The sequence below is a fragment of the Ursus arctos genome, unplaced genomic scaffold (genome assembly GCF_023065955.2).
Source record: "Ursus arctos isolate Adak ecotype North America unplaced genomic scaffold, UrsArc2.0 scaffold_19, whole genome shotgun sequence".
Taxonomy (NCBI): domain Eukaryota; kingdom Metazoa; phylum Chordata; class Mammalia; order Carnivora; family Ursidae; genus Ursus; species Ursus arctos.
This window is the reverse complement of record NW_026622863.1, coordinates 9313957-9376847: the sequence shown is the minus strand read 5'-3', so window position 1 is coordinate 9376847 and position 62891 is coordinate 9313957. Positions and strand designations below refer to the sequence as shown.

At 50.4% G+C, this 62891-nt stretch overlaps 1 protein-coding gene and 1 long non-coding RNA gene across 4 annotated transcripts; one reads left to right on the top strand and one right to left on the bottom strand.

The window, feature by feature from the left end:
- Positions 1 to 3931: 3931 nt before the first annotated feature.
- On the bottom strand, positions 3932 to 30972 carry LOC113252231 (uncharacterized). 3 transcript variants are annotated; one of them, XR_006409009.3, is made up of 5 exons: positions 30672 to 30972; positions 20833 to 20933; positions 12445 to 12607; positions 11678 to 12030; positions 3932 to 5157 (listed from the first exon to the last, which is right to left on the bottom strand). It is a non-coding gene; the product is annotated as an uncharacterized LOC113252231 (long non-coding RNA). The 3 variants fall into 3 exon arrangements; XR_008960123.1 differs by lacking the exon at positions 30672 to 30972 and adding an exon at positions 22144 to 22501 and having other exon boundaries at positions 3932 to 5568; XR_006409006.3 differs by lacking the exon at positions 30672 to 30972 and having other exon boundaries at positions 3932 to 5568; positions 20833 to 21103.
- SALL1 (spalt like transcription factor 1) lies at positions 30522 to 47180 on the top strand. The gene is made up of 4 exons (XM_026494740.4): positions 30522 to 30547; positions 31552 to 31644; positions 40904 to 44358; positions 45576 to 47180. The coding sequence occupies exons 2-4, from the start codon at positions 31569 to 31571 to the stop codon at positions 46014 to 46016; spliced, it is 3972 nt and encodes a 1323-aa protein (XP_026350525.2). The 5' UTR covers positions 30522 to 30547; positions 31552 to 31568; the 3' UTR covers positions 46017 to 47180.
- The last annotated feature ends 15711 nt before the right edge of the window (positions 47181 to 62891 follow it).

The following is a 62891-nucleotide window of genomic DNA, read 5'->3' as shown; positions in this document are numbered from 1 at the left end:
CACACAGAGACTGCAGGAGGGCTGCATCAGAAACTGCATCGAGGGGGCGGGCTGGGGAAGGAGCATTAAATTCGGGGACGATGAAGACCCAGGCACCCCTCGAAGTAGCATTTCTAACTCAATACGTCACCATCCATCTCGTTTTACTCTCTCGGCCCAACTCAACAGATCAGGCCCCTAAGTGGGCATTAGAAAATCCCATCCTCGCAACCAAGAGTTAATATGGTATCTTTACGGATATTATATTTAGGCTCTTAGACTCTTATTAGTAATTCAAAGGACTGGTGTGGGCGGGCGAGGGCTTGGGGAATTTAAAGAAATCCACAGTGACTGGCGTGGATGGAAACACGGATGTCAGCGCTGCACAGAATAGGCGAGAGGCTCCCACTCTTGCCGCTTCCGTGCTGCCCACGAAGCAGGCCCTCCCGCAGGGGTCGGAGGGCCCGAGCGTGCCAGACGCTTCCAGCTCCCGGGGCTGGCACCTGCTTGCTCCCGTGCACGCTTCTGCCTCCATCAGAATGCGCGTGCGTGTGCTGCTGTCGCTGTCCCCTCTCTGCGACATCTTCCGCCCCTCCTCTGTCTCTCTCTGTCCCCAGGACTCTCCACCCCCCACCGACACCGTTCCTGATAATTATAGTTTATTGATTCTCCCGGTGCTTGCTGCCCCCGGCGCCGTGTTCTTCATCCTGGCCGGGCACCTTCTCGTCCATCACAGCCTGTGCTTCTCGGGAGGCAAAGTGCTCCAGGTTCCGATCCGGAGAGAGAGAGCGCTGTTGCATCGACCTGAGGCCTGGGGACTCTCTCAGTGGTGGGCCTGGCCCCCTCCCCCAGTCGCAGCCCTCCCCCCCCCCCCCCCCCCCCGCCACCCCAGGGCCTGGAGGGCTTAGCCAAGGGGACCCTTGAAATAAGAATCAGAGCAGTAAACGTGTACAGACACTTACCACACGCCGGGAGAGTCTCAAGTGCTGTTCCCAGACACAGTCTGCACATCCTCCCAAACCCCTCCTACTCCTCCCTGCACAGGACCCTAGCCCAGAGAGGTTCAGGGCTTGCCCGAAGTCACACAGCCACTGAGCGGCGCAGCTGGGATCTGCACCCCAAGCCCGTGCACACAGATCCCCAGCTGTCCCTCAAAAGCAGTAGGACCAATAACGTGGGTGAAGCAGATGGTGTGAGGGAAAGGGAAAATGCCCCCTGAGACTAGCGTGACTGGCAGATTCCCCGCCCCTTGCCACCCAGAAAGAGAAGGTCCCCAGCCAGCTTGAGTCAGGGCCCCAGCTGCCGTCAGAGAACCTGCCTCCCAAGCTGTTTACTTCTCAGCCATAAACAGGAAAGCCATAAAAGGGGCCCCTTTTGGTCAACCATGCAGGGGCTCCTCTCCCTCCTCCTCTTCCTTTTCCTCCTCCAGTACATGTCCCCAGGCGGAGGGAGCGTTTCCTTTAAATGCCACTACCTCCCAAGTGCCCTGAAGCTCCGCCCCTGGGTTGCAAAGGCCATCTGGGAAAGTCACTCCTGAGTGGACCAGGGGGAGATACCAGTGTCACCCCAGAGAGCCCAAGGACAGGCGGTTACCATGACAGATATGCAGTGACCTCCCCCAGGCTCCACTGGTCCCCCAATCCTTTAAACTAACCAATAAGCAGAAATGACCCATTTCCTGGAAAGAGAAAAGTGCAATTCTTAAAGAAACCTGGAAAGAAAGAGGCAAGGATATTGACAGGTGAGGAGAGAAGCCACAAAAGAAAAATGAGACAGTATGTCTCAAAGCAGGTTCTCTATGGCATTCTTTTCCAAGACGTTCTGGGGGAAAAAAAAGATTCCATAGCAAAGCAGGGTGCCATGTTGTGCTCAGAGGTGCCCAGTGCTTGTGGGATATTAAAAGTTCTGAGAAGTCCTGCAGCAAAGGGTTTTGCTTCATTGTGCAATCCAATTTTCCAAGTGTCTTTGCTTACAGATTCTATTTCCATAGATGGTCCATTTATTCTTTTTTTTTTTTTTTTAATTTTTTAAGTAATCTCTACGCCCAACGTGGGGCTCAAATTCATGACCCAGAGATGAAGAGTCACACGCTCTGCTGACTGAGCCAGCCAGGTGCCCCGAGCCCTTTTATTCTTATGGCATTTCGTGTTTCCCTCTATGCTTTGGAAACCTCTGGGTGAATACAAGAGGTCAGATGCTCGTGGACACTCACGAGTCTCATCTGACCATGACTTCCCTTAGCGTTAAAGAGGTACAGGGACACAACCGTCTTAACTCTTCATTGCCCCACCCCCCAGGAGTAAGCCGAGCCCCGCAGACAAACAGCCGAAGAAGAGACAAGTTGGACGTAAATACTTTGGCCTCATCAGGGAGCGGCTTCCTTGGGGTCCAAGGCAATCTCCAGTCACTGGGAAGCCTTGCTCCGTGATAGCCCCTTGTCCCTTTGGCTGAGTGACACCCCACCGCCTCCTGCTTCACCCCACGTGTTCGGAGTGCCAGCCAAGCTTCCAGATATGCATCATAAGGAACAATTAGTGTATCTTCGAGGAGTATTTGCATGTGAGGATGACAGCCTCCTATAAAAATGTGAGTCTGACAACACGTGTTCTGTGCGATTGAATGCTAGAAACCGTACGTTACCCTCCACGCCCAGGAGCACCTCCAACCTCAGTCATCTTGCCGCATGAGACCTCTCCTCCCGACGCACTGGACATCTGACCGCAACCCTTCATGCCGAGTGCTCCCGCCTCCTTGAAGCCTTCTCGGATTGCTGCCTGTTACAGCCCTGTCACCAAGCACATTCTCGCTCCCAGCCTGAATCTCCAGTTGTTTTTGTTTGCTTGTTCCTTCATGAGAGGTTGGATGGTGTAGGATCTCAAACTGGTGAACCAAATCAAGCTCCCTGATGTCTTGACCTCACAGGGTTCAAAAAAAAAAAAAAAAAGACTTCAATGAGTTGCTTATCTAATACATTCAGGATTTCACATTGAAACTCTGGATTTATGGCGTCTCTTTCAAAAAATCAGAAGATCTGGCAACAATTGACCCACAGTCCTCTTTTACAGCCGTCAGCAGGAGCTGAGTAGCAGCCCCTAGATGGGACAATATCTTCAGTTAAGAAAGCCTCACCCTTCCCCGGTATCACTGGGAAACTAGGACACTTCATCCCAGGGCTACCACTAACTAGCTGTGTGACCTTGAGCAAGTTACTAGACCTCTCTGTGCCTCGATCTGTCATCTGGAAAATGGGAACAATGATCATACCCTACCTGTATCAGTTAAGTTCTACAAGGCTGACCGTGGTTAACAAACAAAACACTTAATCTCCAAAATCTTGGTCAATTCATATAACAAAAGCTCATTTCTCACTCAGCCCTCCGTGTCTACTGTGGGTTGACACCGGGCAGGGTGAGAGGAGGAGACACTCTAATCATTTTAATGACTCTGAGTCCCCAGGCAGAGGACGTTCCATCTTAGCACACGCTTCTACCATCACTGCAGAGAAGGTGAACTCGAGGATGGGGGAGAAAAGTGGGGAATCATTCTGAGTCTTGAAACTTCCTCTTGGAAGTGACATACATGAGTTTACTCACATTCCACTGCCCAGTGAGTCAGGTGGCCTTGCTAACCTCACGGGGGGCGGGAACAGGCAACGCTCACCTGTGCCAAGGAGAAAGAGGGAAACCGAGGCAGATTTACTGTAATGCTTCGGAGCTCCTCTCTTCCTTGGGATCCTTCCAAGACCCTGTACCTAATTTTATATTAGTAACTTTTTTTTCCCTTCCAAACGACCTGCAAAATTGTATCAGCTTCAGGCCCTGCAAAACGTCGACCTGCCTCTGGGCAGAAACATTTGTTAAGAACCGGGCTGGCTTCCCCAGGATCTCATGGGCTTGCTCTGAGAAGTGAGTTAACCGCAGACTTTCAGACAGTGTCCAGCACTGGGTCTGTATTCCATCAGTGTTAGACTTTATTATTATTAGGACAATAGTAAACACAGAATTCTGACTCATGCTGGACACAAAACACACACACACACACGCTAAATTTGCTTGGTAAGGAGCTCTGGTTCGTCAGGAAGTGATGAGTAACCAGCATGAAGAAATGCCATGAGACTATAGCTAAGTATAGTGTGTGTGTGTGTGTGTGTGTGTGTGTGTGTGTGTGTGTGTGTGTGTTGGGGAATCCTGGAATGGAAAGTCAGGGCCCGTGGGACCTTGTCAAAGTCTCATCCTTTTTCCGGACCTCCGTGTCCACTTGTGCCTATGGGGGCTGGTCCCGGATGACTTGTCTGCTCCATGATGATAAGTGAGGGACCCCTTTAAGGGGCGCGGCTGCGCAGGTAGGAATGCTAGCTGTGGCCCAGAAAGCAGATTAATTATGGGGCCAGCCCCACCTCTGCAAACCAGCCATCTGGGAGGTCAGCCTGCAGACATTGTTCTTCTTGATATTACAGGCCTGTGTGTCTTTGCCCTTAGTCACCCAAAGAAAGCTTCCCAGCGGTCCGCTTCCCCACCCTGCCCCCACACATTGTCACTGGCTCTCAGCGGTGAGTCCTTTCTCTAACAAGCTTTTCTGGTCAGACACAGAGATGAAAGAGGGGGGCTCTCTAATGATGTAGGGCAATCCTTTGCCTGATGTGTCCTCTGAATTGTCTTCACGCTCCTTTCCGAGCTCCTCCTTGCGGTGTCTCTTGCAATGCTCGTTTTCCTATTTGAAAGCAAGAGAGAGTAAAAGAAACTTCTTCACCCTAAATCACAGGACAAGCCCCATCCACGCGGCCTTGCCTCCGCGTGCTGGCTGAGTGTGTTGGGCAAGCCCCTCCGTGTTCCTCACCTGTAAACATGGAGACAGCTTGCCTGCCCACCCCGATTAGAGGAAGGTGCTTGGCTATGTACAGAACACCTTAGAAACGTCACGGGGTAAGGACGAGTGCACCACAAGTATTTCTGCTCTGATTTCTCTGAATCAACAGTTACTGGGTTTTATCGCTGTGTAACGGAGTAACACAAACCTAGTGGCTAGATTTGTCACTTACCTCTCAGTGTTATGGGTCAGATATCGGAGGGCTCACCTGGGTTCCCGACGCAGGATCTCACGAGGCCAGAATCAAGGTGTCAGCCAAGCTGGACTCTTCTCTGGGGGCTCTGGAAGAATCCGCTTCCGAGGTCCTTCGGGCTGTTGGCACCATCCCGTTGTGTGTGACAGGAGGCGTGGGGGTCCCACCTCTCTGCAGGCTGACAGCTGGGGCTGCCCTCTGCTTCCCCTTCTGTCCACACTCCTTCCCACGTGGCCCGTTTGCCTTCAAAGCCAGTGAGGGGACTTCCACAAGCCTTCATCATTCTTTCAATCAAGGGCTCAACTGATTAGGTGAGGCCCACCCAGATAGTCTCCCTATCATAAGCTCAATGTACTTAGGACTTAAATTCCACCTGCAGAGTCTCTTCCCAGCAGTCCTTGCATTCGGGTTGGATTGAAGAATCCCAAGAGGAGAATCTTGGAAAGGGGCTGGGGGCGTTTTTAGAGCTCTGCCCACCACAAGGTGACTCTTAAACTGCGTTTCACAAAGGCGAAATGGTGACAGAAATTCTGTGAAGAAAGGAATTCCTAGTCTAATCATGGTGGGAAACAGTGAAGCAGAATGAAATCACTTCTGTTCACATGCTTTTCCCTTGAGAACACATCAGAGCCGCTGATATGCCTCGTGACTCTTCAAAATATACTTTGCCCAGGTATATTGAGCTCTGGTACCCTTTTCTGCCAGAACACCTGTTATTCCTCATAACCTGGTTTAGGATCCAATTATCAAATTTTTAAGAGGAATTTTAGCTATTTGTATAGCCAAGGATTCAGATGGATAGATAGTAAATTTCTTGTACCTTTATACATCTAGGGTTTTTGTTTTTTTTTTTAAGATTTTATGTATTGATTCATGAGAGACAGAGAGCAAGGGAGGGAGTCAGAGGGAGAGGGAGAAGCAGGCTCCCCACAGAGTAGGCTGGATGGGGAGCTCGATCCCAGGACTCTGGGGTCAGGACCTGAGCCGAAGGCAGACTCTTAACCGACTGAGCCACCCAGGCGCCCCTATACATCCGGTTTTAGGGACTGGTGACCTGAGCGCTCCCAGTTGTCTCGTTATCTATAGGTGCCCTCCCAGGCGCAGTCCCGGGTGACCGGTTACCAGAAGAACTTAACTGTTTGTGGGCCTCTCAGAGGCCTCCAGGCCCCTTCCTCCAAGAGTGAGGTCCACGATATTGGGCCCCTCAGTCACCTTCACAGCCTCAGAGGCACCGCCCCAGCGCTCATTCTGCCCTAGATTAAATCTGGAAGGTGGGAGTGAGCTCCATCCCTCCGAAGACCAGAGGGAAGGGACGGGGAGGGTAACAATCCGCTGAAACCAGGCATCTATCTGTCCGTTGCTCTTCTCAGCTAGACTTCTCTGATCACAGCTTGAAGCAGAGAGGATGCCCCTTCTTGGAAGCAGCCCCATCCCCTGCTGTCCCTTCTCCACTCCCTGGCCCCCCTTCCAACCACTGTCCCAGGGCCATTAGACTGGGGACAGTTTAGGCCAGACCTATGGCCATGCTCTCACTTAACCCTGTGCACCTGGGAGAGGAAATTGGCGCCAATTTTATATTAAGTCCCCTGACATCAACTCCAAAATCATCTTTGTTTCGTTTTCAACGCATTCATCGGTGACTATATGCCTGATTTCAAATTGTGCTTTTATTTTCCCTCTAAGGATCCCCTGACCATCTTTTGGGTGTATAGCAAGTTATGTTCTGGGCACTCTAATAAATTGCAACTTCAGATGCAAGGTTGCTCTTGCTGGAGGCAAGTGATTAAACATTTTAATAGTGCAGCAAACTTATCAACAGACTTCACACACAAAGAAAGGAAGCGGTTTTGTTCTCCCAGCTTGTGTTTCGGGGTATTTTACTACTGGGGTCAAATGTCTGTCAAAGATTTTTGAAGCCCAAATTTGACTTTGAACAAGCTCCAGTGGTTTCTGTAATGCACACTGCATCACGCCCTATAAACAGCCAAGGATTTTGCCTGCAATGCCTAACTATCCAGTTCAATACCACCATGGCGCCTAAAAGGTTTTTAATATAGATATTAAATATATTCATATCATCGCTTCGGCGAGAGCGCGAGCGGTGCTTTTTCCTCTGGGGTCTTTCAGGCTCTTTGCTGCTGACATACACTATTAAAAATAAACCTACCCTGAGGAACTAGTCATTTTACACGGTATTAGGACTAATGTTATCATTTAAGTAGCTGTGGAGATTTGCCAACTACAGAGGCCCCAGATAACGATGGAAACATGATCATGTGAGATAATCTTCTGCGCGGAAATGACTTTCATCATCTGTAATATGTCGTTTAGACGCTTATTTAAGACTTATACGATTGAACAAATATTGATGCCTTCAGTAGAATAAGAAACGGCAACGCCATGGTGAGATAGAGCACTGGGTTCGCTTCTGGCGCTTGGCTTGGGACAGGACCGGGTGCCAGATCTCCTGGGATCTGTGTGCAAAGGAGGGCAAGGAGGGTAGAGGGGAGGGAGGAAGGAGACCCCCTTCGGTGCCGCTGCCCTTCCTTTTAGACACACGCCAGGCGCCGACATGTACAAGGTGAAGGAATCTGCGCAATGACCTTCCAAAGCAGGTCATCTGTTTATCCCCATTTTACAGATGAGGCAAAGTGAAGTTCAACGAGTTTTCCTAAGCTCAAGTTCAAAGTCACCGCCAGGATGCGGCAGAACTGGGATCTGAGTGTGGTTCTGACCCCGAAGTCCGCATGCACCCTGCAAGGGTTGTCCTCACCTTTGGTAGAGGGTCCAAGACTCTGGGCGCGTTCTCGCCCCGTCCGTAGAGCGGCGAATTAAGTGTAGGATGTAATTCAGGGAGCAACATACATTTTGGGAGCATCTACGATGCATGGGGCACTGTGTTAGGCACAGGGTGTACAGAAGTGAAAGAGAGGGGTCCACAGGCAGACCCTCACCGTTTGCGAGCAGTTTAGATGCCCTCGCTGAGTGCCTGTCCGGCTCTCTAGCTGCTGGCTAGACTGGATGGACCTCTTCAACCCCTATCAGACCCAGAGCTTCACAAAGGAGACTCCCCCCATCACAGCAGGCTCGGGGCTCCCAGAAGATACTCTTACCCCACATACATAGCTAGCTTCTGCTCTTTTCTGTCCTACCACATCGTGGCATCCGTCCACTGTCTCTGCGACCCTCCCTGCTGCCCAGGGAAGTCGGCAATTGGCCCATTTTACAGATGAAGGAACTAAGGCTGAGAGAGGTGAAGTGGTTTATTCAAGAGCACGCCCATGGAGTGATACTGTGGAGTGAGGACATTGCTTTCAACCTCCCACCCACCCACCGGAGAGGAGAACAGTATCCGATGCTCACGGCTCGCTGGGCCCTTGACGTACGTGCTGTTACTTTGCCCGTTTTCGGGAGATGAGCCCAAGGCACAGAGAGGTAAGTCACGGGACCCCCAGGCCCTCCTAATGAAGCGGGCCTTTTTGCAAAAGGCAGCTTGGTTTAGTCATGACGTGTCTCTTTGGCCATAGTATGCGACCACTCTGGGGACAGACGTCTTATTAAAGGCCAGACACTGGAGAGGATCTCTCTTCTTGTCCCTCTTTTTCTCCAATGCTGGGATCCCGGTGGCCTCAAAAGATCGGGGACTACTGAAAGAGCCTTTTAAGGGGCACCTGGGTGGCTCAGTCAGTTAAGCAGCGACTCTTGATTTCGGCTCAGGGCATGATCTCCAAGTCGTGAGGTCGGGCCCCGCCTGGAGTCCCGAGACGGGGCACCTGGGCTCCAGATTCTCTCTCTCCCACTCCCTCTGCCCCTCCCCTCCATGCTCTCTTGCTCTCTTTCTCTCAAATAAACAAACAAATCTTTTTAAAAAAAAAAAAAAGAGCCTTTTAAGAAAACTATGGGGATCTATTTTTATATTAAAAAAGACACATAATTTGCAGGAGGGCTGCAGGGTAGGGGGGAACGGGGGATGCAGGGAGGTGCCAGAGCTGGTTCTGGGGAGGGCGTGGTTCTGCGGGTGCCGCTCTGGTTAAGCCGTGCAGCTGGTCTGATGGCATTTGGCAAACTCAAGCCCTGTCTCGCTGCTAGTCATTTCTACCTGCTGCATTTGCATATATATATGATATCCGTTATCCTAATTATATCTATTTTCCCAGGTACAGATAGACATACCCCAGAGTTGGGGTGCCCATTAGCAGATCACACGGGCCTCTGCAGCTGTGTTTTGATTAGCAGAAAAGGTTCCCTGGCATCGGAGAACCGAAATCACCTTTTAGAGTATGACAAGCGCAGCCAAGCGTCTCGCAAGTGAAAATCAGAGGTTTCTCTAAGGAAGGAGTGAGAACAACCACAAAGAATTAAAAGGAGAATAACCTTTAATGGTTTCAACTGTGAAAGCTCAGTCACGCTTAAGGGCTGCCATCCATCAGGCAGCGTGGCCCGGGCGTGCTCCTGAAGCCTGGAGTCGCTTCCATACAAGCTTCTGGAAGGAGGGGACGGCAGTGGGAGCCCCCAGGGGAAGCCCCACCCAGGCTGTTTTCCAGGCTGGGCTCCAGCAGGGAGCCGGGAAGGTGGACAGGCCAAGGATGGTGGCAGGAAGGAGTGCAAGAGTATTCTGGACCCTGATGTAGTCCCATCTGCCTGGAATGACTTGCAAAGGATATGCAAATCCTTATGCAAATCCACAAAGCCTTCTTTTAGACCCTGGGGCTCAGGGACTCCTTTCAGAGGACTTGTAGTGTTTTCCTCTTTGCCTGCTCCCACCCCGGGCGTGCACGCTCACACTCTGGAGACTTCCTTGCGGGGCTTGTGTCTCTATGCTACGAATGTGACTTATGGGTCAATAGCTTAGGTGTTAAGCTTGTAAGTCCTTCGTAATACTTGGCATGTTCATAAGTCCTATCCTATTTCATTCTTGGCAACTCTATAAGCAGGTTTTTTTGACCCCATTTGCACTGAGCCTAATGGCACTCGGTGACTTGCCCAAGGTCAAACGGCCAGGCGCCTTGAATTCTGTCTTTAACCTTGTGCCCTCACTTCAAGTCTGGTGTCACTTCCTCTCCATTTCCCTGATTTAAATATTGCTCCTGCAGCATGGTGGTGAACTGGAGAGGCCAGGAATCAGGAGAAGGGATTCTCAATATCATCCCCAAAAGGACCATCCCCAGAAGGAGGCAGAGTTCTGTGGACTGAAGATACTCCCCATGTGATGACGATGTGCCCCAGGTACATCTGGTTGAAAGGTATTCATTAATTCATTCTTTCCCCCAACAAATATTTACCGAAGTCCTGCTATATGCTAGGCATTGTTCTACAGGGCTTAGATAACTGGAGGCAGACAAGTGTCCATTGTGCGAAGGGCTCTGACAAAAAGGAAACAGACCTCCTGAGACCAATTTAGAGAGGGCAGGCCCGAGCCAGCCCTGCAAAACTGAGGGGAGAGGCTTCCAGAAAGCGTACAACATGGCGGAGGTTCAGGAGCTTTCTAGAAAGGGCTGTTTGAGAACCGGAAAGGAGGTGGGCTGGCTAGAGCAAGGTGGTCGAGGGCAGATGGTATGAGATAAGTTTGGAAAGGGAAGCAGGTGGGAGCCCATGCAGAGCCCCAAAGGTTTTGTTTTGTTTTAGGTAGCCTTTAAGCTACCGCCAAACTTGTGGCTTAAAAATAAGGGTTTTTAAATTAATAGGTTAAAATAGCATAGTTTATATCATGCAATGGTTCTCAAACTTTAGAGAGTATCAGAATCACTTGGAAGTCTTGGTAAAACGCCAATAATTTTTTTTTTTCCGAGAGAGGAGATGGAGATGGGGAGAGACAGAAGGAGAGGGAGAGAGAGAATCTTAAGCAGGCTCCATGCCCAGTACGGAGCCTGACGCGGGGCTCGATCCCACAACTCTGAGATCATGATCTGAGCCAAAATCAAGAGTCAGATGCTTAACTCACTGAGCCACCCAGTTACTCCCAAGAACTTCTGATAGAGCATATCTGGGGCAGGGCCCGAGAATCTGCATCCAGTAAGTTCCCAGAAGGTGCTGATGTTGCTGGTCTGAGACCACGCTAGGAGAAGCACCGTGTTAAGAATGTACCACCCATATTATGGGAAACTTTTGTTTTTTGAAACTCTTGTTTCAGTATGTTCGTGTGTATTAGATCCTGATATAAAATGTATTTTTTTAAGAGTGGACCACATTTAACAAAAGAGTGAGAGCGCAGGTCAAATTTTAAGAAGTTGGAAAGCCCCCAACTTAGAAATGTAGGACCTTTCTTTAGAAGAGAAATCATTACCCTTCAAGGTTCGAATCAACTCTGCTGGAAATCTTGGACATCCCTAAAAATAAATAAATCTGCAAATACCTGAATGAAAAACAAAACAAGAAAGAAAATCTGTCTGGAACAGGGGATAGGGTTTATTCATCGCCTCACCTTGGCCTTGATTCATCCTACCAAACCTTCAAAAATACTGTGTCGCACTTGGGCCCAGAGCCCGGGATCATGCTGTCCCTTGTGGCCCTGGTTCCCGTGCCCAGGAGCACTCTGGCTGCGGAAACCCCGTTTTCCTGCTCTGGGCCATCTCCGCAGCCACGCTGCTATTCTGCAGAAGGTCGACCACCATTCAGTCCATAAGACGTAAACCCACTCACCTGTCTCGTGCTGGGGCTCAGATGGTTTTCCACACACGCCTGTTGAGAGGTTCCTCTGTCATTCGGCCCTTCTTCTCCTATTAGCTGCACTGGTTCCGGATCCCCATGGGAAATCGGGGCTAAGTCCTTACTTCTCGCTCCTGGCTGGTCCTGACATCAGTTACAATAGCGTGTCTCATCCCCATTCAGGGACAGGCCAGCCTGGTGGGAACAGGAGGGCTTCTCTGGGGAAGGGCAGCCGTCTCTGGAATTTGCACTGTCTTGGTCGGTTCAGCCTGCTCTGACCGAGTCTCCTAGACCGGTTGTCACCGTGGACATGAGTAAGACTGTCTAGCTGGAAATCCACAGAGCACCTGGAAGGACAGCAGTTGCCGAAATTTAGCGGCAAGTCAGGTTTAATCGCTATGACTTAGATCGTGTTATAGGGAGCACATTGGGTTGTCAGAGCCCAGGCCAGGGACAGAAGCACCGAGAAGACTGCAAAGCCATTCAGAGGGAGCTGACGTCCCACGCTGCCTCCTCTCATCTAACTTTCTTCCCATCTCCTGGGTCATCGTGGCACAGCTCCGTGGTGCAGGCCACGTGGGTGATGCCTTCCCCAGCCCCCCCAACCCTCTGCCCTCTCACCAGCAGCCAGCTTGCACCTCTCTTTGGCACTTCTCTGATTCAGCCTGGAATGGAGGAGAGGCCGTTCCCTCACTGGAGCACCGCAGAGACTCCCCAGAAGCCCGTGCATAGGAAACTGTCATGATGTAGGGTGAACGTACCAGCTGTCGTCCTCAGGAGTCCCCGTGAAGCCTTCTCCACTGTGTGCACACCTGTCTCCCTGGCCAGTCTGTAGTCTTCTTGAGGGCAGGGACTCTGCTCTATCCCTGTGTCCAGCTCTGTTAACCACCATTTCCTGAAAGATCCAGCAGCTTCTGGAGCGTCCTCAAGAGGAAGAGATGAGATCACAGACACCTTTAGTCTGCTTGGAAAACTCCAGGCAGAGCCAAGTCCCCAGACTCACGAGAGAAATTCTCTTCCCTCTCTCCTGCTGCCCTCCCGTCATGGCACAAGACGCTTATGATGGAATCCATGGGACCGTGCTCCCAGGACTTCCCTTCTCCGAACTACCCCCCTCCCCATAGGGAGTCACTCTATAGGCACAATGTGGCTCCTGACCCCAGGTGACTGGCCGGGGCGCTTGGCCACACTGAACCAATGAGAGGCCTTACGGGGATCCTCGAAATGAACCCTGAAAAAGAGCATCTGATGTTTTGGAGTGAGGTATGCACCATTCTAGGCAGCCCCATTTCTTTCCAGAAGAGTCTCAGAAGTGGAAAAAGCCAGTCCACAAGTGGATAGGATGGAGCACATCCTTTGTGAGAAGCAGAACAAGAAACGGAATGTTCTGAGGCCATGTGAGCCCCTCATTCCATTGGTTCCCGAAGTCCCACTGCATCTTTTCTGAGATACTCCAGGGTCTAGTTGGTCCCCTTCTGCCTTATTCAGGGGCAGCTTGAGTTTCTGCTGCTGGCAACACATAGCATGCCGTCTGATGCTACCAGGCTGCTCTGAGAAGTCTCTCCCCTCGGGAAACGTCATGCGTTTGGTGAAGTCTCTTCTCTGCCCTCCCCTCACCCTTACCCCAAACTGAGAGTCACCACGGATGGTACCAGTAACCCTATTAGGGGGCAAGCTATGTTTTTAAAACAACATTGAAAGATGAAATGCAATGGAGAGGTAACGGGAGGTGGGTTAGCAAAGCCCCAGGGCAGAATGCCTGTAAGAGATGCGTTTCTGCCGCAGATTGGTCAGATTGTAAAGTCCAGTTTGGCAAACACAACGAACAAATAGTGTATCTTCATTCTTTTTATGCAGCTGCTATGTAGTAAAAGCACTTATTAACTAGAGAAAGGGATAAACTGGACCACAGGTTATCAGTATAGGAAACACATTCACTAGCCTGGGTCCTTGTTATAAATAAAAGGTCGGTTAAACTTAAACGTATTCCTGGATATTCAAGTGCATTATAATTCCCTTGAGTGGACCATGGTCCACTCCGTAATATCTGTTTCTCCCTTCTGTCATCTCGGAAAGGCCATGGAGTTTAGGGTTTGACTCCACCTCCAGGGACAGCTCTGAGGTTAATCACACCGAAGCAGGTGTTTTAATAGTCATCACGTGACCCACTTCTGGTCAATGAGGCTCCAGGAGGGGTTGGCCAGAGGCTTCTGAGAGACTTGTTTCGTGTCCTTTGGAGAAAGAGGCTATGAGAGTGTGCTCTCACTTCCCTCAATGGGACACGACCAAGGAAGCAAGGAGCCCCCATGCCCGTGATTGCCACAAGGGGACCCAGCCTTACAAAGAGACCGGTACGGGTCCCTGATGCCATGACGAAGGCTCTGGATTAACCAACTCTCGGAATGGGAGCGAGCAAATTTCCTTACTGGTAGATCAGTCTGAGTCGAGTATCGTGTTAATCAGCAGGTCTGAGCTCATCCCAACCCATGAAAGGAAGTCCCTCAGGAAAGGCAGAGCCACTGGGTGGTTAGAAGCTTAGCACCTGGAGTATGAGAATTCTGAGTGCAAATCCCAGCTCTGCCACTTGATGCCTATATAAACTGGGCAGTTTGCCCAACCCTCGGAGCCTCAGTCTTTGCATCTGTACAATGGGGCCATTAATGTGCGTGGAGCAGTTATTTGCCACCTTGGGCCATGTACAATCCAGCCCCCACCCCATGTTCAAAACTCCTTCGGGGGATCCCCCAGTGGTAGATCTTTCACTCCTGCCCTGACCCAGCCAAATGGCAGGTAAACTCGACGCCCAGTGTGGGGCCAGAACTCAAGACCCCGAGATCGAGGGTCACACGCTCTCCTAACTGAGCCAGCCAGGCAGCCACATGGCAGATCTCCATGTAAGCCCAGCATATCCAGATTGAGTGACTCTGGGGCACGGAGGGGACAGGAGGTCAGGTTGATTGGTCGGGAGAGCCGGCACAAGGAATAGCCCTCCCTTGCTGCCTGACCCTCTCGGGCTCCCTGGGTCCCAGCCCCTTTCCACAACCCTGTGTTCCAGCCTCCCAACCACGCTGGAAGCCCCAGTCCCCTTCCCATAAACTCTGTCCTCCTGGAAGAGCAAGTCGGCCTCGGTTGCTTGCAGCCAAGAACGCTGCCATATAAAAGGGCCCTCTTTGTAAGTCCGCAGTGAAGCCTATAACTGAGATTGCACTTGTAAACCGTTTCAGTGAATGCCTGGCTCGGCGCATGTAGCTGTTGAGATTATTACGAACTCAGATGGCCCCAGGAAGGGATGATCTGAGTTAAACACAAGGTTTTAATTGACCAAAAAGGGTACACAGAGTCCTAGTTGCCGAATTGGCAACTTTCCCTCCACACGGAGCAATCTGGCTGCTTGGGGTCTCCCGCTTGCCATATTCACCATGAATTGGCAACACTTGATGCACACAACGGAATGAAGGGCCAGACCCTCCAAAGGCCAACACCAAGTACACAAGAGTGTTGAACGACGATTTTGGCAACACGTTCTCCTTCACCAGGGTTTGCTGGCGGTAACGTGGAAACCGCTTCACGGTCTCGGGACACACGGCCAACAGACAGCGTGAAGAAGTCAGGGCAGCGAAGGGGCAGGACTCGAGGGCAGAAGTCAAGACCAGAGCTGGAGTTCAGTCATCCCAAGGCCACGGTTCCGTGGCTGCTCTGCCTGGCTCTTTACCAGCAAGCACGCTTTGAAGTGGTTGAACCGGCTTCTTACCTGACGGGAGTATGAGTCAGATGCCACCATGTGACTGTACTTTGTAATCTGGTACATTCCAGATACCAAGTGATCACGGCCATCAATATCACCACCGCCAACAGCGTCTTCTTCCTCCTCCTAACACTTGTGGACCCGTCATGAAACCCTGGGGGCGGGCTCTACGTTTTACACGCATTAGTCCTTCGGCTCCTTCCAACAACCTATGAGGCCAGGTACTATTACTGTTGCTAACAGACTGAGACGTACCGAAATTGAGGGGCTTGGCCTAGCCCTTCACCACTCGGCTGTACGTCAGCCAGATTGCCAGGAAAGCCCCTCTCCCCCCACCAACACACACGCTCACAGGTTCTGACTCATTTCAGCCGGCCTTATTCTCACCAAACCTTTCTCTGCTGGCTAAACAGCCACAGACAGAACTTTTGCTGAAGTGTCATCACATTCTTACTCGGAAGATGGGTTTTACACCCTGGTTGGGGTTGGTGGCGTATCCTGTCTCTTCCACGTTATCAACTCTTCTGCACAAGCCATAAAAATGCCCCCTCGGTGCTTATGGCAATATATTGATCAGGGCCTTTCAGTCCGACGTGCAAAGTCAGAGGGCTGGGTGCACACACTTCTCTGTGAGTTTGGCCTGCAGGCTTCAGGCATGTCAATCTCCCCTCACACCCCAGTCCTGGGTGGGGGTGGGGGCCCGAAAAAAGATGATTTATGAATGGGATTCGCAGGTGTTCTGCCCCAGATCAATTGCTTTCAGGCCCAACCTGTCAATGGAGGAAAAATGAATCACGGCCACACCACTTTGCTGAAGAAAACAAATCCGAAGAGGCACGTATCTTTCTGAAAGGTCACTGTGCACGCGGATCCGGCTTGTCTCTGCTGGGGGGCGCAGAATGGCGATGGGAGGGGAGACGCCGTAGGGACTGTCAGGTACGCTGTCACCATGGGGGCAGCCGCAGCCCCCAGCACCACATTGCCGGGCGGTGTGGCAGTCCCCGACTTTGTCACTTCTCTTCCCTCGCTCCAGGGAGGTGGGACCCAGCCGATCGATATGCCGTGTGGCCAGACGTACCTGCCGTGTGGTCATTTCTCAAGCGAGACACGGATGGCAGCTATCACCAGCAGTCAAAGGCGTCCAGAGACAGAATCAAGGCCTGTCCCATTGTGGGGCCTGTCTCCGCCTCTTTGATAAACATCCCCTGCACAGGCTTGCAGCAAAGAAACCATTTCCAGGCCCTGGCACCTGCCCTCCCACTTTCCAATCAACATTTCCTTGTGCTCGACAACAGCTCTTCCCGGGTTCCCCGGCACGCTGGCTGGGCCATCCCCAAGGGTCCCCCCGTCCATTTTATTCCCGTGTGCTGTGTCAGGGGATGGCTGCTGGAGGGTGGGGGGCAGCTCCTGGCTGGAGGGGAGGTGTTGCCGAGACCCGCGCCCTGATGAGAAGCATTCCAAATTCAATTACTCCAGGGAAGCCGCACCTCGTTAGGCGTTCCTCGTCTTTTGGAGAGGAAAAGGCATTCTTCTGCCAAACGAGTTGTCTAGCGTGCTTTTTTCCTTCCTCTTCTTCTTCTGTCTTCGGCGGGGAAAAGCCAAGTCTGGTTGTTGCCGCCAAGGTGGCTGTGAGCGTTCTGCTTCCTCCCCCCCCACGGGCTTCTCTTGCTGATCTCGGCCAGACAGAGGCGGGCAGTGGCCAAAGAGCTCGAACGTCTAGTTCTGCAGTAGCTGGCATGGACACACACCCACCGGGGCCCTTTGCTCCCTTCCGCGCTCCACACGAGTGGGAAAACCACATCACCGGACCCACAGCACCCTTCCCGTACAAGGCAGAGGGATAGGATGTGGGACGCCAGGGAAGCTCCTGCTGGCCTTGGTTCGAACCCACAGCACTAAGAGCCTGTTGGCCTTGAAGGTGAGGAAAATCACACAAGGAGATTTTTTTCCACTCCACGGTCAGCCTAGAAACCTATCGTATAGTCCCAGGTGGCGGAGGCACTCTTCGAACTAGGGCTCCCTCAACCTCAGCACCATGAGAGCTTGGGCCCTGTAACTATTTATCACAGAGACTGTCCTGTGCATCTGTCCAGCAGCATCTGTGTCTCTGTCCACCAGGTGCCAGGTACGCACCCCAGGCATGACAACCAAAAATGTCTCCAGCCATTGCCAAATGTCCCTGAGGGGGACATTTGTCCTCCTTGCCCCCAGGAGGAGACACTGCTTCTGGCAAAGGTGCAGCGCGGGGAATCAGCCCAGATGCCTGACGTCTCCAGGATCTGGAGATGAACATTCCAGAGCCTGCACAACTAATACCCATGTCATCAAGCCACAAGAGAACTCGAGGGAGGTGAGAGAGGATTTCATCAAACAATCACCATCCTCCTACCAGCCACCTTCTGTGGAGTGCCCAGTACGTGCCAGGCATGTGCCAGCTGCTCGACACACACCATGTCTAACAAGGATTAGTGGTTATTAACGCTAGTGCCACGCGCTGGTGACTCAGAGTAGCGGGCAGCCAGAGCCACATTTTCCCCAAATATGGCAAACATGAGATACCATGGCCAGGCCTCACTCATCGCTTGCAGGAGCAAAAGGGCATGAGCTTTTTTGTTCCTTCACAGACACGGTGCCTGACGGGGAACATTTCTGGACACAGGAGGAGCTGGGGAACTGAGCCGTGCTCCTCTCGGAAGATCACTGGCCCCAGGGGGGCCCCTTCCCATCACCCGACACCCACCTTGCAGGACTTTTATATTTGCTGACCCCTCCTTTACACTCTCACTACACAGAGCGGTCCATGACTGGCAACATCGGCATCGTCCGGGAGCTTGGGAGAAATCTGGAATCTCAGGCCCCACTCCTGACCTTCCAATTCAGAATCCACATGCTCACAAGATCCCCGAGTTAGTTCTCAGGCAGTAACGTTTGAGACGCTACTCTGGGACAAGAGTACCCGCCTGCTGGCATCTGTCAGCATTCCATTTCTTTTTTTTTTTTTTAAGATTTTGTTTATTTATTTAAGAGCGAGAGAGAGCGCATGCACAAGCAGGGGGGAGGGGCAGAGGGCTGAGCAGGGAGCCCATGCGGGACTAGAACCCAGGACCCTGAGATCATGACCTAAGCCAAAGGAAGACGCTTACCCCACTGAGCCACCCAGGTGCCCCACCTCTGTCTGTATTTTAGCCCAGGCACAGGTGCACGGCAAGAGCCCAGCTCTCCCTACATCCATTCATTCAACCAGTATTTACTGAACTCCTACCACGTGTCCTGCCTTTGTGGCACCAACAGTCAGGGCCTCTTCCCAAACCCCCGCATCCCCCCCAGAGCAGTGACTATACAGAGGAAGTCACCTGATTTACATAGAAAGATAATGAAGCCCCACCAGCTTAAGAAACTGGGGGAAAATCCTGCTACTAATAACCAGGGCAAGGGTTTTAATTCCAACATCTTTTCCTCAACCCTGGCTCTTTCTTCTACCCCTGTACTAGTTTTCAACTGCAATCATCAGGGCAAAAAGAAGAAACAGAAGCTTCTGCCTGTCTTAACTACTGAATCATACTAATGGCAGGATTGGGGAGGGGGGGGAGTGGTCACGCAGCCCGACTGCCGGCTTCCGTCATGAGCTCATCTGGAATCAGAGACAGTTTAATTCACGGGGGTGAATTTTTTGCTCAAAGCTCTCCATCAGCTCCATCAGTTCTAAACCAAAGGCATTTAAAGACCATCCATAAAAAAATACAAAGCAACCACAGCTCTGGGGATTTTAACGAATCCGCTCCCTCAAACTGTATCTTCCTGTCATCTGAAATTGAAACGGAGGTCCAGATTGTGTCCATGCAGCAGACTCCAAACTCCTGCCCCAAGTCCCCTCCTCACCTGGCCTTCCTAAAACTTGGAAACTTTTTTGTTGCTGTTGTTATCACTTAGTTCCATTAGGTTTAGTTTTGTTTTCTCATAAAGCTATCACGAGACCTGGTTTATAGGCCCCCAGCAGCCCCAAACCTCTGTGATTCTAGGGCAATTACTCCAGAGCCTCAGTTTTCTCATCTGTAAAATGGGAAACGTAGACACTGCTTTACAGAGTTCCTGGGGGGATTCATGAGGCTAATTAATGTGGGTACTGTGCTCAGCCCCAAGCCTGAGTCCTGGCAAGTATGTAACAAACAGCAGCTCTCTTCTCCCTCCCTTTGCTCTGAGAGCCTTCCAGGGGGGTGGCTAAGGGTTGATGGTGACTGATGACTTCTCAGGGATTCTCCAACACATTGGGCTGAACTGCTAGGCATACAAAGGAGGCAGAGCCCCATCCAAATGCAGAGGCTGGAGCTCAACCGAAGGGCAGTAGCTGACTTAGACACTTGAAGTAAGCTTGCTGCCATCCTTGGCCTGTATCCTGTGGGCCTTCTGTGATGCTCAGAAAAATAAAAAGATCACCGTGAACGTCTCAGATGGGGGGTGGGGCTGTACAAGCCACAGAGCCACCTGACATTCTTCTGGTTCTCCCAGCTCAGGGAACTCCCCACCCCATGAGCCTTAGACTTCTCTGAGACAGCAGCTAGAAATGCCAGCCATCTATGTTCCCAGCCTCCCTTGCAGCTACAAAACAGCCAACAAATGCCTCGCCCAACATGTTGACTCGGGAGCCCAGGCCTGTATCCAGGCTGCTGAAGATGTCATGGGAGTGGGACCTATCCCCAGCCAATGCCCAGAAGCTTCTGCGGGGTCAGCAGTGGGATGGCTTCCAGAGCCAAGAGTCCTGTGTCCTCAGGAGCTTCCCCAGAGACCAAAGCTAGACGGCTGAGCCTGATTCCCTTGCCCTCCTAAGGGATCTGTGAGCACCCTAAGTCCCTTAAAAGGTTATTTCTCTGTTGAAATTAAAGTGTCTCTTGCTGAAGCTAAGAACTGTGATGGAAGCATCTCTCAGTTTAAGTTCTGGTCCTCGATTTAGCTTGTGGAGAGATGTGAGCTCGTGCTGATAGAGAAATCCCCACCACTGACCCATCGCCACTGTGTCTGCAAGACGCTTCTCAAAATGAGATCTCTGGAACAAACATATCAAAGTCGACTATGGCGCAATGAGGGTATTGATAAAAATATCAATGCCCGCGCTGTGCAGGACTGAATGAGAATCTTTGGAGCTGCAGTTCACAAGTGTGGGTTTTTTTCACAGACCCTTGCCACCCTGCCCCCAATCGTTCTGCTCCCCGAAGTATGAGAACTGCTGGTCTACGGTACTTCCTAGCTTTTTCCACATAGACAACTGTGACATCTGTGCGTCCCCATGTGATAAAATGAACAAGCTCCTTGTGAACAGAGGCAACGGGCCCTGGGGGGCTCTGGCAGCCCTGGGTCCCATCTAGCTTCCATGAGCACTGAGAAGAACAAATACGTCATATACCATTACCTGCCTTGTGGCTGCGAGATTCTGAGCTGCCCCAGGCTACTCAAACTGTGGTCCGTGGGCCAGGGCTTGGTCTGGTTTACTGTCAGTCTGCCACACCGTAACTAGAGAAATGGAGAGCAAGCACTTAGAAACCACTTTGACAGGGAGCCTGGGTGGGTCAGTCAGTTGAGCCTCCGACTCTTGATTTCCGCGCAGGCCATCATCTCAGGGTCATGGGATCAAGCCCTGCATCAGGCCCTGCGCTCGGTGGGGAGTCTGCTTCTCCCTCTCCCTCTACCCCTCACCCTGCCTGTGCTCTCTCTCTCTCTATCAAATAAATAAATAAAATCTGGAAAAAAAAAAAAAAGAAACTACAGTTTCTGACAGTTTGCCAGAATAATCTATGTTTGCTGAATCTGCGATACAATTTTGAGCTCATATTTTGGGCGATTCTGTTTTCTATTCCATATTTTTCTCAGAATTTTTTCTAGTAATATGTTTTCATATTTTCTAGCACTATATTTTCAAAAGCGTCAGTCCATGACAGATTGGGGAAAAACCTTGTTCTTCATTAAAGATGGTCCTTCAGATGACAACTGGTCTATGGCCTTTCAAACTAATCCTCCAATCAGTAAACTGTAAGTCAGTGTGAACAGTGTTGGTCCAGCTTCAGACCCTGAACTCCATCTGGGTGCACCAGCTGCTGGGGGCTGGAACTTTCTCACTCAACACCCATAGGGCCTCTAATTCCAAGACTAGATTAGCACCTGGCGTTCAAAGGACTTTTTGCTTCTGGGTAGAATAGTAGAAAAAGTCACTACTACTCAAAAACACAAGGAAAACTTGATGCTTCTTCCAGGGTCAAGATAGATGGCTCAATGCCAACCCTGGTCCCACCCAAGGCAATACTTGTTCCCAGATCAAATGCGACCAAGGCCCAAAGAACTTCTAGGGTTCAAGTGTTTAAATAGGACAGTGGCAACTTCCATTTTCTCTTTAAATTTCTTATCTCTAACATCCATTTCCAATGTTTTCCAAAGTGAGGTACCTAATTTTTCAACGTTGTGGAGCTATGATTAAGGTATACTGAACCGCACGCATGTGAGGTATACCATTGGATCTGTTTTGAAATGTGCATGTCACTGCGAAACCATCACTACAATCAAGATAGCAAACATATCTATTACCCCCACGAGTTTCCCTGGACCCCTCCACAACCTCTCCTTCCCTCCCCTTCTGTCCCCAGGCAACCATTAAACCACAATTTGCTCTCTGTCACCATAGATTGGTTTGCATTTTCTAGAACACAATATAAATGGAATGATGTCGTACGTGTGCTTTTGTTTCTGCTTTCTTTCACTTAGCATAATTTTGAGATTCGTCCAGATCACCGCAAGTATCAGCATTGAATTCCTTTTCCTGGCTGAGTAGTATTCCACTGTATGGCTATTCCACAATTCGTTTCATCCATTTGACTAAAAAAACCAATTAAAAAAAAGGATATTTCATTCCTCAAATCCTCCTGAAAGAAGAATAACAAGGAGAAGCGGAAAACGAAGAAGAAGGAGCACATTTTTCTGAGTCCCTCCCTTCTCAGGATCTTTGCGATTGCTCTTTCCTTGGCCCAGATTGCTCGTGTCCCCACATTGTGGCATGGCTGACACCCTCCCCTCATTCTCACCTTAGCATGAAGGTCGCTTCCCTGGAGACCTTCCTGATCCCCCTCCCCTTCCTCCCTGTGCCTCCTCCCAGTCATTCTCCATCACATCACACAGTGTTATATTCTCTAAAGGACTTGCCATTCTCCGTATTTATTCTTTTTTTTTTAATGCCTATCCCCTTCATTAGAATGTGAACTCCAGAAAATCAAAAAGACCCTCTCCATCTTTTCACAATTATATCCTTTGCGCCTAAAATACCGACTGGCATATAGTAGGTGCTCAATAAAAGTTGGTTGAATGAATGAGCAGGCAAAGGGTCACACTGTAGACTGAGTTGTGTTTTTAAAGTTATAGGACCTTTTATTTTGAAACATCTCAGAACTCCTTGATATAGTAATGACATTGGGGCGGCCACCCACCAACACTGGGAGCTACTCATAGATCAACTCAGAGGCCAGGAAGAGAACGGAAGGAGCGGCCGAGACTTGGAAACCTATTTAACGCACTGGTGAGAAAACCAGCCTGGGCTCTCCCCACTGCCGGCTGGCTCCAGCACTCCTACAAATCATCTGAAATGCTAAATCATGTTTAAATCCCTGATTGTGACCACTGGGAACTCTGAAGGACACTCACGCATAATTTACATACTGCCAAGCTCCTGAGAGCTTCTAAATAAAGCCCCCGAGGGCCCCCAGGCACTATTTTTGAGGAGAAGGACATCAAGTGACAGATTAAATCGAGTCTGTTCCCTCCACACCAGAGAAAAAAGAAACCTCGCCCTCCACTCACTGACATCTGTGACCGTCCTAAGCGACATTGGCCATCCGATGCTTCCCGAAGCTGCCATCAGGATCCTGAAAACGCATGACTGTCTCCCATTTTGCAGAACGAAGCCGCCGCTCAGGGGAATTTTTTTGCTCAGACTTTCTTTCTTTCTCTAGATCTTAACCATACAAAGCGTTTTCATCTCAAAGCAGAGCGGAGGGGTGTTCCCAAGAGCACGCCGCATTCCGACGGTAAATGTGAAATTACCTTTAATCACAACGTGGTCATAACACCAGTCACAAGGTGGGCACGGCAGCCGCTAGAGGGCTTGCATCCGGACCCGACAGACACACACCTGGGAGGGCAGGACAGGCTGATAGCATTCCCACCCCAACCACTGGATTTTGGCTCCAGAGTGCTCTGTTATTACGACCGTGCTCAATTTTTATAATCTGACAAAAATGGAAAGCAAAAAAGCCAGCAACAGGAGGCCTAAGTAAACACTGCGAGTGGTTTATACCTTTCAAGGGGCCCAAAGAAAAACAGCACCTGTTTTATTGTTGTGTTTTGTTTTCTGCTCCATTCAGAGGAGTCCATACAATCAAAACACACATATGTGAGCCAAATAAAACAACGAAGTGAATACAGGCTGGCACCTAAGCAACAGGCTACTTGCGTGTCACCAGTGCTCAGGAACCTTCTAGAAGCAGGCAGATGATCTGTCCCTGGCCCACATGCACAGTTAGGCTTGGGTTCATGCACAACCTGCTCTAGTTTCAATTTTCTGTATTACTCGGGACTTCCTGTTAAAATGTTAGGAAAAAAAATAAAAACTAAAAAAAAAAAAAAAAAAAGTTAGAAATGCCCTGACATCAAACACTGCGTTTACCCTTGCGCCTACGCTGTTCCACTCACCCCCAACACTGAGCCAGGCAATAATACTCGCCCAGGAAATAAACTCTTTGATCAATTGCCCATAAGCCAGGGAAGGAATCCCAGTGTTCCCGTGGTCTCCCCCATGCCTAGCATGTTACTCTGCAGGGTGAATGAGGACATGAATAGAGGGATGGGTGGGTGAATGGGGAACAATCTTTTAACCATCCTGCAGCATTGGAGCCTAACAACCTATGGGGCGGTAACAATAATAGTTAACACTTATGCTAATTATATGCCAGCCACTATTCTAAACTCCTCATACATATTAACTCTTTTAACCCTCAAGAGCTCTATGAAATAAGGACTATTATTATCTCCCCGCAACAGAAGAAGGAGCTGCTGGAGGTATATGCGGGGCACGCTGCTTGGAGGAGGCAGAGTTGACCGCTTGCTGGCCCCTCCGAAGCACTGTGCCTCCTCTCCATGAGACACCTTGCATGCAGCAGAAAAACGGGAGTCTAGGGATATTAATCTGACCAAGGCTACTACCCACTTCACGGGCATACAACTAGGACCGTGTTCCCAGGATGCGGTTCAATGACAGCCAGGAGGTAAATTCCCAGAGCCTGACTCCAGTGCCCAGGTAGGGCGTGTGACTAAAGCTGACCAGGGACAGTCACTTGAGACCAGCAGAAGAGACACTATCAAGGAGGCCAGGATAAAAGGCCAGCTTTCTCAGCACTACTCTCCCAAACAGGAGGTGCTGTGGGGTCCCGGAAAGAAAGAGAAAATACAAACAAACCTGGAAAATGAGGGCTGCACCCCAACTCTCCCGGGAGAAGGAGAGAGATTCTCGCTACCATCTTCCTGTCTTCTGTCGTTGGGCGAAGGCCGCCCCGAGTCCGGGGCCAAGCTCTAAGCAAAAGTTGCATCTGTAAGGGCCTGAGCAAAGGTTCTGGGCAAGGCTTCTCGGGGACTGGGTTTTACTACAAAATAGGTCAGAGTCTGGGCTGGGGAGGGGACTCGGGATGAGAGAGCAGAGGCCAGGACAGAATGAGAATTATAAATGGGAAGGGGGAGAAAAAGTTGGAGCTAGTTTCCGACCTTAGTGTGCAGGTGTTGATGGTTTGGGGATTATGATTTAAGAGATAATTGCTCCTGTTTGGGGAAGGCACAAGAAAGCAGGGAGACACAGATTTGGAATTGGGAAACGGGAGTCTCTTAAATTTAAAACCCCACCTTAAACCGGGGATTAAGTCGGAGAGAACCGTATTGTTGCTGTGGCCGGAGAGAGAAGGATGAAAACCCAGAGAAAGAAATTATGGTTCAGTAATTAAGAAACTTCATCGAACTGGAAAAGGGGAAAGAAGAAGAGCTGGGTGGGCTATCCACTTGCCTCCTCCGCCCCACCCCTTTTCACTCCTTACACACAAGGCGCCAAAAAAAACTGCACTTGATTAAGGAATTGAAGTTGGTTGTGGGGAACGACGTGAAGCTACCACTCTGACTCAAACTGCAAACTCGGAGAAGAAACACCTCTTTCCCTCACAGAGAAACCCAGAGAAATATCCCCTGTGCAAGCTGACATTTGTGGGGTTTGTAAATTCCCAGTAATGTGAGTGACAGGCCTTGCTCACAAGGGCACTGGGCAGACAAGAGCCACGACCCCCAGGACAGTTCTGAAACCAGAGTTGGCCACGGATGTCTCAAACAGAAACCAAAAGGTGCTTTTCTCCATGAACACGGTCATCCCCAGGCAAGATCTCCAGTCACACAAGCTTTTCATAAAACCAAGATGCACAGCTCTTTGGAAATTGTTCTGTTCTTTGAAGAGGGACATTGTGCTACAGAAAAGTGGCAGAGTATACGGTTTGTTTTTTTAAGTTTGTTCTAAGAGATTTGCTCAGTGAGTTGATCTAGGAGTTCCCACTGGGAGGTCATTTGAGAGGATCTCCTATATGAATGAAAATGAGTTTCCTGGCAGACCCCCCCACACACACAGGCACACCCCCAAATGCACAGAGCCCAGGGCTCCACCATCTCACACCCATTCCCAGCAGATGACATAAGAACTCATCATTTTTCACCGGATCCAAAGGTCCTACCTCTTGAGCCCAAAGATGAGAATCTGGGAGCCCTGCTGGGCTTTGGAACACCCTGCTACTAGGTTCCAGGAATTAGCTACACTCTATTGCATGATGATAATTTTTTTTCACGCTGAGAAAAACCGCAATGGGATTTTAACCAAAAGGAAGCAAAGGTTTTCTTTTTATAAATTCGATTAGTCTTTTCCACTTTCTGTACCTCGAGACATTTCCTTTGGGAGGAATTTTATACCCAGAGACCCCTTAGCGAGGCACTGTTGCATGCGGGGCGCAGTGAATTTAAGTGCAAGACGCTTCATGTGGACGGAAAGCAGCAATCGCAGGCACTTGCGGTCGCCAGCGAAGTCAGTTTCTAAATGCTGCCGTGGGGATGGCCCTGCGAGAGAAGGAGGATGAAGTTGGCCGCCGCCAGGCTGCACGGGACCTCTGGCTGGGAGGCGTGCGGGCGGTTACCAAGCCCGCCCTTCGCTCGCCACCGCCAACTTTCCCGCCGGAGCCGGCGCCGGGGCGCCTGGTCCCCGCGCGGCACCCGGCGCCGGTCTGGAGATAGCCCCTGGCTGTGGGCGGCGGGAGTCCCCCTGAATGTGCGCCTTTTCGCCGCGGGGACTTAGCTGCTGGGGAGCGAGCGCGCCGAGTGCGCACCGCTTCGACTCCGCCGGGACCGGGGGTCCCCACCCGAGCCCGCTCCCCGAGGCCTCAGGTTCGAAGCCTCTCCCGTGGCGGAGGAGAGGCTAGGATTTGAGCGCCAGCAGTTCGGGGAAGGAAGGAGTTTCTGAAACTCCCGGGGAAGCGAAGCCCGGGGCGTGGAAAATAACCGAGCCTACGATGGGTTTTCCAAACTTGGTCTTCGCTTTGGGTCAGGTTTTCTGCCCCCTCCTCCCACCGCTCTAGCCCCGACGCTAGCAAAGAGTTCTAAGGGCTAGGGTAACTACCCGCGCCGGTCCTTTCTCTGCCTGCCCCCCCCCCCACTCCCAAACTTTCAGACCAGAAAAATACAAGTAAACGCCAGGACTGGCTAATGCGGGTGCGTCCAGGCGTCCCCATCCCAACACACACACACCACCATCATCATCACTATCACCACCATCATCACCACCACCCCCGTCACCCCCACTCCGTCCCCTCCCACCTGCGGGTAGAGGAGGGACTGGGAACCTGATCGCGGGCTCCTGTCCTGAACATTTCCCCATCAATAATGTTGATACCATCGATGTGCCTTCATCCCCCACCCCCGGGGCACCCCTGCAGCCCTTTCGCCGTTTTTTTGCTTGACTCAAGAAAATGAAACCTCTTCTACTGCCCTCCTAGCCTTGGCCGGGGGCCCGCGGAGCCTGGGGCCTGGGGCCTGGGGCTGAGGAAGCAGGGGCTGGGCCAGGGCGTGTGGGGGCGTCTTGCAGTTCCGGGGTGCCCAACCAGCGCCGGCGGAAAGAGAAGGAAGGTCCCGGGCCCAGGCCAGGCCTCATTCCAGGCTCCATCCCAAACCTGGGGTCAGACTGGGCCAGCATGAGATATTTTTGCAGGTGGGAGAGCCAGGCCTTGGAAAGGGGAGGCCCAATACCCTCTCCCTTTCCCAGGATCTGGGATGAAGCGGAGAGGCTCGGAAACCCGTTCGCTGGGGACTCAGTTGTGGCCCGCGGCCTTGGGGGCACAGCCCTTCGGTCCGCCAACCCAACAAGGCGCTCTAGGTCTTGGGAAAACCGACGAGACGCATTAGGAGAAACACAGCCATCAAGCCCCATTTGTGAGTTTGCACAACTCGGCAAGCACCTCCCCCGGGTGCGGTTCTTGTTGGCCCACGAGGTCACGACCCTGGCGCAGCAGCAGCCTCACTTCGGGCCACCCCCATTCCCTCGCGGAGATCAGCCCCTAAAGTGCCAGGCCCTCTGGTGGAAACGGCAAGTCGGAGCCGCGGTAGCCCTGCTCCCCCAGCAGCTGCCCCACCCTAGGCCGGGATGGCGCGACCCCCTATAGAGCGCGCAGGTCACTGGGGTGAGCAAGGCGTGGGGACAGGATTCAGCTGTGGCACCTCGCTCGCACTCGCTGCCTCCTTTCGACCCGCTCAAAAGTAAAAAGCAACCCCCACGCTGTCTCCGTTTTTATTAATTTAATTATTTCTTTGCCTCGCGGCACGCGAAGCCTCACCCGCGCCCTGACATCGCAGCGCCCGCGTCAGCGAACCACGGAACTTGGGCCCCAGACAATGGCCCGTAATTGATGTATTGCCATCAACAATAAAGACCAATTCTCCTCTCCCCGCCATTCCGACCATCCCCCTCCTCCCATCCCCCCTCCTCCACCTCCCCTCTCCTCTCTCCCGGCCACAGAGGGAAAGAAAACAAACAAGAAATTAGCGGGGGACGCTGCGCACAGAGCGAGACGCCCGCCTCTACGCCGTCGAGGACGCAAAAGAACGAAAAAAGTTATTAAAGTTTGGATCCCCCCAATTAATTAGTCTCTGCTCGCCCATTTTTAATTAAACATCGCGACGCTGCTTTTGCGTGTGCATTTCGTTTGGTTGTTTGTTTTGGTGTTTTGGGGGGAGGGAAGGCTTTTTTTCCCCCCTCAATCTTAATAACACATACAGCAAGTAACGAACACGTGTGAAGCTATTCCGGGAGCTTCCCGTGGCGCACGCGGCGCGCACCGGGAAGAAGGGTTTGCGGGATCGCCAGCTCGGCTCGGTTCTTGGCAGCACGCGGTGACCCGGAGGCCCGGACTTTCAAGAAGCCAAGAGTGTTAGAGACGGACGCGGGCGGCTCCAAATGCAGGCACATTCGGAGAAAGGGTGTGCAAGTGCATATGTAGGGGCACGTTAGCGTACCTGGGATAGTGCGGGCTGGTGTGTGCGAGGACCACAGTTTGCAAGGTGGGGGGGGGGGTGCGCGATTGGCACGTGCTACTGTACACTTTCCTGGGGGTCTGGGGGAAGCGAGCGACTCGCACCCCAGGAGCACGCAGATCCATCTTTGCCGAGGGATCTCTTTAAATATTCAGTGAGAAATAATGGCATTTGAAGCACCACCTATGGAAACATTATTATCTTCATTCTTCAACATCAGCCCCACTGATAGCTTCGTTTGTCTTTTTATCAAAATCTACTGTAACCAACAGGACCTGGGGAGAAAGGGAGAGCGAGGTGGAGAGGGAGTGTGTGTGCGTGTGCGTGTGTCAGGGACCAAGCGAGGGCAGAAGAGAGGAGAAATAAGAGGGAGAAGAGAAAAGGTGAAGAAAGGGCGAACGAGAATAAAGAAAGAAGGGAGAAGTTATACCAAGAAAAAAAGTCGCCAGGAGGAAAACAGAAACATTCCCCCCTCCCACCCACACACACAAAAGATTTAGAATTAAAAGGGGGAAAAAAAAAAGACCAAAGACCAACGAAGCTAAAACAGAAGAGTCATTTGGGGGAGAGCGGTAAGGGTCCGGAGCACCCGAAACTCTACTCGAAAGATTGGTGCCCACTTCGCGCGAACCGACTGCGGCGCTCCCCAGACTCAAGGGCGCTCCCGAATTGGGGCGTCCTTATGAGCCCTCTCCTCTCCCGATAGCGAGATAGGGCAGGGATTGTGTATCTGCACCCCCCCTCCCCCATTACTCAAGCGAAGTTTAGTTTGTCCTTCGGGCGCAGGACTTCGGGAACCTTGGAGCGAGGAGACCCCGAGGCGCGAGGGGAAGAGCTAGGCTGAGCCGCGGACTGAGCCTGAGGTTCGCGGGCGCCGGAGCCCAGCGGAGGGAGTGCCCGGCCCACGCTCCCGATTCCGGACCCCGGGGCGCGGGTAGGGAGGCTGCATCCCAGCCTGGGGAGACGGAGCTAGTGCGAAAAGTTTGGGTGCCGCGCTCGGCAAGTGCCGAGAGATGGAGGCGAGCTTCTGTCGGGCCAGACAGCTGTGGACTGGGAGCCCCCCCTCCACTACTCCCGGCTCAGCACGGCCACCTGGTTGCCAGGAGCATGGGGCGCGGTCCCCTCCCCCCAGGGCGGGGAACCCAGGGGTCCTCAGGACTGGCTTTGCCCACGACCCGGCCAGCCCGGGCCGCGCCTCCCGCGGCCAGGGGCGGGTTGCTGCGTTCAGGGTAAGCGGCGGCCCCTCCCCTCCCCCAGGCTGGAGCTGAACTCGGATCCCAAGCCGGTCCCTGCTCTCCTCCCGCCCCGGGCTCCGCGGCGCCACCGCCGCGGCCGCCTCCCCGCGGAGTGACGCGCCCTGCAGCCAACCGGGGCAGCCGGGGGGGAGGTCCGGGAGGGGTCCTGGGCGGAGCCGGGCCGCCCCTTATCCCACGGGCTCGGGGCTGCTTCTCCCGAAAACTTCAGCCCTAATTGTCCTGGGAATGTCCGAGGTAGAGAAAGGGAGCGAGGGAGCAACGAGGGGCTGGAGGCTCGGGGCCCTTTGAGAAGGATCCGGGTGGCGGGAGAGTTGCCCCTCCCCCCTCCAAAAGCCCCAAACCCATCACGTTCCCAAACCTTTCCTCGGTCCTCTTCTCCGCGCCCCCGCGAGCCCGCGATCCAGGGGATGGAGAACTCGGGGCGAAGGAGCGCCGAGCCAGGCGGCGAGCGGGCGGGAGGCCGGGCCGCGGGCAGGAGGCGGACCGGCGTGGGGCTGGCTCTTCCCCACTCGCTTATTTTTTTTTTTATGGGGTGGGGGTGGGCTGCTTTCTGGTAGCTCTTAAAGAAACGAAGAAACACTCACGAAACGGGACTTCCTCCCCCCAAATCCCGCCACGGGACTCCCTCCCCCCGCGGGCCGGCGCGCCTAGCGCCGGAGTTGGGAAGTTCGCCGCGCGCCCGCAGCCTGGGTCTCCAGCCCCCGCCACCCGGCCCCACCCCCCACCCAGGAGGTTTAATTCCGGGGAGGGCATGCTAATTCGGGTCGGCCCAGCCCGGGATGGGGGGGTGGGGGGGGCGCAGGCCAGGGCGCCGGGCGCGCAGAGGCGAGGAGGAAGGCCCGCGGCGGCCGGGCCGCGGAGTCCCGGGCGGTCGCGAAGAGGGTTAACCCAGTGTCGGGCGGCGCGGCGCGCAGAGCCAGCCCCGCGGCCGGCTTATTGGGCCAGCGCGCGGAGAGACAGGGGTCTGCAGCAAATCACGAACTAATTGATTAAGGCGAGCGGGTTTGAATAGCGCTGGCCCGGTGCCAATCGCCTTTCAAAGAGCCCCTCTATGATTAATCGCAATGCATTATTGATAATCATAATTATAGCAGGACACATGCGCGCTGCGCCCGGGGCCGGGGAGCCGGGGAGGGGGCGGGCGGGCCGGCGGGCGGGGGGAGCCGCCGCCGCCGCCGCCGCTCGATTTCCGTAATTTTGAGAAGATTTTTTTTTAGTAATTTTTTATTCTGCCCCAGCTGATGTTTGAGCCAGCATGTCGCGGAGGAAGCAAGCGAAGCCTCAACATTTCCAATCCGACCCCGAAGTGGCCTCGCTCCCCCGGCGAGATGGTGAGTGCTCCGGCCCGCGCCGCGGACACACACACGCACACACACGCACTCGCACTCACACTCACGCACACCCGGACCCACGCACACGCGGCTGGCCCCCGCGCCCACCGCCCCGGCCGCCGCCACCGCCACCGCCGCGTCCCCGCTCGCCTTTCCCACTCGGCGTATTTCTTTCTCCCTTCCTGCCTTCCTTCCTTCCTCTTTCTTTCTTTCCTTTTTCTTTCTTTCTTTCTTTTTTTTTTTTTTTTCCTTTTTAATTTTCAATTTGCCTGCGATGGGCTTCCCCCTTGGCCCGGGGAGAGCAAACACTTCTCCCGGCAGGATCTTTCCGGAGTTGTTGGGTCCTCCCGGGGGGTGGGGGAGGAGAGCGGGCATGCTGGCCCCGGCTCCTCCGCCCCGGCTTTTCCGGGGAGCAGCGGCCCGGGCCCGGGTGGCCCGCGGGACGCGGGGCGGGCGGAGGTCGGCCGCCCGGGGCCCCTCGCGCTCTCCGCCCCGGGCCCGGGGCCCCCGGGCCGGCCTCCGCCGCCCCGGCCCTGCTGCCTGCGGGAAGGAAGTTTACTCGGTGCTCCCGGCTGAACTCCCAGCGCGGGGGAGCCCCCTGTGCCGCGCCCCCCGCAAGCGCTCACACTCCACCTGGACCCGCGCAAGGGAATGGGGTGCCTTTAGGGGGTCAGAGCTGCCAGAAGACGGGGACCTGTGTCGGGGCGCCGGTGCCCGACACGCCGGGGTCGCGGCAGGGACGGAGAGTGCTCTTTGCCGCTGGTTGCTTCCGAGACACAGGCAGGCGGACGGGGAACAGTGTTGGGGTCCGGCTACCCAAGTTTATCCCGGCATCTTTTCTCCCAATACCTGCAACCCACCCCTCGCCCCCGAGAAATCTTTAGATTGGGTGTGCGCCCGCTGAGGATCGTGGTACCCCGTGCTCCCAGGAATCGTGAGGGTCTTTCTCCAGGGCTGGGGGAGCTCTCTAGCCAGGGGAGAACCCCCCACCCCCGAAACAGAGGCACTCGCTTTCTCGGATGTAGGCGACCAGTGCGGGGTCCCGAAGGGAATGAACAAGTCTAGAACAAAGTTCGTGTGAGGGCGCCGAGGCCGAGAGTAGGAGAGGTCCCGGCAGGGGATTTGGGGTACGCAGGGAGGACACCTCTAATCCTTCCTTGTCCCTGAAGGTGGTTCACTTTCGGGGCCTCCGAGCTGCCAGGCCCAGCGCCCAAGGCGAAGGAGCGGCGTCCGGGTCGGTCCCCGGCTCGATGCTCGCCTCTGGGCTGCGGGAGGACAAGGGCAACCGCGGCGGGGTCTCCACGGCTCCGGATGCCCTTCGGAATGCTCAAGTCCTGGGCCCCATTTGGGGCTATGGAGGAGGGAACTGGGCCCCGACAGGGCTCAGAAGCATGCCCTTAGATCAGCACCTCTGTCCACTAAACTCTGCGGCCACCCGGGCCCCACGGTCCCCGGGCTCCTTCCCTAGAGGCCTGCTTCTCAGTAGAGCTGGGGCGCGGGGAGCCGCGCAGAGCGCAGGCAGGGAAGCCGAGGGACTCTCACTCCCGTCACCCCGGCTGTCGGGAAGCGGGACTCCTGGCGTGGGGGGTCCCTCTAAGAAATTGGGGAGAACTGAGGCCGATTAAGAAAATTGTTTACAATATTTGCCCCCCCCACACCCCAGTACTTTTTCGAGCTTCAAGCCTTACCCAGAGTCTCTGCGATTTCTCAGTCTGCTGAGAAGAGCCCCCGAACCCCGCTTTCCACCCCAGACCAAACCGGGGATGCGAGATAAATCGGGATGAAATTACCCCAGGCCGCAGCAACAGCTCCGAATATTTTTGCGGGTTTTCTCAGCTGGTTTCTTCTGCTTCTCGCCCCCACACCCATCTTTCCTAAAGTTTCTGGTGAGACCTTCCGCCCCGGAACACTGTTAAAGTTCCCAATTTGTGTAGGAAAAACCAAACGGGAGGAGAAGAAAGAGTTTTTCGGGGTTTGTTTTGGTTTTGTTTTGTTTTGTTTTGTTTTGTTTTGTTGGGGTTTTTATTTTTTTTTTTGTCAATGTGCACTGGTTTCACACATTTTCAAAAAGGAGAAAAAAGACTCGGGCTTCGCGGAGAAACGATGCCTGCTAGACCCTTGCCTTTTCTCCTGTCGTCTTCTGAATCGGGAATTTTTAATAGTTAAGGCTTCTCATAAAGCAATAGCATAAAAGGAGTTCACTACCTCTTACCATTATTATTTATTAGGACTTTTTTTTTAGTTTATTTGAGCTTTGAGGTAAGTTAATTAAGTCACTGAATCAAGTTGCCTTTCTTTTTTCTTTCTTCCTTCCTCCCTCTCTTTCTTTTTTCTTCCCCCCCTTTTTTTTCTCCCCCAAAGCTGGTTCATTGTCCTAAGAAGCAGTAAAGTGTTAGGGGCACCACGGCCAGCACTTCCCTCCCAGCTCTTTCTCACCTCTCCCCACCCCCTCTTTTTCTTCGGTGGTAATGGTTTTAGGTTATGACTGTTTTTACATGGTTGAACAATAAGTTTGGGGGAAGCTGCCTAGAGGGTAGATTTTGTAAGAGGGTTACAGGATTTAGTATGTTGTAATAATGTTAGTACACAACTAATCCTTCTCAGTGCCTGCCTTACAGGAGGGCCTTCCTCACGCCCTATCTTTTTATTTGGGAGTAGTGGGGAGACTGTGGGGCTTGAGAATGCAAGACCTATCTCCAAGTTATCTCTCAAAAGTCGCCACCTTTTCTGCAAGGAATTCAGCAATCTGTATGCATCTCCCAACACACAACACACATACTTCACCGAGTTGTTGGGGTGTGGGGCTTTTTTTCTTTTTTTTGGTTTTGTTTTGGGGTCCCCCCCCACATGTATAAAGGTTATTACATTTTTAGAAGACAGCGCCTCACTCGAACAGCGTATTACTTTTTCTTATGTCTCAAAATGGTTGGAAAACATGGTCCAAACCGAATTCAATCTAGCTGGTGCCTTTGCCATACGCTAGCCCCTCAAACGTGCTGATTTCTACCTAGAGCGGGACCTAGAAAAGTTTGTGGGCCCCCAGTCACAGGAGCCCAGAAGCAGAGACTTGGGCTGAGAGCAGCCAGAGCTGCTGTGCTGTGTGTCATGCGTGTGTGTGTGTGTGTGTGTATGTGTGTGTGTGTGCGCGCGTGTGCACGCACATACAAAGAAAACCAGAGCCATGCTAAACAGCCACACGGATAACTCCCTGAGAACAAGTTCAGGAAAACAAGATTATTTGGTCAGTCTTCCAATGTTCACATTTTAATTCAGCTGTAATCCCAGGAACCCCCTACCTTAAATTGGGAAATGTTTCTATTTCTTATGAAACCAAGATTATGGCACATATTACTTGTCTCTTATATGGTATTCAACAAGTCTCGGGTTATTTGTGGAAAGATGACTGCCATTGGAAAAATGATTTACCGAGATAAATAATTCTGAGGAAGGGGAATATTAGAACCTAATGATTTTCTGTGTGGGTTCTTTACTAAGCTCTGGGTTTCAGAGCTGTGTGTGTACGTGTGTGTGTGTGTGTGTGTGTGTGTGTGTGTGTGTGTTGGGTTTTTCTTCCTTGGGTGATGTTTTTAAGATACAGGTAACTACAGGGATGGCCCATTCAGACTCCATTCATTTATTAAAGTATTTGGGTGCTTAGCTTTTTCAAGGAAAAGGTAATATTGGAAGAGAGATAAAAACATCACGAACTCGAGATAAAACATTGACTCATATAAAGTATCATAAACATCCCTCTTATTTATATTAATAATGAAATTCTATTATTTACCAAAGTGATTTACTCATTGTGAGCAGCTTAATGGCAACACATTGATTTCTGGGCCCAAAAGGTTAGAGAGAACTATAATTAATTGCTTTTTTTGAAAAACCGACCCCTGCACGATAAGGCAGTTGGAAAGAATTCATGTTTAATCAGGCCTATTCTAAGTTTGTGGCATAATGGAAGATTCTGGGTGAGGGAACGCAAACTGTTTTGGGGGGTTTTGCTTCGGGCTGCAAATACTTTATAAAACGTTAAAAAACAAACATACCAACAAGCAAAGTGGAGCTGGGCGTGAGAGAGAGTGGATGTAAAAGTGAATTTGTGACAGTAAGGGTCTCATGGTGTCTGGTACATCAAGTTTCTCCTATGGTTTATGGGTACAAGTGCCAATTTATAGGTTATTCTTTGGGGACTTTATTTCATTTGTTTCTACGTCTGCAGGTAGCCAGTCATCTTGACCAGGAGCCCTTTAGAAGGCAGAAACCCACATTTCTCACGCGGAGAGCTTAGTGGGAACCCGAGAGAGCAAGCGGCAGAGTCCCAGTCTGCTCGGTTTTTTGAAATTGTTCAAAGCCCAGCTCTCTGTAGTAACCAGAACAAAGTCCTCCTGCCGTCTTAATTCGGTGTTTCTAAGACATCGCGTGGTGTACAGCTCGCCACATCTTCCAGAATTTTCTTAGCTTACCAAAAGTGAAGGAATTTAGCAGTTTAGCAGAGATGGTAAATTACCCGAAGCCCCAACACCCCTCCCCCCCCCACACACACAGAAAAAAGTGTGTGTGCCAGGCTTTAGAAAAGCTAAATGTGTCGAGCTGTTTTAACCTTTGCTAGCCTCCTCCCATGCAAAGGTGACAAGGTCCAGATCATAATATGTCCTTCAGTATCTTCCCAGTGACCCCCAAATTGAGTCTTGCTAGTCACTTAGCAGGAAGTTGGTAGTTTATTTTAGTTTCACCTTATCAGCTTGGCTTCTTTTCCTAACCTTATTCCCCTGTCACCCTCAGATGCCAGACCCCCAAAGGGGAAGATTGACAGGTAGTCCCCGTAGCTCAGTTTTGCCCTCAAACAACAGGGATTTAGTTTCTTGTGCCTTTGCCAATGTTTATGTAGTCAAAGTTTAGATCTCGCCTTAAGGAGTCTCTCTTTTTACGCGTCACTGGAATAGGAAAAGCCACAAAGAAGTTTTTGAACAAACCCTTGCAACTGGAACCCCATCTAGTGTTCAGTCTGATTCATCCCAGGGGAAGACATGTTCCCCCTTTCATTTATTGTGTACATTAGGTGGGCTTGTATCCCTGCTTTAAAAGGAGGGTCTTGTCTGTGTCGTTATTTTTTTCCAGAGATTTCGCTTGTGTTCTTCCACTCGAGAATACACTAATCCTGGCCAGAACACGGAGGGAATTGAAGGGGGCCAGTGATGTGTCATTTGGTTGCATATTACACAGAGGGAAACTTAAGACGTTATTACAGAGAGTATGCAGGGCAGACGTTGGAGTGTTTAAAATTTCTTTGGAATCTTAAGCTGGACCTTGAGGTTTAGGTTTTTCCCAGGTCTGGGCAAAGAAAAAATTACATATATATATAGCTAGATAGATAGATAGATATAGATAGATAGATAGATAGATAGATGTCTATTTATCTATACATGTATATTAATAATAAAAAGATAAAGACCAATCAATCAAAAATGTTGATGGCCTTTCTAAATGAGTCTACGGGAAGGAACAGCCTGTAAAAATTACAGGCTCTAAAATCACAATCCTGTGAGAGGTTCTATTAAAAATGTTAATGCGATCGTAAGGTAATGGAAAGTAAAGTGAAGGATCTTTCTGAAGAGTTCCAAAAAAGAAAACTAAATGTGGTAGAATAGGGTTGTTTTGTTTTGTTTTTTCCTGGCTGGCCAAACCTTGCTGTGTGGGGCATAGTTTTATTTTTGTTTTCACAGTAGACAGATATACTGGAACACTTCAATTTTCTGCCTCCTATTCTGCAATGTTAGGTTGAGATGATGAAAAACTGACAAATTTGAATTGGGTGTCAAGTACCTAAATAGTACAAGACCTAAAACATCTGGGATTTTAGTATAACTTGGATGGAACTGTAAGTTCACCACCTTATCCTCAAAAAAAGAAAAAAGAAAAGAAAAGAGAAGAAAAATCCCGGAAAAATTCCAGATATCTTTTTGTGCGCCCAAACTTAGCAAACCACTACTTCTCAAATTTTCCTGCCTGACTAGGATTATAAAATCAATTTGTATGCAAACTCCATAGAAAAGGGACTGGAATGTTACTTTCACCCTAGTACAGGGAGCAAGGCAACTGTATTTACTATAATGGGGTCACCAGTTGGAATCCTGTGTAACAGATTATTGAGAAACAAAATAGCAGACGGGCAGAAATATGAATTAGAACATGTTAGAGTGTGTGTGTGTGTGTCTTATTACAACTTAAAATATTCCCTCTGGTAGTTCAGTTAAAGATTCTAACTGGTCCTCATGCTTTGTCTTTGTTTTGCTGAGTTCTTCTTGTAGTTCAGTTCAGAATGCAAATAGATTTAAAGTGAAGAACTATTACAGTATAGCGACACCTGCTTTTGAAATAAATCAAAATAGATACCGGATTTTTTTTTTTTTTTTTTTTTTTGGTGTTCGTAAACATCAGGAGATTAAATGAGTCGACTCTACAGCGAGATCAAATGTCAGCTTATTAACATGTTGTGAAAATCCAAGCTAAAACACGGGCAGCTTTTTAACACAGTCTCTTTCTTAGAAGCAAGCGGGCATTTATTTTTAAGCACCTACATTTTCCGTCCAGTTAGCACAATCCTAAATATAAAATGTTCAGGTTGAAAAACTTGAAAATTCTCAAGTGAGTCTTGAAGCAGTGCAAATGTCAGAATTCGAGCCCAGGAAAGTAATAATCAGCCAAATCCTGTCAAGTAACCTTCTTTTTCTTTTGTCTGTATATTATGAGAATATCAGATGTTTGCAAGTTATAAAGAATTAAAATGCCCTTTAATCGTGAACACAGATGTGCTAAATATTTGAAGCAACTACATTGTAATGTGTACAATTGATGAAGTCAGTTTTCTGATTTCCCTTGCTGGTTATTTAGTTCTGAAGCTGTCATTATTTGTCTAAGCCCAGCTGACCAAGCAAAACTGTGTTTTAAAGTGGCTTTATGTTTTGATAAATGTGAGCTGGTTGAAAAGTATTTTCCACTGAATGCAGAGCTTAATAGAACATGCTGACATAATAGTTTTAATGCATTTTGTTGAAAATGTGTGAACAAACAGAATAGCTTTTGTTCCTTCATAATTGGCTGTAAAAGTAGATGGAAACATAACCATTACATATGGAAATGTGCAAAGAGAAAGAAATAACATTTCTGTTGAATATATTAGGAATTGCATTTCCGAGTTTAAAATAAGCATCTGAAATGGATGCATCATTTAAAATTGGTTGTCAAAATAAGAAGCTTTAAACAGAATTTTTGTCACATTATTTTTGTCCCGAGTTAAGCAACATAACTTTAGCGAATTTCGTTCAATATTTTGTTTACATTATTTTAAGGCAGGGAGAGAGACAGAAAGTGCTTAAAACAGCACCTTGAATGTGCACAGGAATCCGGTGCCAATTAGGATGATTAAACATTAAATTAAAACTGAATCATTATTGGTATTTTCTGCTACAGCTAAGATTTGTTTGGTATTGTTAATGCATTTTGCTCTATACCCTTGTGGAGATTAAAAGATGGGTATTAGAAAAGCTAGCTTGTTAAGTATAACTTAGCTACTCAAATAACACTCCCAGTGAATAAAGTGTGCATACATCTGGCATACTTCACCGGGGGTTCTCATCAACTTGGGCATCACTCAAGGCAAATAGAGTTAAAGGAATTTCCAGAAGTTAGTATTTAGGTATTAATTATATTTTCTGGAATGCAGAAGTACTCAAGCTTTTTTGGATGTTTACTACGAAAAGGCAAATGGCTGGCTCTTTTGGAGTTGACTCTTAACGTTTACCGAAAAAGCAACATTTTGAATTTGTATTTATTCATATTTGCAATTAGTTTTCTTTTCTTTTTTTTCTTTTTTCCCCCTGCAAGTTTTCTGGGAGATTCAATTTGGAAGTCATGGAAACTAACTATTATCTGATTCAGTTCTGCAGAAAAGCATGCAGGGAGGTAATCCTTGAATTAAACAGTTTTTTTTTTTTTCACAGCCTTCGGAGATGACCACACACCATTTGTACAACAGAAGTTGGTGTTCCCCATGCTGGGCAAACAATGGGGCTCCATCCTGTCTTTGAATAGGATGTTAGCTTGGAGTTGGAGATTTTTATGTTTAATTTACAAATGGATCTTAGCGAGAAGAAATCTGAGCAACCAGTGGAAACAAACATGAAATAAAGGGATTTTTATAATGAAAGGTTCAGGACAATCTGTTTAACAATTGATAACAGTTAAGAGCAAACTGTTTTTAAAGGCATTCAGACAAGGAGAATTGCACAGCCTTTCCAGACTCTAAACCAAGAATTATTTCTTCCCTTCCCCTTAACTGCACGTCCTTCTAGAACTTGATGTTGAATCCGGAATGTAAATCTTGGGCCAGTTTTTCTAGATAGAAAGAGCACTTTTGATGAGATATTTAGAGGCATAACGTTGCCATGTGGAGCAGGGGGGCATATATTCCTTGACTAGTGGAAGAGTAGCCAAGGTTGCATTCTTTAATTTTAAAAATAAACATGCCATGGGGTGATATATCGGTGCCAGCCAGGCCTTGTAACGCATTACGATCATTGTGTTTCTCTTTGGGGTGTGTGTGTGTGTGTTGCTTTCTTGTTTGTATTCAGTGGAATCATGAGCAGTCTGGAGGATTTGTTACTGATGTGGCCGATCAGCCTTGGCTCAGGTTCCAGGTAGGGGCTGGAGGTGATTTTTAAGTTGTCAGTCTTCTGCTTGGTGATATGCATCCCCCCAACCCCCCCACCCCCGTCAACAACTGATTGGAACCTGAATGACTACAAATTAGTTTCGTGACAGAACAGACTGTCACAGATATCTTTGAATCAGTTGAAAATGAATAAGGTTGACAGAAACTCAAGAGACTAATAAGTCCTCAGAATGGTTGCTGGACCCTCTCTGGAGGAGTAGACAATAAGGTGTATAAAATATTGGAAATCAATATTTTGCTATGGAATTTCATTATGCACCCATGTCCTCAGTTCGTACTATTTTATGTTTTGATGGATTATCTGAAGACCGTGGCTCTCCGAGATACCGGATGGGTAGGGATTCCTCCACGACCTCACCATGTAATTACGGACGCTCTTAGGTGCTATTGACTGGTTTTCGGGGGCAAGAGTTTTGAGTGTGGAAGACAGAAAACGATTGATCACCCTCCTTCTTGTTTGGAAGCCGTGGGTGACCCCGCGTGTCCCGGCCCCCTTTCTAACCCTGCACCTTTTGATGTTTGCAGGAGACGCAGAGAAAGGTCAACCCAATCGCACCACGAAGAGCAAGGACGCCCACGTCTGTGGCCGGTGCTGTGCCGAGTTCTTTGAATTATCAGATCTTCTGCTGCACAAGAAGAACTGTACTAAAAATCAATTAGTTTTAATCGTCAATGAGAGCCCAGCCAGCCCACCCGAAACCTTCTCTCCCACCCCCCCTCCCGAGCATCCCGATGAACAAATGAATGACCCCGTTCACAAAACAGATCAGGCAGACTGCAGCGACCTTTCAGAACACCGCGGCCGCCACAGGGAAGAGTCCATGGAGGTGGAGGCCCCGGGGGCTAACAAAGGTGGCGGTGGCGCTCCGGGGGGCGGCGGCGGGAGCGGTGGTGGCGGCGGCGGGGGCAGCGGCGGCCCCCCGCCGGGCTGCAGCAGCGGCCCCTCCACAGGTACCTCAGCGATCACAACCTCTCTACCTCAACTCGGGGACCTGACGACACTGGGCAACTTCTCCGTGATCAACAGCAACGTCATCATCGAGAACCTGCAGAGCACCAAGGTGGCCGTGGCCCAGTTCTCCCAGGAAGCGAGGTGCAGCGGGGCTTCGGGGGGCAAGCTGGCCGTCCCCGCCCTCATGGAGCAGCTCCTCGCCCTACAGCAGCAACAGATCCACCAGCTGCAGCTGATCGAACAGATCCGTCACCAAATACTGCTGTTGGCTTCTCAGAACGCAGACTTGCCAACATCTTCGAGTCCTTCTCAAGGTACTTTACGAACATCTGCCAACCCCTTGTCCACACTAAGCTCCCATTTATCTCAGCAGCTGGCGGCAGCAGCTGGGTTAGCACAGAGCCTCGCCAGCCAGTCTGCCAGCATCAGCGGCGTGAAACAGCTCCCCCCCATCCAGCTACCTCAGAGCGGTTCTGGCCACACCATCATTCCACCCAACAGCGGCTCTTCCCCCAACATTAACATTTTGGCGGCAGCGGTGACCACCCCATCCTCGGAAAAAGTGGCTTCGAGCGCTGGCGCCGCGCACGCCAGCAACCCAGCAGCCTCGGCATCATCCTCACCAGCTTTTGCAATAAGCAGTTTATTGAATCCTGCGTCTAATCCACTTCTACCTCAGCCGGCCCCCGCTAACTCGGTTTTCCCCAGCCCTTTGCCCAACATCGGAACAACTGCAGAGGATTTGAACTCCTTGTCTGCCTTGGCCCAGCAAAGAAAAAGCAAGCCACCAAATGTCACCGCCTTCGAGGCGAAAAGCACGTCGGACGAGGCGTTCTTCAAACACAAATGCAGGTTCTGCGCGAAGGTCTTCGGGAGCGACAGTGCCTTGCAGATTCACCTGCGCTCCCACACCGGAGAGAGGCCCTTCAAGTGCAACATCTGCGGGAACAGGTTCTCCACCAAGGGGAACCTCAAAGTCCACTTTCAGCGCCACAAAGAGAAATACCCTCATATCCAGATGAACCCCTATCCCGTGCCTGAGCATCTGGACAATATCCCCACGAGTACCGGCATCCCGTACGGCATGTCCATCCCCCCGGAAAAGCCGGTCACCAGCTGGCTAGACACCAAACCGGTCCTGCCCACTCTGACCACGTCGGTCGGCCTGCCGTTGCCCCCGACCCTCCCGAGCCTCACGCCCTTCATCAAGACCGAAGAGCCAGCCCCGATCCCCATCAGCCATTCTGCCACCAGCCCCCCAGGCTCCGTCAAGAGTGACTCCGGGGCCCCTGAGCCAGCCACGAGAAACCTGGGTGGGCTCGCGGACGAGGCCGAAGGGGCCGCCGGGCCGCCGTCCGGTGGCAAAAGCGAAGAGAGCGGTGTGGCCGCCAGCTCGGCCCCCGTGGCCAGCGGCGGCTCTCTGAGCTCCCCGGCGGCCGACGGCGGCCCGGGCGGTGCCGCAGCGTTCACCAACCCCTTGCTGCCGCTCATGTCCGAGCAGTTCAAGGCGAAGTTTCCTTTCGGGGGCCTCTTGGACTCGGCCCAGGCGTCGGAGACCTCTAAGCTCCAGCAGTTGGTAGAGAACATTGACAAGAAGGCCGCTGACCCCAATGAGTGTATCATCTGCCACCGGGTCCTCAGCTGCCAGAGCGCTTTGAAGATGCACTACCGCACACACACTGGGGAGAGGCCCTTCAAGTGTAAGATCTGCGGCCGGGCGTTCACCACGAAAGGGAACCTGAAGACCCATTACAGTGTCCACCGTGCTATGCCCCCGCTCCGCGTCCAGCATTCCTGCCCCATCTGCCAGAAGAAGTTCACCAACGCCGTGGTCCTGCAGCAGCACATTCGAATGCATATGGGCGGTCAGATCCCCAACACCCCGGTCCCTGACAGCTACCCCGAGTCCATGGAGTCAGACACGGGCTCCTTTGACGAGAAGAACTTCGACGACCTGGACACCTTCTCCGATGAAAACATGGAGGACTGTCCCGAGGGCAGCATCCCCGACACGCCCAAGTCCGCGGATGCGTCCCAAGACAGCTTATCTTCTTCGCCTTTGCCCCTGGAGATGTCAAGCATCGCTGCTTTGGAGAATCAGATGAAGATGATCAATGCCGGCCTGGCAGAGCAGCTGCAGGCCAGCCTGAAGTCCGTGGAGAACGGGTCCGTCGAGGGGGACGTCCTGACCAACGATTCGTCCTCGGTGGGTGGTGACATGGAGAGCCAAAGTGCTGGCAGCCCGGCCATCTCAGAGTCTACCTCTTCCATGCAGGCTCTGTCCCCATCCAACAGCACCCAGGAGCTCCACAAGTCCCCCAGCGTGGAGGAGAAGCCACAGAGAGCAGTAGCCGGCGAGTTCGCCAACGGCCTGTCTCCCACCCCTGTGAATGGTGGGGCTTTGGATCTGACGTCCAGTCACGCAGAGAAGATCATCAAAGAAGATTCTTTGGGGATCCTCTTCCCTTTCAGAGACCGGGGTAAATTTAAAAATACTGCTTGCGACATTTGTGGCAAAACCTTTGCTTGTCAGAGTGCCTTGGACATTCACTATAGAAGTCATACCAAAGAGAGACCATTTATTTGCACAGTTTGCAATCGCGGCTTTTCCACAAAGGGGAATCTGAAGCAGCACATGCTGACACATCAGATGCGGGACCTACCATCACAGCTCTTTGAGCCCAGTTCCAACCTCGGCCCCAATCAGAACTCGGCGGGGATCCCCGCCAACTCCTTGTCGTCTCTCATCAAAACAGAGGTCAACGGCTTCGTGCATGTCACTCCTCAGGACAGCAAGGACACCTCCACCAGTCACGTCCCCTCTGGGCCTCTGTCCTCCTCTGCCACGTCCCCAGTTCTGCTCCCAGCTCTGCCCAGGAGAACCCCGAAGCAACACTACTGCAACACGTGTGGTAAAACCTTCTCCTCGTCGAGCGCCCTGCAGATCCACGAGCGAACTCACACTGGAGAGAAACCCTTTGCTTGCACTATTTGTGGGAGAGCTTTCACAACAAAAGGCAATCTGAAGGTACCTCGCTCTGTCTGTCCCTCACCCACCCACCCAGCCAGCCAGCCAGCCAGCAGCCCTCTTGCTGGTGTGCCGCTGATTATCTGTAATGCATGCTCCCAGAGCCAGCAGCCCCCAGAGAGGTGGGATGTGCAGGGTAGAGAGTTCTCGCGAGGCTACCTGCCACGTGTGGCTGGCAGCGGAGAAACGCGGGGGCCCGCGTGTGGGTCAGGATCGTGGCGGGGACCCGGTCTGGGTCTGCAGCCCAGGACTGCAGCCTGCCGAGCACGAGAGCGCCTGGAGTCATTTGGTAAACCTCAGCGAAGCAGCCGCCCATCCCCGCTGTCTCGCTAAGTGCACCAAATGAATTGCCTTACCTGCCCGGGAAGACAGCCCCGCGTTGCCACGGGGTGTTGATTAAAGACCTCCACGTGGCCTGTGTGCAGTCCGTATCACTTAATAATTACCGTCCTTCTGGGCGGATGCATCTATTTTTCATAACCGCGCCGTCCAGCGCGGCTCTCATCCCTAAAAACAATAACGTCACAGCGCTCTGCTAATGGGTAGTATGATAATCGATTATACAACACTTCCCGCTGATACATGTTGGAAATCAAGCAAATATGCTCAGGTTCCAGAGCAACAGTTGAGCGCTCTTCCTGTGTACATTTTTCTGTTGACAGAGTATTTCTCTAGAGATTGCTGCCAGCATTGCCAGATGAATAATTACTTTCTGGCTTTTCTCTCCGTGCTCGGGCCCTCCACCGGGCAATCTGTGAGGGGTCCTTTCTTCCCATCTGAAAAGGACGTTTATAGGGTAAAGGGTGTCAGATACAATACTTACCACTGCAATGAGAGTGGACATAACAATTCTAACCCTGAAAGGAGCTATCTGCGACTGACTAGCTTGCTTGAGGCCATTATAAGCTAAATACGGGTAATAAAAAAAGAGTAAGTAAGGCAGGCATCTTGGCCCAGGAAGAGGGAAGGCGGCCCAGGGCTGGGGAGAGCGCGCACGTTATTACCAGGTGGCCGGAGTGGACGGTTCCCTATTCCTTCTCCACTGTCTGGCACTTAACAAGACTAGACGTGTAGGCCACTTGCTTTGTGGAGTGTCGGGATATGAGCTGAGACAGATTCAACTATTAAGCTTCTCCCTTCCTCTCTCTCTCTCTCTTTCCCTTTCTTTCTTTCTTTTTTTTCCCCCCTTTCCCCTCCCCCCCTTTGCCTCATCTCAGGTGCACATGGGCACTCATATGTGGAATAGCACCCCTGCGCGACGGGGTCGGCGGCTCTCTGTGGATGGCCCCATGACATTTCTAGGAGGCAATCCTGTCAAGTTCCCAGAAATGTTCCAGAAGGATTTGGCGGCAAGGTCAGGAAGCGGGGATCCTTCCAGTTTCTGGAATCAGTATGCAGCGGCACTCTCCAACGGGCTGGCGATGAAGGCCAATGAGATCTCCGTCATTCAGAATGGTGGCATCCCTCCAATTCCTGGAAGCTTGGGCAGCGGGAGCAGCTCACCTATTAGTGGGCTGACGGGAAATCTGGAGAAGCTCCAGAACTCCGAGCCCAGCGCTCCTCTGGCCGGCCTGGAGAAGATGGCCAGCAGCGAGAATGGAACCAACTTCCGGTTCACCCGCTTCGTGGAGGACAGCAAAGAGATTGTCACAAGTTAAAGCAACTCTGGCTGGAGAAAGAGCATCCCGGCTCAGAAGGAGACCCGTGGCTGCCTCCTCCTCCTCGCCCCGGTCCCCCTCCCCTTTCCCTTCTGGTTCCCCCAGATCTATGAACTACAACATTATGAAGACATTCTTTTGTACCTTGTTCAACTTCTAGAGTTATAAGAAAGCTTATTTATTAGTGATATAACCTGGCTTTGCAAACAGAATGCAAGCATTAACTTTGGTCTTCTGTATTTTGGACTAAATACTAATTGACTAGAGTGCTGTAAACTTGCTGTAACATTTATGGCAATCGCAAATTGCCCTGCTAGGCGGTCTTAATCTGGCATTAACTTATTTTCTATGTCCGGTTTAATATGAATCTGGTGTTGATGCAATGCCTCACTGATGCATTAGATCTCTAATAAAGTCTGTATATAAATGTACACTTTGATCCTGCTGGAAAAATTTTATCAGCAAACACATTGTCTAATCTTTGAGAACAAATTTAAGCAAAGGACTGAAAGTACAGACTGATCAATGTGGTTCTTCGAAAGGTTTGGGTTTGTTTGTTGGTTTCTTTTGGGTTTTTTTTTTTATTCGAAAATTCAACCTGCTTTTTTTTTTTTTTTTTTTTGGTAGATTTAACCATTTCCGTTTTGAACTGCTATTTGTATTGTGCTTTTTACTTGAGTCGTCCTCAATGTTGATAAGTTTCTGTACAGTAATAAGCACGCAGAATTCTTTAGAGAAAATACAAGTGTTGTTTTGGTAGTTGAAACTGAGACGTAACATTTTGCCTTGTAGGTATATTCACAATAGAAAATGTGTGCTGGAATTACACAATGCTGCTAAGTATGGCATCTTGAACAACCGTCAGTGGAGAAATTGTAGATGCTCTTGTATATATGATAAGAAATATCACTTTCATTAAAATGTACATATGTTCCTTACAAGAGCAAATGCTTCTTCTTGATCAAGAAAGCAGGTATAGTGTTTGTTTATTTTGTATTAGGTATGGAAGAAAAAAAAATTGGACTGTTACATGCACTTTCTTGGAAAGTTGAAAGGAAAGGGGGGGTCCAATTACTTTAACATTTAATACTTACTAACAACAGAGATACTGTAATTTTACCCAAGTAATCAAATACATTTTTTTTTGCAACAGATAAAACAAAATACCGTGTCTGTGTTTTTAGAGTGCATTTCTATTTAGCCAGGCCCCGAAATGTATTTTAACATTTCCCCAGGCACCAGTAAAGCGTATGTGAGTGTGTATCTCTCTCTCTCTAAATAAGGAATTGCAAAAGGCGTAACAGAAACAGGTTTGCAGGAGCCTGTGGGGTTGTTTTTTTTTTTCCCCTTCTTCTTTCATTTTTGTCTTTTTTTAATTTGGAGGTCTAGATATTTTGCCAGGTATCTATGACTCGTCTGGGCACTCTGCTCACACCCCCACCCCCAAGAAGGAGGGGAAAATGAAAGGAAATAAAAAGCCGTTATTGGAGATTTCATCTGGACAGGTCATCCCTGAAGCAGGACATTTGGCCCATTTAGATTTCAGGTTTATTTCAACTATGCGGGTTTCACTTCCCTTGATTCAGTGGCTTTTCTCAGGCCGAGAAAGCAGCCTGGCTGAAGAATGCCCCATGCGGGGGTGGGGAGGGGGTTGGGGGGGAATGGGGTATATAATCTGACTCTGAAACTAGGCCTCAACCCAGAGAGTTCAACGTGTTCTTTAATTGGGCTTTCAGGCGTTGAAACACACATGCGTATTTGAAAAGAAAAAGTCCATGACAACTTGACTATTTCGTCATCAAAATTCAATCTGATTCTTCCTCTCTCCCTTTTGTTCTAGGGGAAACAAGTTTTCCTCCTGAGCACTATTTTGGGGTGAGCAAACGGACAGGGTGGAAGTTGGTGTCTACAGGGGTCCGGCGATTTGTTTCTTTCAGGGAGGTAGGTGGTGAGCCGGTGGCCCTTGGCCCCGCACCCAGGTAAGGGACAAGCATCAGGCCGCCTCCCAGAAGTTTGCACCGGGGCGCAGGCCACCCTATGGCCACTCTGGGGCGCGCGCCTCCCCAAGCTGGGTGGCTCAGCCTGGGGGGCCAGGGCTAGGACAACACGGGGGCAAGCGCCCCCGAACCAGGAGAGGATGCGGGTGGGGCTGTGCGCACAGCGTCGGGGTGCAGAGGATCTCCGTGACCCTTAAGCGCGCGAGCATTGCGGAACTGCGCCTCTGCAGTGCCGGTCACGCGCCCCAAGAGTGGGGACATGGAGGGAAGGCCGCAGTTCTGGCCAGACGCTCTTGTTCTACGCGGGCCAGAAGGGGACGTTTCCGTGGCGTTGGGGGCGTCCCTCCCCTTCCCACGGCTGGGCGCGGCGAGGAGGGGGCGCCCCGGGCCGCGTGGCCTCTGGGTCTGGGCGCTCCTCCCGGAAGCGGCCCCTGCGCCTGGGGACAGGCTAGGGGATCCGCGCCGCGGGCCACCGGGAGGGGCGGGCTCGCAGTGCCCCCTCGGCGCCCGACCAGTCGCTCCAGAGGGGCCCAGCCGGCCGAGCCCCGACGCCCACCCCCGGCGCACGCCGGGCCCCGGCCCCCACTCGCCACCCCCATCCCCGGGCTTCCACTCGCCCGCAGCCCGCCGGGTCGCGGCCCTGCACCACCCCGGGCTACGCGTCCGCTTCCGCGAGGCGGGCTGTCCGGCCCGGGAGCCGGGCAATTGTTTCTCTCCTTGCTCACCACCAACCTCCTTCCTTCCAGCGTTTTCTGGAAGGGAGTTAAGGGGAGCCCAGGCAACTTTTCGCATAGACGGACTTCCCAAGGCAACCGAAGCCCGGGAGGGGAAGGTTGGAGCCCCGGGGTCCCGGTCTCAACCCCCTCCCTGCGCCTTTGTCCCTGCCGAGCCATCTATCGATCCACTATCTCTCTAACCTATTGATCATTACCTGCCCACTCGCCTTGCCGTTCATTCCAAATCAAGGCTCGCCCTCAGCCCTGCTGCCCCTCCCTGTGCGATCCCTAAACTCGGCCTTTAGACTCAGCCCCGCAGCAGAGACACGGATTCATATTCGTAAAGCAACGCGGTTTATTTCGAGGCGGACCGCGTTACCGAACCAGCCCACCCCTGCCCGCTAAGCCTCTGCGCTTCGCTTGGCCGCTTTGCTTTGCCCCTTCTGAAACTTGGGTGCATGGAGGTAGTTTGGAAACCAAGGAGAACCGAATTTTCTGGGTTGTTGCTGCCGGGAATGATGACGGCGAAGTTGACGACATTTTTGAGCTAAAAATATGGATTTGGGTGACATGCGCCCCAGTTCCTATTTTTAAAATGTGCATTGTCAAAGTATAGAAAAGTACAGCAAAGCATGTAACGAACCCCCTTGTCTAAAATATACTTGAAAGGGCAGCGTAGTGATTGACAAGGAACTGGGGAGGAAAAAAGAGACCAATGAGGGACCCAAGCTGCCCAAGACACCCCTCCCATGAATGACTGTGGGGGAGGAGGTGGGGGAGGGGAAAGACAGGTTCCTGTCGACCCCTTAGAGACACCTGAAAATGACTCTTGAGTTGGGAGTTTTCACATCTCAGCCCTCACGGACCAGGTTGATTCAACTGATTTTTACAGGTGTGGGGGGACAGGTTTTTTGGTTTTTTTTTTTTTTTTTTAATTAGAAAAAGCGTTCATACAGAAAATCCTAAATGATTTGCAGTTGACATAAACTTCTAGCAGTAGATTATTTGCTTATTGTTTTTGGCGTGTTGTGAATGTCAAGAATGAGAGAACCTAAAGGAAAAAAGGAGAAAGAAAAGGCTCCCCCTCTGTTAAAACTTAGCAGCCCCGTTAGAAAAATAAAGCGTGGAACCTTTACTAGGAGTCACCCACTTTGTTTCCCCAAGTGAAACAAATGTCAGAGGGGGTAACAAAGTGGGAAAACATGCAAAGTGAATTTCAAAGGGTTCTACAGTAAAGCGCAATCTGAGATTCACAGAAAGTGGAGACGGATAAGACAGGAATTAGGTCATTGCGTCCAGACCCCAGGAAATATGTTTAGATCAAAGCCCGCTCCGTTAGAATAAACAACACAGGGCCCATTGGGCCCTACCAATATTTTCATCTCCGTGCTAAGAGCTGCTAATCTAGCTGGCTCTAGTTGATGAAAGAGGGTAAAAATTACAACTGTAAAAATGACTAAGTAAAAAAATGTCCTCTCAACCATAATAGGAAGATAAAGATTTAGATTTGAGCTAAAAAGTAACAAGATCCAGGCCCAGATCAACACAAACTTCCTGGAATTTTAGCACTAACTAAATTATCTAATCCCAGCCCATTGTTCCCTCCTTGTCCCCCCCCCCCACGAACCCATGCAATTGAGTATACCAGATGATTTACATAAAAAAATTGTTAAATTTTAACAGCGGTCTGAAAGCCTTGCAGGAGGCCAGCTTTTGGGTTCACTTATTTTCCATTCCTTAAGGACCTACCCCCTGCTAACCCCACTGTCGCCTGCCTGCCCACCCCCCCAGGCGGTTGTTGGGGGGGAGCCTGCTGGCCTTTATTGTAATGGATGGTTCTTGAAGGCCCATCTTTGAGTTTGGTCTCTTTGCACAGAGGGCAGATAGAGAGAGACTAGAGCTTCTGTCGTAGAAGCCAGGCTTTGGGTCCAGGCAGTTCGGCAGCCCTTGATGCTTTAGCAGCTAAGCCCAAGTACTGCGTAAAGCTTTCTTTCACAGCAGAGCTGATGGCCTGAAACCAACTGCCAGGGAACATTTGATAGATAGAAACATCCAGAAACGGGACAGGAAATCCCAGTGAAGGAAAATTCACCCAGGCTAACTCCAGGGTTGTAGTTCCTTGCTGAGCTGGGTTTCCTCTTAACTGTTTAAACATATGATTTGGCTCCTCTTGTGTTTCTATGTCCATCTGAGCTCAAGTTTAACAAAGACTGGGGGACCGCCTGTCCGCTTGGCTCTGGCCCCTCCAAAGCCAGGACGGTGGGGGTGGGGCATGGGACGGGCCTTTATAAGCACCACCAGGAACAGGCCATCTTCTGTGCGGGTGGGGGCCCTTTGCAGCTCACCTCGCAGAGGGCAAACCCGGGATCAGCTTTTGACTTACGATCCACGGAGGGCCCTGAGGACAAGTGGCCCTGTGTCGGAGGCCACACAAACCGATCCTTCCTTGTTAGGCCCAAGGTGGGACCCTATCCAGCTGGCCAAGTGTGGCTGGATCGCAATGCAGCCTGGTCAGTCAGTTAGGACCTGGGTGCAGAGAAGCCTGGGGTCCCCTCATCTTGTTGTAATCACAGCTACATCCAATATGAGGCCCGGACGGTCACCTAAAAACATGGGTGCAGGCCCCACTCTTGATGGAAGGGACAGGGAGGGACATAAAAGCCTGCAGAGCTCCTCCTACATTCAGAATCTGGAGTGCTTCCACATGTCTCATCTTGTTAGAGTTCTGTGAGACAGGCAGGACCACTGTCACCTACCAGAGGACAAAACTGAGTCCCAGAGAGCAAAGAAGGAAGACCAGGAGACGGGGAGCCATCACTTGCTTGACATCCAACCCCAGGGCACAGTCCTAACTTGCAGGACCCATGGACCATTTTCCCCATCTGCACCGCACAAGGTTTGCTTTCCGTCAGTATTTCCAGTAGCTTCCATCAGACTACCACGGTCACTGTAGCACAGTATTGGGGTCCCACCCAGGCTCTTACCTATTTGATAATTTCATGTAAGTTACTCCCTTTTTAAAATGTAAGTGTATTTATTTTGGAAGGAATAGGAAACGCTGAATTTGATTCTCTGCAATAGTATTTTCCAGCCCCGTGCAGAAGAAACCTTACCATTCACGGCCATTCAGTGCCATGCCCCAAATCCAAATATCGCCAATACCAACACCATCAAATAACACCAACGGATCCACTGCTTGGTCCTCTCCTGATTTTCCACCTGCCTCTTGCTTTAGACAAGTGTGAGGCCTGTGGGTCTTGAAGAGTTTTCTTCTCTGGTCGCCATCCCAACCCTCTGCTTGTCAGGACGCCTTGGTCCTGGCCCAGAGTTTTTCAAACTGTGGGTTGGGACCCATCGGTACATCATGAAATCAGCCTAGTGGGTCATCATCAGCCTTGTTTTTTTAAATGGAATAGAGTAGAAAGTATCAGAATACATCACACTCGTTAGTAAGGGTGAATAGTGTCTTATTCATTTCAGCTGTGTGTGTGTGTGTGTGCGCGCGCACGCACACACACACACACCAGGACACAGTGATAAATGCACTTAGCATGGGTTACCATCAGAGAAGTTGGAAAGCCACTTATAAAGGCCCTGGAAAAGGCAGGTTCTCCCCTCTCTCTTTCTCAGCTGGAATCACAGCAAACAGGGGCTTTAGAGAGGAGCCTGGCGGTCAGGTTTGGGGATGGGAAGAGCGCAGATGAAGCCCCAGGCCGATAATCTAAGCTCCCCAGCTCTCTGCAATGACTCATCCATTATGCAGTTTTCTAGCTGCGGCTTCTACAGGAAAGAGAGACTAGCGGCGGGGCTCCTGGTGTCGGCCTGTGTGTTCTCCCCTCGTGGGCTGCTTCCATGTGGAGGGTTTTAAGAGCACTTTGCTGTAAAGGGGATTTCTCCTTAAATGCACACACGAGAGCCGAAGAGAAAAGCCAAACTGAGCACTAAAGCTTACTACTGTAGTAAACCACACTGTCCCATTAAGATCCTTCCTCCCTTTGGGAATTGGACCCCAGCTCTTGGGTACCTGACATACCCCCCCTCCCGAACCCTGCCATTTTCGAACATCCCTAGTCATGGTGCTCGTTACGGGCCTTACCGGGGCCCAGGAGTAGGTGGTCCTGAGCAATCATTCCTAGCAGAGTCCTTTTCAGAAACACTGCTCGGACAGGGAGGTTGTCTGCGGCCTTCGGCAAAGATCCCACTCGAACGGACACACGTGTGTTTGTGCAAGCATGCACACAATTACCTCAAACTCCAGAGCCAGGAGTGGCCGGGAAGGCCCTTCTTTGTATAGAAGTGAGTCTGAGGGCTGGGGCCTGAGCTTTTTATATTTATCCTTCCCAATCTCAGTTTAATACTTCTTAGGTCAATTTTAATAGAGTTACAGGGGCGCCTGGCGGGCTCCGTCGGTGACGTGTCTGCCTTCGGCTCAGGTCGTGATCCCGGGGTCCTGGGATGGAGCCCCGCATGGGGCTCCCTGCTCAGCGGGGAGCCTGCTTCTCCCTCTGCCTTCTGTTCTCTCTCTGACAAATAAATGTATAAAATCTTTTCTTAAAAGATGTATTTATTTATAGTGATTATGAAACGTCGGACATCATTTTAGATGCTCTATTTGAATTCACTCATTTAATCCCTATAACGACCACATGAGGTAAGTACTATAGCGACACCCATTTTATGGATAGGGAAACTGAGGTCCAGAGAGAGTAACTGAAATATCTAAAGGCACACATCTGCGAAACAGAATTTAAGCCCCGACAGCACTTTCACAAATCTTTCCAAGAAACCACCTGCCAGTCCCTCCCTAACGAAACCCTAGGCCCAGAATTACAACCTAAGTAAATCAAAGCTCTGCACCCTTCACTTTTGCTACTCTGTTCGGAGGTCTCCGGAGAGGTAGCACCCTGCAGGATTCACAGGCAAATGTTCTGCTTCCCAAACACCTGCTCTTGCCAGGAGAACCCTCCTGACCAGGGTCCTTCATGCCTAGCGTGCAGTGTAGACAGAAATAGCAAGTATCCACACTAATTGTAAACCCACCCACTAACCCCAGCACCTCCCTTCCGTGAGCGCCGGCTGGATGCTTCGTGTGTGATCATCATTAGCTACCCTGTAAAGACCTTGTTAATACTTACAGATCAAAATATTTTTGTATCTTTTCCATAGAGGAAATGACCCAGCCACCTAGCGGTGTGTGGGGCTTTGCTTGCCTCCCTCTTGCCCTCTCTCATGGGAAAACACATCAACTGGTTTTCCTTTTCTTGTTCACACACGACAAGTCATGCAATCTTTCACCAGGGCGGGGGTGGGGGGTCGGTGGAGTTTCATCTGATTTGTCACAGTGAAGAGCTAGTCGGCAGGCACGAGTAGCTGGTATCCGTTTGTCTCCCTGCGAGGAGAATTGACGGCATTCACGTTTTCTTGCTGCACAAAGCTAGATTGGCAAATCCCTGGAAAATCGCGGAAAGGTTGATTGAGGGCAAGAGCTAAAATTTATGGGGAGGTCAGGTTTTCATCATCTGCACGTGCCATGGGGGAGAAGGATGAGAAGGTTGGGGTGACTGAGCTTCCTTCCCCTCTGAGCCTCTGATTGTCCAAAGTATTGGCTTCCCAGGGCCGTTGTGACAAATAAAACGACAGAAACGTATCCTGTCAAGATTGTGGAGGCTGAAAGTCAGTCAAGACGTTGGCAGAGCCGTCTTCTCTCGGAAGGCTCTCGGGGAGAATCTGGTCCATGCCTTTCTCTTAGCCTCTGCTGTGGCTGGCGATCTCTGGTGTCCCCTGGCTTGTAGACACATCCCTCCAAACTCTGCTTCCAACGGCATGTGATGGTTCTCGTATGTTCTCTTCATCTTCTCTCTGTGCATGTCCGTCTCTGTGTCTTCTCTTCTTATAGGGACACGGGTCATATGGAATCAGGGTCTGCCCTAAGGACCTCATCTGAACCTGATTACATCAGCAAAGACTATTTCCAAATAAGGTCGCCCAAGCAGACACCCAGGGCGAGAGGGAGGCCATCACAAAAGCCCAGGTGAGACACAAAGAGAAACAGAGAAGAAAAAGAAGGTGGAAGGAGCCTTGGGTATTTTTGAGCAGATTTCATGGCCCAGAAAAACCACAGCTGTCAGAGCAAAAAAAGGCACCCAGAGGCCCTGGGTCACAAAGTGGAGACTCACAGGCTGACTTCGGCCCGCATATGTGTTTTATTTGGCTCGCGAGGCATATTTAACAAATTTGAAAGCATTGCCAGCATTTGAAAGGCAAGAGATCTCATATAAAAGTTCAAATTTCCAGATTTTTTTTTCTTTTTTCTTTCTTTTTTTTTTTTTTTTTTTTTGAATGTCAAATGATCTAGTGTTCTCGCCTTCCCACATTTCCAACAATTGGCTGGCACAAAGGTGTGACTGTCCCGTTTGGATGGAGCAAACCTGTTCTGCGCTTTTCTCCAGTTCCCACCCACCCAAACCATCTCCCGCGGCTGCCGGGGGAGCCTACTTCACTTTTCGGCCTCGCGGTGGTCCAGCCAGCTCGTTTTGTAAGTGGAGAAAGGAGGCAGAAGGACAGAAGTACCTTGGTTAGTGGTGAACGCCACATAGATTAGGAAAAGGTGGAAAGACAGAAGGCAGACACCTTCCAAGCAAAGAGATGAAGACGTCAGGAGAGTAAACCACAGGCAAAAAGGCATTTCAGGAAGAGGGGTCCATCAGGAAGCAAATCTTGGGGTTCAGACAGGACGCTGGATTTCCTGCAGACGTTCTGGCTGCAAACGCTAGGTAGAGAAGAACACGGTGACTTTAAGCTGGCCTCTGTAGGCCGGAGTTTAGGTGTCCTTGGTCATCCTTTGCATGCCAGAGGATTTGTGTTTTACAAACCGCTTCCACTGTCTCCTTCAACCCCGCAGGGCGGAGTGGATGGTAGCCGCATTCCCTTTAAACAGATGGGGAAACCGAGGGCTAGAGAACGTAATGAGACTTTCCAGGGTTGTCTGGTCAGTGGCAGAGAACTATTGAAATCCAGCCTTTCTCCTTGTGAGCCCAGTGCTCTTTCTAATGAAACACTGTTTCAGGAGGTTGCAATTGTCCTCTGGCAAAAAGGCTCTCCCACCTTGGAGTCTGGAAGGCTCCATTCAGACCCAGGCACAACAAAGCCTAAAAAGGGTTAGCTTCCCCCAGATCGACATGGAGTTATGTAGAGAGAGCAATCTCTAATTAGCCACTTTACCCAGAGCCTCCCTTCCTCTCCTCCCTCCCACCTTCCCTCGTTCCTTCCTTCATCAAATGGTTATTAAAGCTTATTAAACTAAAGGGACGCCTGGGTGGCACAGCGGTTAAGCGTCTGCCTTCGGCTCAGGGCGTGATCCCAGCATTATGGGATCGAGCCCCACATCAGGCTCCTCCGCTATGAGCCTGCTTCTTCCTCTCCTACTCCCCCTGCTTGTGTTCCCTCTCTTGCTGGCTGCCTCTATCTCTGTTGAATAAATAAATAAAATCTTTAAAAAAAAAAAAAAAAAAGCTTGTTAAGCTATGGAGCACCTCTAGGTGCCGGGCAGTTTGGTAAGCCCCAGGATTGCCCTCTTATGCTCACGGAGCAGTGTAGACCACCGCCGTGGAAGGCCACGAGTGCAGTAAGGAGCTCTAGAAACTGGCACACGGGACAGCAAAGTCTAGCCACAACTGGAGAAGAACTCGGGGGAGCCCTCCCAGGCCCCGGGAATGTGCCTGCTGCTGGGATCCTTCGTTCCTTCCTTCCTTCAATCAGCAAACATTCAGTGAGCAGCTGCTCTGTGCTGAGCACTAGGCTGGGTTCTGGGACACAACAGTGACCAAAGGCAGAATGAACGTCTCCCCTCAGGTTGCTTACGCTCAGCTCCTTTCCTAAAAGCTGATGTCCTACCAAGCGGAGTATTAACAGGTACTAACAACACCAACTGCCAAAGAGATATTTACATCCTGCATTATTAGGATGAGAAGGAGACCAAACTGCCACCGGCCGCACGCTAAGTGAGTGACTGTGTTTCCGGGGGCATCTGCTTCTGGAAGTCTAGAGGACAGGAGAGCACTGCCTGCTGAAGGAGTCCTACATGTGGGAACAATTTTCCTCCTAAGAGCTTTCTGCACCCGGAAACCTGAATCAAACAGCCCATGTCCGTGGTGGGGACACTCTCCCCAAGCAAGGTGTCCTTGTCTCCTGCCAGTTCACATTACCTCCAGCCAGGGGAGGGGCCAAGAGCAAATCTTTTCTACAAGAAACATCTCGATGACTGATTCAGGCAGAAGAAGAACAGCGGCAGCCGAGTCCCCGCAAATAAAGGAAGAAAGAAAAAAAAAAAAGACAATGTTCTTTACCTAGGAACCCTCATTCATAATTTGGGGTAAATCTGTGAACACTCGTGGGCTGGTGGGCTTGGCCTTCCTCACTGCCGGACAGTCCACAGAGGGCTCATACAGACGTGGTCTTTTCCTGACCACTGAAGGACCTGTCTTAGAATCAGTGAAAGCCGTTGCATTCAAAGAAACAAAAACCAAACTGAAACAACAACTATACTAGTGAGAAAAAAGACAAGGGACAGAGGGATTTTATAGAGTAAAAGAAGAACGCAGAGATGTTCACACAAAGCGCAATGAGAGGGAAAGTATCACAAAGCATCCTGGGTAAGAGGAAGAGGGAACACGAGAAGAGATTCATGACTGCCAAGAGTTAGTGGTGGAAGTCTCTATTGATACGCTAGTGTATTTCTTTGTCTTACATATTTAAAAATATATATATGTAATTCTAGGATAACCAAGTAAATATTAATGCTTAGTTGCTTTAATAAAGAAACTCTCCTCCCTTTAAAAAAATCTAGAGGCACCTGGGTGGCTCAGTCGGTTAAGCATCTGCCTTTGGCTCAGGTCATGATCTCAGTGTCCTGGGATCGAGTCCCATGTCCGGCTCCCTGCTCCTCAGGGAGCCTGCTTCTCCCTCCCCCTCTGCCCCTCTCCTTGCTTGTGCTCTCTCTGTGTCAAATAAATAAACAAAATATTTAAAAATAAATAAAAATAAACATAAAAAATCTCAATGGTGAGGACACCCGGCTGGCTCAGTTGGCAGAGCACATGACTTGATCTCGGGGTGGTGAGTTCAAGCCCCACGTGGGATGTAGAGATTACTCAAAAAAAAAAAAAAAATCTTTTAAATCATTTGAAAAGTCTTTAAAAAGAAATAAACCTAAACGATAAAATAATTTTCAGCGTCGACTGCTCAGTTAAGTTTTATAAAGCCAATGAGTTCAGATTTCAAGGTTTCCGTTCAGACGCTACAGTTTGCGTCAAGGAAGCTTAACACAGGCATAACCTAAAACAAAGTTTCACTGTGCTTTTTTCCAGGGGCTTCCTAATACCAGAGAAAAATGACAGTATAATCAGGGACTTTGTTGTTTATCTCTTATTACTAAAAATCATACAGTTTCCACTTTTTTTCCTCTGTAGAAACTTAATTATTATGATGTATAAGGTACTGGTTTAAATCAGTGCTTCTCGAACCATCCTGTGTCTTCAGATCCCTTGGAATGGTGTTGAAATGCAGCTGGGGAGGGGCCTGAGAATCTGCATTTCTAGGAAAGCTCTGTGGTGGTGCTGGTGTTGCTGATTTACGGACCCCCCTCTTGAGTAGCAAGGCTCTGAATGAGTTCATCGCCACCTCTGTCAGAGTCAGTCCCACAATTGTTGGATAACGTGACTACTCGAGAACCACGGTTCTCAAAATTTCCGGTGCATCAACATCACCTGGAAAACTTGCTTTAAATTGCAGGTTCCAGGGCTCTGGCCCCCCAAATTCTGATTCATTGCCTCTACCCCTCAGTACTCCTTAACTTTAGTCTGGCTGCATAATCCAGTCCCAGGGCTGTATAATCAGGGCCCTACCAACTTTCCAGTCCTGGCTCCAGCTACTCTCCCCCTGGCTTGCAAAACTCCAACCTCAGTGGCCTTTCTTCTTTTCCTTGTGTGTTCCGTGTTTGTTCCGTATGTTCAGACATAAAATTCACACTTGGAAAACTGCCCCTAGATCTTCCCAACCTCCCCATGACTCTCTCCTCTTGTTCTTTAGTTCTCAGTGGAAATGTCACCTCCTCCCAGAGGCCCTCCCTGACTACCCTAAAGTAGGGTGACCTAAAGTAGTCTAAAGTCGTGTTCTCGCCCCATAGTCTTTTTCTTTACCATATCACTGGGCTGTATCGCCATCACAGCTCCTATTACTATCTGGAATGATCTTGTCCATGTGTATCTGTCCTGAATGCAGGGACTCTACCTGCCCTGGTTCCCGCTGAATTCCCGGTACCTAGCACAGTACCAGGGTACTGAACGAATGAAAGAGTGAATCAATGAAGAAGCATACCCAGGTTGAGAAGCAAGGTATACAGGAAAATAAACAATGCCGTGAATTCTGGTCTTAGAGGCTGACGACTACAGAGGAAAGCAGATGTGAGGGTTTAATGAGCAGAGGATCAGAGAAGTAGAAAAGGAGTCGCTATGCTTCCTTCAGGGTGTGGAAGAAAATTAAATTAGGAATACGGGATGTCTGTGTGTTTGCAGCTTTTTGCTCCTGTGCTGTGTAATACCAGATTCTTTGTCCTTTCCCTGTGTCTGCTTTAAAATGGTAAAAATATATGTTCATGGCAGACAGCTGGGGAAAACAGGAAACGCTAAATGAGAAAATATATACTGCATTATCTTACCTCCCACACATAACAATGGTTGTCATTTTTGTGTTTTTCCTTTAAGCATATTTTCAGTAGTTTCGAATACCTGTGACTTATGGGACGTGTATAGGGCGATAGACTCTCATGGTGTGCTCTTTTATTATTTAACATTATAGGATGAACATATTCTCATGCCTGCGAAGTGTCTTAAAAAAACATATTTTTAATGGTGGCTTAATGTTCCATTAAATGGATCGACATATCTAATTCAGGTTCTTTGTTTCTCTTACTCTGTTGTCCAGAAAAGTGCTATATACTTTTGTGCTATCTTTCCTTTAAATGAATAAAAATGTCTAATAAATGAATTTTTCCTTGTTGAGAGTAGGGGTTCTCAACTGAGGACGATTTTGCCCCCTCCCCCGCCCCGGAGTCCGAGGGGCGGGGCGTTCAGCTAAGTCCGGAGACATTTTTTGTTGGTGGCCACTACGGGGAGGAGGGTAGCTGACAGCATCTAGTAGGTAGAAGCCAGGGTTACTGCTAAACACGCTCCAGCACCCAGGACCGTCCCCTGCAACAAAGAATTGTCCAGCCAGAAAGTCAATAGTGCTGAGGTTGAGAAACTTGCTCTCCAGGGCAGTGTTAGGGTTAATATTCAACAACCACTTAAAATTGCAATGAGCACTCTACCATTAAAGTACAGGACTTTTCTCTGGAACCCTGCCGTAGAATGATGAGAACTGCAGTTACTAGAATCTGGAAGAGCTGAGAGTTTACTTTCACAAGTTCTATTTTATTAGAAATGTTGACATGGCAATAAGAGAACGTAGCACTAGATCTTCTATTTTCCAAAAGTAAGTTCTGAGGATGAACTTCATGGTCCTGGCGTTGGTCCTGGTTTGGGTCCGTACCCTCTTGTAGACACCGAGGACCAGAGAGTGAACAGTCCCAGGCTGTGAGAAGGGCTCGGGAGAAAACATTTTCTAAGGTAGAGAAGGGATTTGGCTAATCTAGAAAGAGTTTCCAAATTCCAAAGGGGGTTCTGATGAGCTCTTAGCTCCATGCGGACTTTGGAATCCTCTCCTCTGCGCCTTTCCCCTGAATGAAGGTTTTACTCCCTTGCAGCTTTTGTGATGTGTGAACTTGGTGAGGAATTCCACACTTCGTAAGCAAAATCACCGAAACCGCCCCCACTTCCCTTCTGTTGAGAAATGTGTGCGTCCCTTTCCTCCCGATGGCGATCTTCGGGACTTTACCGGACCTTCACCGGGACGATCAGCGTAGAGACAATTCGTTATGATATATCCCCACTGATGATCCAAATAGCATCGGTTCCATGCAGAACAAAGGGAAATGTTTGCTCTTCCTTTTCTTCGGCCCGCATTCTTTCTGGGGTTTATTGTGAATGGAAGAGAGGTCTAACTTGGAAATGGGTGGAATCGTGGCTCGGATATTCAAAAGATTAAACAGAAAGCCTTCCCAAGCAGGTGCTCGGTAAGAGATACACCACAGCCGAGTCAGGAAGCACTTTCTGAGCCGTTCACAATGGAAATGCGATCTTTAGTTAACAGGGACTCAGAATTTAGAGCGGACGAGTGGAGACCAAGGTCAGTGGTTCGCGCCGCGAGATCGATGCGTGTCCCGGACCTAGATCATTCCCGTGTGCTGCACTTGGTAACTTCGCCTCCCGCAGTAATTTATGGGACTCGTCTGCGGAGCCTCAGAGCTGCGGAGATGGGGTCAGGGGAGCTTCACTTGCCGGCAAATCATCTTCCAAGAGGAAGACATCTTCCCTTCTCTTCTCCTCTGAGCAGGGTTGGCTGAAGACAAGCAGCAGCTCCGAGCTCTAAATCGACTACATCAGCCAGCGACACAGCCTATATCATGTGGGAGGCCTGGAAGAAGAAGGGGGGGGGGGGGGGCGGCAGGGAAGACAGAGCCTGGAAACTGGAAGACAATTTAAAATAAGCAATCAGGGGCTGGAATAGACGTTTTTGGCTATAAAAGAAGTACAGGAATAAAAGAGATGGATGGGAAGTCAATTCTTGGGTCTCTCTGTTCTAAGCTATGTACAGTCTTTCATTTTTCTGCTCTTGGTCGGCAACCCTTGGTTTCCAACTCCTCATTTTTTTTGTGATTTGCCACGAAAATATTGCTTCAGCTGCTGACAGTGATAGAGCCGGTGCTCTCAAGACTCACAGGCTGTAGAAAGGCACGCCTCGCTGGCAAGAGATAGACCCGTGCGGACACAGATGCACCCACACACGCAGGTGGCAACAGAGACACACATGCACGCACATGCGCAGTGGAGACTGCTGTAAATATCGGCGGTGTGGCAAATGGGATTTGTTCATCGCCAGCTAAGCCCAGGGTTCGGATCCTTTGGATTGGAATGGGTGTGGGGGTAGGGGGTTGGGGGAGGGGTGATCAGATGGGACGTGGAAAGGAATGAACTTCACCTCCTACTGCACAACCCCTCCCAATATTCTCCAACTCAATTAAAAGCCTCCAGGGTCAGGTCTTGTTGATATTTCCATCAGTTTCATCTTTGAGTGAACGAACGCTTAGGTAGCATCTATCTGCCTGCCAGAAGCCACAGCGATGCCCGTGAGTAGGATACCAGAGTTGCCCTCGAGAATTAGAATCCTAGGGGGTATAAGACGATCGCACACAGAGTTGTAGCATAATTTATCATGCCCGGGTTCAAATTGACCTTTATTTTTTTCCTCCTTTTAATTAACTAACTCATTTTTTAGTAGGCTCTATGGCCAACGTGGGGCTTGAACTCACACCCCCTAGATCAAGAGTCACATGTCCCACTGACTGAGCCAGCAGGCGCCCCTGAATTTTCAATTCTAAGTAACAGTATTGGAATTGGCACCTAAGATTTCTTTCAAGCAATTCCAGACAATGCAGCTGGGCCTCCCAACGGGCCGGGTGGTCTGGCTGTGGGTGACGCTGTTTCATTCACCTACGGACCATGAGACCTGTGAGTTGGATTCTTCGTTAAAACGAAGGGAGCTTCGGGGTGCCTGGGTAGCGCAGTCGTTAAGTGTCTGCCTTCGGCTCAGGGCATGATCCCAGTGTTCTGGGATCGAGCCCCACATCAGGCTCCTCCGCATGAGCCTGCTTCTTCCTCTCCCACTCCCCCTTGCTTGTGTTTCTTCTCTCGCTGGCTGTCTCTATCTCTGTCGAATAAATAAATAAAATCTTTAAAAAAAAAAAAAAAAAAAACGAAGGGAGCTTCCTTATCAGTGGAGTTGATAATACTACAGTTCTTGCATTTTTAGCCCTGGAACAATTTTGCTTGATACTGCAAGCAAACCAAGGCCTACAAAGGACAAGTGACGTAAGCAAGGGCCCGCACAGCCCATTATTGGGAAGAGCTGGGAGTAGAATCCAGGGTTGCACATTTTTTCCCCATTTTCTAGATTCTTCCTGGGACCGCACATTTTATGCATGCCCAGGAATCAAGTAAAACCAGGAT

Coding starts and splice junctions, on each gene's coding strand:
- SALL1 (XM_026494740.4), top strand. CDS start 31,569: ATGTCGCGGAGGAAGCAAGCGAAGCCTCAACATTTCCAATCCGACCCC. Junction 31,645..40,903: donor CTCGCTCCCCCGGCGAGATG/GTGAGTGCTCCG, acceptor TGATGTTTGCAG/GAGACGCAGAGAAAGGTCAA. Junction 44,359..45,575: donor CAACAAAAGGCAATCTGAAG/GTACCTCGCTCT, acceptor GCCTCATCTCAG/GTGCACATGGGCACTCATAT.